The sequence below is a fragment of the Haliotis rufescens genome, unplaced genomic scaffold (assembly GCF_023055435.1).
Source record: "Haliotis rufescens isolate VD_foot unplaced genomic scaffold, xgHalRufe1.0.p SCAF_21, whole genome shotgun sequence".
NCBI classification, from domain to species: domain Eukaryota; kingdom Metazoa; phylum Mollusca; class Gastropoda; order Lepetellida; family Haliotidae; genus Haliotis; species Haliotis rufescens.
The window spans coordinates 6,639,743-6,711,831 of record NW_025963902.1 but is presented as its reverse complement, the minus strand read 5'-3'; the positions used below and the strand labels follow the sequence as shown (position 1 = coordinate 6,711,831).

At 38.7% G+C, this 72,089-nt stretch overlaps 2 protein-coding genes across 3 annotated transcripts; one reads left to right on the top strand and one right to left on the bottom strand.

Annotated features, from left to right (window-relative positions):
- Positions 1–31,550: 31,550 nt before the first annotated feature.
- Positions 31,551–63,718, bottom strand: LOC124133330 (zinc finger protein 501-like). 2 transcript variants are annotated; one of them, XR_007222572.1, is made up of 4 exons: positions 63,586–63,718; positions 60,584–60,707; positions 39,131–39,177; positions 34,159–34,817 (listed from the first exon to the last, which is right to left on the bottom strand). XR_007222572.1 is itself a non-coding variant. In XM_046497697.2 (3 exons), exon 3 carries the CDS (start codon positions 33,976–33,978, stop codon positions 32,539–32,541), a length of 1,440 nt encoding a protein of 479 aa, XP_046353653.2. In that variant the 5' UTR covers positions 33,979–34,152; positions 60,584–60,707; positions 63,586–63,718; the 3' UTR covers positions 31,551–32,538. The 2 variants fall into 2 exon arrangements, 1 of the variants encoding a protein (XP_046353653.2); XM_046497697.2 differs by lacking the exons at positions 34,159–34,817; positions 39,131–39,177 and adding an exon at positions 31,551–34,152.
- Positions 45,302–46,215, top strand: LOC124133337. Its single transcript, XM_046497705.2, has 2 exons — positions 45,302–45,781; positions 46,000–46,215. Exons 1-2 carry the CDS (start codon positions 45,511–45,513, stop codon positions 46,140–46,142), a joined length of 414 nt encoding a protein of 137 aa, XP_046353661.2. The 5' UTR covers positions 45,302–45,510; the 3' UTR covers positions 46,143–46,215.
- Positions 63,719–72,089: the final 8,371 nt, after the last annotated feature.

Below are 72,089 nucleotides of genomic sequence, written 5' to 3'. Positions count from 1 at the left end.
TCTCACATAGCCAAAACATCAACCCCCGCATGCAAAACAAATCTCAAAATGACCACCACAACACGACCCTCATCCAAGCACCCTACAGCCCATATGGTAACAACGCTCTCCCACAAGCAAGCACAACAACAAAACACAAACACTATGAAATCATCAGCTACACCCATCCCACAAACACCTTCACAATCCTCCACATCACATGCCTCCCCCATGGAAACTCAATCAGCTAAACCTAATCTAACCGATGACGAAGATTTCTCCACTACTGAGGAAACAATAGACACTACTCCAACTAAAACAAACCAAACTCCCCAACCAGCCAACACCCAAAACCTAAACAACCTCACCTTACTCCTAGCATACATGCATAGTCAAAACTCACCAAAAGCTAGCATGAAATCCTTCTACAAAGTAGCTTTCAATCTAAAATTAACCGATCTTCCCTTCTTCCTCTTTAACCTCCATCTAAAAGAACTCACCGAATAAAATAAAAAATAAAAAAAATCACCAATCACCCGAACCCAATATTCGAAGGACTAAATATTTTTCAGTGGAACGCCAACGGACTCACCTCCCACGGCCATGAACTAAAAACTAAATTTAAACTAAATAAAGGCCCTCACATTGCTTGTATACAGGAAACCAAATTCTCAAAAAAATCCAAATTCACACTACCACACTACAACTCAGTTAGAACTGACAGAGCTAAACCGAAAACAAGAAGAGCCGCAGGAGAACTAATCATATTTATCAGGGAAGATATAAATTACGAAGAAATAAAAATAGACACGCCAAACCTAGAAGCCAACGGCATTAAAATCACATTAAATAACCGAAACATAAACATCATAAATATTTACCACTGGGCGGAACAAAAAGTCCAACCTGAGGATCTAAACAAACTACTCCAAATAAGCGATAAATCTACTATATTCCTAGGAGACTTTAACGCTCACCATCCTACATGGAGCATAGATGATAAAATAGATAATCATGGCAAATTAATCTCCGAATGGATAGAAACAAACGACCTAGTACTCCTTAATAGCAACCAACCCACGAGGTACGATAAGATAAACCAAAAAATGTCGGCTATCGACCTAACCATATGCACCGCAGATCTAGCCCAAAGTACTCAATGGGAAGTGCACGACGTCCCGCTAGGTAGTGACCACTTCCCCATAAACATAACCATAGGAAATACAAACGTACCAATCCAAACAGAAAACCAAGAACCAAAATTCCATTACAATAAAGCTAACTGGGACCAATTCCAAGATATCTGCAACGAAGCTAACCTAAACGAAATAGAAAATAATGATCCAGAAACCTATTGTAAAAACCTAACAGACTATATAATAAACGCAGCCAAAACCTCCATCCCCTTCAAAACATCTAAGACAGGCAAACCGACGGTACCATGGTGGAATGAGGAAATAGAACAGACTAGACGAAAACGTAAATCAGCCTTCAATAAAGCAAAACGCGACTACAAATATTTAAACATAGCCCACGAACTAAACCACCAGGTTCAAAAACTAGTCCAAATAGCCAAAAGTAGAGACTGGAAAAAATTCTGCGAAGGTATAAATAACCGTACAGATGCCAGAACGGTCTGGCGCAAAATCCACGCCATCAGAGGCTTAAAACGACATAAAAAAAACCCTAACATTGACAACTCAACCAACCCCGCCCAAAAAGCAAATAATCTCGCCAACCACTTTTCGGCCGTTAGCAGTAACACCAACTTCAGTAAAAAATTCCAAGATAAACTTAAAACAGAAAACAAACCTACAAAAGAACCAAACAATAACAATCTAGAAATAAATCAACCCTACACAATGGAGGAGCTCCTCTACGTAATCCAAAACAGGAAAAAGGGCACAGCCCCAGGATTAGACCTAACTTCTTACCAAATAATTAAAAAACTCCCCCTAAAACTACTCCAGGCACTACTCAAACTATACAATCTCATCTACCTAAACGGACAGGTTCCTACTCCCTGGAAACAGGCCCTAGTCATACCAATCCCTAAACCTAATAAACCAGCTAATCAAGCTAACTCATATAGACCAATATCCCTAACTTCAAACTTATGTAAAGTAATGGAATCAATGGCTAAAAATAGATTACAACATTACTTAACCCAAAATAACATCATAAACCCAGATCAAAGCGGTTTCACTCGAAAGGTTGAGAAATGACAAGGTAATAATGAACAAATGTCCAACATTAAATATATATTTGCTTATTTTGAAATATTTGTTTGAGTATCTGATTGATGCCTAACAGATGCGTCGTGTCCAATAAAGATAGACGGTCAGCCGTCATTGTTTATCTATTCAAGTTGTCATTTATGTCAGGGGAAACACGGTCATTTCAAATTGTGTCGAAAAAGTGTCAAATGTGACTAATTTTCATATTATGAACGAAAATTGGGTGAGGCATATTTTAATCGACATACCAATGTCGCATTAGTGTAATATCGCGGTAACTTTACCTTCAAAAAAGATTAATGAATAGAGGATAATTAATAGATATTCATAAATTCCATTATCACAGATGACTATCATAAAGCATCTTGATTTCGTTTGACACAACCATTCTTAGTGAAAAACATAAACATGTTCATAATAAATCAAAATCAGACTAGAATTTGTTCTTTAAAAACAAAATGTTGAAATTAACCAGTCTCCTAATTAATACATGTGATTCTCAATGCTACTGTCAGTTTGAAATGATGGACGTAATTTTAGATTATGACGGTAATAAAGTCAACCGACTCACCGTCGTTCTATTAATACATGTCCCATGACCTATTTTATGTTGAGCTCGTATATGAGGGTTTCCATTTAACACGATACATGTATACTTCCTAGACGAAAAGAGTTGACTGTTAACGAAGTCCAGCATTACCGATGCCCATATTAAGTCAAATCCTCGTTCACGACATAAAATATTTTACTTACAAAACGTTGTTGTTACTATATTTCTCATTTATCAAACCGTTACCAAATATTGATTAGGAATGACTGTACTTATATTTTGGTAACGGGGTAACCGAAGATTTACACAACATACTTAGGTGACACATATAGTTGGAACAGTGCGCATCAATTTGATGTTCAAAACACTCATAAAACGTTATAGGATATTCAAAATACATTGAATGTACAAAATACATTAACTTCACAATAAACCTACGCACGTAGTTGAAAGTATACAATATATACAAAGAGAAATCAACTTGAAAGAACACATGAAAATGTCTTACCTTCAGATAAAATCAATGAATGATGATATACGAGTTGCTAGCGTTCCAAAATGCATTCAGATGCAGTGTGACTTGGCGCTTACTTACTTACTTACTTTGGAGATTTAACGTGCGCTTTCCGACTGATGCGTATTTCGCACACGGGCCCGGCCAGGCCATTTAATGTGTTTCCGAAAGGGGCGAAGGTGGTCTGTGCAACCCAAGAAGGGGGTTTTAGGGGTTGCTTATATAGAATTTGGGAATTTTGAGATTTGGAATAGATGCCGATGGGATTGGGGAGGGGAACTAAGGGAGCTGGGTATGGTGGATGTTTGTTTGTTTATGTGATTTTGATTTGGTAGGTTATTGTGTTTTTAGATGCGTTTTATTAGTTCCGTTTTTATTAAGAATACGCCTAAGGCCTTGAAGTTTTCTAGTTAATTTTGTGGGTTTAGTATTGCTTCTAGAGTTAGAGCCTTGTTTAGATTGAGGGTGGTTTGTAATGTGGTTCGATGTGTTAGGTAGTGTGTGCAGTGGATGAGTGCGTGTTCTGGGGTTTCTGGTTGTTTGCAGTGTGGGCAGTTACCTGTAGTGTGTTTTTTAAATTTTTGTAGGTGGTTATTTAGGTTGGTGTGTCCTGTTCTGAGTTTAGTGATTACTCTTTCGATTTTTTTGGATGGATGGAGAATTTTTGGTTTGGTTAGTGGTTTGCTGAGCACTTTTTTGATTTGGCTATTTGAGTTTAGATATAGGTTATGCCATTTTTTGGTGATTTTTTGCTTGTTTACACTTTTAATTTCTGATTTTGAGATGGGTAAGTTTAAGCTTATTTCTGGGATTTTGAGAGATAGTTTAGCTGCTTTATCGGCGTTTTCATTACCGTATATTCCTACGTGGGCGTATATCCACAAGAAGGTTATTTATTGCCTGCCTTAGTGAGGTCGTTGGAGCTTTTAAGTATTTGATTTATTAATTTAGGTCGGTTTTTGGTATTTTTGTTTTGGAGGGCTTGCAGTCCACTTAGGGAGTCGGTAAGTATGAGGATTTTTTTGTGTTTTTTGGATTCTTGATTATGGAGGGCTGAGGCCATGCCCATTAGTTCTGCCGTGAATAATGATTGGTTGTTTGGGAGTCGGAAGGATTGTGTGGTTTTAGTTGGTTGTGTGGTATGGACTCCGAAACCTGTGTGTTTGGAGGTCGGATCTGAGGATCCGTCCGTGTAAATGTGACACCAATTTGGCCAATTTTCGTGTATGTATGCTAGTGTGGTAGTTTTAGCTATGTTTGGGTCGGTTTGTTTATTTATTTGGCAAGCTAGTGTTGTGTCTATTTTGGGTATTTTAAGTTTAGGGGTGAAGATATTTGATTGTTTGCAGTTTTGTTTAAGATTTTTGATTTGGTGTTCATTTAGGTAGTTTGTTATTCTTTGGGATATTGGGGTAAGTAAGGGGTGTTTACGAGCTAGAGCTTGGTTTTTGGGGCTGATGTTTTGGTTTATTAAGTTTTGGATGAGAGGGTTTGATTGGGACGCGGCCCAGAAGTTTAAGCTTAGCTGTTCCCTGCGTAGACTTAGTGGCATTTCTCCTGTTAAGGCCTGAAGTGAGGTGTAGGAGGTGCCATGTTGGGTGCGTGTAATTAGTTTGAGAGCCTGATATTGTATTGGGTCAAGTTTTTTAGATAGAGAGTTGTTTAGGGTGTTGTATATGGCGCAGCCGTAGTCTAGTTTTGATCTAATTAGTGATATGTAGAGAGAGAGGAGGGTATCTTTGGATGCTCCCCAGTTAGAGCCAGTTAGGCATCTTAGGGTGTTTAGGTCTTTACTGCATTTAGTTGTTAGGTTTTGGATGTGAGCATCCCAGGTGAGATGTACATCGAAAATAAGTCCTAAGAATTTGGTTTGTTTTTGAAATTTGATTGTTTGATTGTTTAGCTGGAGGATTGGGGAGGCGGGTTTCATGTTTTTATGTTTGAATACTATTCCTGTTGTTTTTTCTGAGTTAAGGGAGAAGCCCCATTTGTCAGCCCATTGTTGTATTTTATTAAGAGATTTTTGGAGTAAATTTTGGACCATGTTCATGCTTTTAGTGTGGATCCAGATGGCTCCATCATCCGCGAATTTTGATGTGTTTACTTTAGGGGATAGGCCCTCGAATAGATCGTTTATCATTATATTGAAGAGGGTGGGGCTGAGGATACTGCCCTGTGGAGTACCATTTTCTAGGGGACATTGGTCCGATAGAGTTTGGTCTATACCCACGGTTATGTTGGCGCTCGAACTGCACCTACTTATATAGTGGAAGGACGCACAGCAATCGCTCATCGGTTATTTTTCAAAGACATTAATTCCATTTATTATCACCTGAGGCTGGCACTTTGAGGGGGGATTATCGTTATTGGTCGGCGTGTTGTTTATCTGGTAAGGACTGTCACGTAAACAGGCATGCATCTACTAAATTAGGCCTGGCGACATGTTTTTACAACTGATGTGAGTTGTTTTTTGTGAGACATCCGAAGATTGACTGCAAAGATGCATGTGTGAACTCTTGAATATTACATTTATTTTATTTGGATATGAATTATTAATATTTTCCGTAAGACAATACCAAATAAACACGACTTCAATATTGATATTTGTGTTAGAACAGTTTGGTTCTTCATGAACAAAACCCTATGACAATATACTATCCACGGCAAATTCTCACCAAGTGAACTCAGTCACAATGGATTACTTCTAAGCGTCGCGGAGTAATGTCCCTTTTCTTTGTGGTGTTTACTACCTCATAATCGTCTTTTCACCTGATAGTGGAAAATGTTTTTTCTTCATTTGTGGAAAGCCATAAATCGTGGCCAGGGAACAAATCTGATAATGCTTGCACTTATCGATTTAATTGGTCTGTGCCACGTAACTGACTTCTATTTGTCCATTGCTGATTACCATTCAGTGATAATTAACCCTCTGTGTTCCATTTGTCCATTACTCTTGCTTTTACGTGTACATGTATACATGCTCTCTGCATCCAATCATTCATTCACCTGATGTTCATCACAACATAGTTAACATCAAACATAAACATTGATAAACAAATAGCTCATTGTCTAAGTGTCAATGTTATGACCACTTCGTGGTATATAGGACATTTCCCCACACTGAATAGTTGCAGTTTGTACTCCAAGCGAGCAACACCTCCCAAGCCAGCACAGAGCATTGCCCGATAGCCAGCCAAGGAGAAATCCATCATCGGTAATTATCACGTTATCCTTTCAGCCTTCTTCACATACTCTTAAAAATCACTCTCATCGTTTGTTTGTTTGTTGTTTAACGCCGAACCTAGCAATATTCCAGCTATAAGACAGCGGTCTGTAAATAATCGAGTCTTGGCCAAGCGAGCAACACTTCCCAAGCCAGCACAGAGCATTGCCTGATAGCCAGCCAAGGAAACTCCATCATCGGTAATTATCACGTTATCCTTTCATCCTTATTCACATACATCACTCTCACCGAATTAATCACAAAACCCCTAAATCCTTAAAACCAACAACAACACTCAACTCTTATAAATAACCAACACCTTATCCTCCCCCATCTCCCTAACACAGCTCGCACTCATTTCTACTCGCTACCCACGCCCACCACTCAAACACACCCTTTGACCCAACTCCTAAAAACAAAAAAACACCTAATCCCCCCTTCTCCTTAACACAACGCACGCTCTTTCCTACTCACCACCCACGCCCACCACTCACATACCTCCACTCCTTCGACTAAATATCTCCTAATCCCCGCTTTCCACTTGTCTCACCTAATCCCAGCCTTCCAGCAACAAAATAAATCTTTAATAATTAATCCATTTCACAAACCCTCCTACTAAAACCAACAACAAATAACCACCGCAACCTCCTCCGCCTCCTAAACACAACTCACCAAGTAAAAACAACAAACCAACTCACCTCCCCAAAACACCACTCCCACTCCACCACCACTCACCACAACACACGCTCTCCAACTCTCCAAACAACATGACTGACACCCGCAACGCCACACTCGCAGACATGCCAGCTCCTAACTCACCCACGCCTGCGGAAGCGCACAACACTTCCGGGAGGTCACTCGAAAACATCGTCCCGACCGAGTATGGCGAAAACACGACACACACCACCCCCACCAAACCAGCTAACTCGCCACCTCAAAACACCAAAAAACGCAAACTCGACACATACATTCCCCATCCATCGCCCACACCCTCCCCGGCCGCCTTCCTCACGACCTTCGCCCTCTACTTCTTCTCAGCAGGCTCAGGCACCACTCTCTCACTAGAACTTTCGGCAGATGAAATAGGACTTTGGTTTAAAAGAGAAAAAATAAATTACAACAATATTAAAAAAGCCAACAAAGGATACCAGATAATCTTCCCTAACCGAGAATCTTACAACGCAGCAAATAAAATAACTCAAATATTCCACGTCACAGTAATCAAACAAACACCTAATTGGCAACAATATACACGAGGCGTAATTAGGGTTAACCCAAGGGAAACAACTGAGGACTTACCATTATACTCTCTAGAAGCTAACATAAACCAAGACCAAAACCCTCAACCCCTAATCACCAGAACGCGTAGAATAACCTCAACTAGAAACGGAAAAACGGTCCCAACCTCCATTGTCATAATCAACTTCAAAAAGACCGCTAAATTCCCTGAAGCCCCCAAACACATATCCTTCGGAGCTCACACCAACTTAGAAGTCAAACCCTATATAAAGCAGGTTAAGCAATGTACAAAGTGCCTCAAATACAACCACACTGCCTCCCAATGCACATACCGTAAAACTAAATGTAAAAAATGCGCACAAACAGACTGCCCAGGCACATGCACACCCTGGTGCATCCACTGCAAATCCACCCAACACACTTCACTCTCAAACCAATGCCCATACAGACACACACTCACCCAGCAGGCCAACAAACACATAAACATAGACACGGCTAAAATCCAAACACGAAAATTTGCTACACCTGCATCTAAACCACTCCTCCCTACACCACACCCAAACACCATCCCACAAACAAACACCACACCCATAACCGACAGCTCTGTCTGGGGCCCCTACCGAGAAACCGCACCCACCTCACACATACAAGCAGCCACTCAACCAACCACGAACCCTCCCACATCTCACATAGCCAAAACATCAACCCCCGCATGCAAAACAAATCTCAAAATGACCACCACAACACGACCCTCATCCAAGCACCCTACAGCCCATATGGTAACAACGCTCTCCCACAAGCAAGCACAACAACAAAACACAAACACTATGAAATCATCAGCTACACCCATCCCACAAACACCTTCACAATCCTCCACATCACATGCCTCCCCCATGGAAACTCAATCAGCTAAACCTAATCTAACCGATGACGAAGATTTCTCCACTACTGAGGAAACAATAGACACTACTCCAACTAAAACAAACCAAACTCCCCAACCAGCCAACACCCAAAACCTAAACAACCTCACCTTACTCCTAGCATACATGCATAGTCAAAACTCACCAAAAGCTAGCATGAAATCCTTCTACAAAGTAGCTTTCAATCTAAAATTAACCGATCTTCCCTTCTTCCTCTTTAACCTCCATCTAAAAGAACTCACCGAATAAAATAAAAAATAAAAAAAATCACCAATCACCCGAACCCAATATTCGAAGGACTAAATATTTTTCAGTGGAACGCCAACGGACTCACCTCCCACGGCCATGAACTAAAAACTAAATTTAAACTAAATAAAGGCCCTCACATTGCTTGTATACAGGAAACCAAATTCTCAAAAAAATCCAAATTCACACTACCACACTACAACTCAGTTAGAACTGACAGAGCTAAACCGAAAACAAGAAGAGCCGCAGGAGAACTAATCATATTTATCAGGGAAGATATAAATTACGAAGAAATAAAAATAGACACGCCAAACCTAGAAGCCAACGGCATTAAAATCACATTAAATAACCGAAACATAAACATCATAAATATTTACCACTGGGCGGAACAAAAAGTCCAACCTGAGGATCTAAACAAACTACTCCAAATAAGCGATAAATCTACTATATTCCTAGGAGACTTTAACGCTCACCATCCTACATGGAGCATAGATGATAAAATAGATAATCATGGCAAATTAATCTCCGAATGGATAGAAACAAACGACCTAGTACTCCTTAATAGCAACCAACCCACGAGGTACGATAAGATAAACCAAAAAATGTCGGCTATCGACCTAACCATATGCACCGCAGATCTAGCCCAAAGTACTCAATGGGAAGTGCACGACGTCCCGCTAGGTAGTGACCACTTCCCCATAAACATAACCATAGGAAATACAAACGTACCAATCCAAACAGAAAACCAAGAACCAAAATTCCATTACAATAAAGCTAACTGGGACCAATTCCAAGATATCTGCAACGAAGCTAACCTAAACGAAATAGAAAATAATGATCCAGAAACCTATTGTAAAAACCTAACAGACTATATAATAAACGCAGCCAAAACCTCCATCCCCTTCAAAACATCTAAGACAGGCAAACCGACGGTACCATGGTGGAATGAGGAAATAGAACAGACTAGACGAAAACGTAAATCAGCCTTCAATAAAGCAAAACGCGACTACAAATATTTAAACATAGCCCACGAACTAAACCACCAGGTTCAAAAACTAGTCCAAATAGCCAAAAGTAGAGACTGGAAAAAATTCTGCGAAGGTATAAATAACCGTACAGATGCCAGAACGGTCTGGCGCAAAATCCACGCCATCAGAGGCTTAAAACGACATAAAAAAAACCCTAACATTGACAACTCAACCAACCCCGCCCAAAAAGCAAATAATCTCGCCAACCACTTTTCGGCCGTTAGCAGTAACACCAACTTCAGTAAAAAATTCCAAGATAAACTTAAAACAGAAAACAAACCTACAAAAGAACCAAACAATAACAATCTAGAAATAAATCAACCCTACACAATGGAGGAGCTCCTCTACGTAATCCAAAACAGGAAAAAGGGCACAGCCCCAGGATTAGACCTAACTTCTTACCAAATAATTAAAAAACTCCCCCTAAAACTACTCCAGGCACTACTCAAACTATACAATCTCATCTACCTAAACGGACAGGTTCCTACTCCCTGGAAACAGGCCCTAGTCATACCAATCCCTAAACCTAATAAACCAGCTAATCAAGCTAACTCATATAGACCAATATCCCTAACTTCAAACTTATGTAAAGTAATGGAATCAATGGCTAAAAATAGATTACAACATTACTTAACCCAAAATAACATCATAAACCCAGATCAAAGCGGTTTCACTCCTGGCCGCTCAACCCTAGATAACCTCACCCGACTAGAACAAGATATTAAGACAGGACAGCTAAATAAACAATATACCACAGGCATCTTCTTAGACTTCTCTAAAGCTTTCGACATGGTATGGCACGATGGGCTAATACAAAAACTTAAAAAAATAGGACTCAAAGGTCAGATAATAAACTACATCCAGGACTTCCTAAACAATCGTAAAATAACCGTGGGTATAGACCAAACTCTATCGGACCAATGTCCCCTAGAAAATGGTACTCCACAGGGCAGTATCCTCAGCCCCACCCTCTTCAATATAATGATAAACGATCTATTCGAGGGCCTATCCCCTAAAGTAAACACATCAAAATTCGCGGATGATGGAGCCATCTGGATCCACACTAAAAGCATGAACATGGTCCAAAATTTACTCCAAAAATCTCTTAATAAAATACAACAATGGGCTGACAAATGGGGCTTCTCCCTTAACTCAGAAAAAACAACAGGAATAGTATTCAAACATAAAAACATAAAACCCGCCTCCCCAATCCTCCAGCTAAACAATCAAACAATCAAATTTCAAAAACAAACCAAATTCTTAGGACTTATTTTCGATGAACATCTCACCTGGGATGCTCACATCCAAAACCTAACAACTAAATGCAGTAAAGACCTAAACACCCTAAGATGCCTAACTGGCTCTAACTGGGGAGCATCCAAAGATACCCTCCTCTCTCTCTACATATCACTAATTAGATCAAAACTAGACTACGGCTGCGCCATATACAACACCCTAAACAACTCTCTATCTAAAAAACTTGACTCAATACAATATCAGGCTCTCAAACTAATTACACGCACCCAACATGGCACCTCCTACACCTCACTTCAGGCCTTAACAGGAGAAATGCCACTAAGTCTACGCAGGGAACAGCTAAGCTTAAATTTCTTGGCCGCGTCCCAATCAAACCCTCTCATCCAAAACTTAATAAACCAAAACATCAGCCCCATAAACCAAGCTCTAGCTCGTAAACACCCCTTACTTACCCCAATATCCCAAAGAATAACAAACTACTTAAATGAACACCAAATCAAAAATTTTAAACAAAACTGCAAACAATCAAATATCTTCACCCCTAAACTTAAAATACCCAAAATAGACACAACACTAGCTAGCCAAATAAATAAACAAACCGACCCAAACATAGCTAAAACTACCACACTAGCATACATACACGAAAATTGGCCAAATTGGTGTCACATTTACACGGACGGATCCTCAGATCCGACCTCCAAACACACAGGTTTCGGAGTCCATACCACACAACCAACTAAAACCACACAATCCTTCCGACTCCCAAACAACCAATCAATATTCACGGCAGAACTAATGGGCATGGCCTCAGCCCTCCATAATCAAGAATCCAAAAAACACAAAAAAAATCCTAATACTTACCGACTCCCTAAGTGGACTGCAAGCCCTCCAAAACAAAAATACCAAAAACCGACCTAAATTAATAAATCAAATACTTAAAAGCTCCAACGACCTAACTAAGGCAGGCAAACAAATAACCTTCTTGTGGATACCCGCCCACGTAGGAATATACGGTAATGAAAACGCCGATAAAGCAGCTAAACTATCCCTCAAAATCCCAGAAATAAGCTTAAACTTACCCATCTCAAAATCAGAAATTAAAAGTGTAAACAAGCAAAAAATCACCAAAAAATGGCATAACCTATATCTAAACTCAAATAGCCAAATCAAAAAAGTGCTCAGCAAACCACTAACCAAACCAAAAATTCTCCATCCATCCAAAAAAATCGACAGAGTAATCACTAAACTCCAAACAGGACACACCAACCTAAATAACCACCTAAATTTTTTTTAAAAACACACTACAGGTAACTGCCCACACTGCAAACAACCAGAAACCCCAGAACACGCACTCATCCACTGCACACACTACCTAACACATCGAACCGCATTACAAACCACCCTCAATCTAAACAAGGCTCTAACTCTAGAAGCAATACTAAACCCACAAAATAAACTAGAAAACTTCAAGGCCTTAGGCGTATTCTTAATCAAAACGGAACTAATAAAACGCATCTAAAAACACAATAACTCACCAAATCAAAATCACATAAACAAACAAACATCCACCATACCCAGCTCCCTTAGTTCTCCTCCCCAATCCCATCGGCATCTATTCCAAATCTCAAAATTCCCAAATTCTATATAAGCAACCCCTAAAACCCCCCTCTTGGGTTGCACAGACCACCTTCGCCCCTTTCGGAAACACATTAAATGGCCTGGCCGGGCCCGTGTGCGAAATACGCATCAGTCGGAAAGCGCACGTTAAATCTCCAAAGTAAGTAAGTAAGTACTGAATAAAAGTGATGTAAACAACAGCCAACATATACTTTATATCACAGTTCTATTAACAAATTGACAAACAATAATACTATTCATCATCACTAAATGCCACCAGCTTTAAGCTCTCACAAATATACACGTATTCTAACCAAGTCTGATCTACCCACTTAGAACGAAAGGAATAAACCCCCTAAAAACACAGAAATAGTAAAATGTTACCTATGAACACTGGAGGGACTCGTACATCACGCTTTATAACGGCAGTGATAACAGCTCGTTTGATGAAGACCACTATTATAAAGTGTGTGAACGTGTAGGTAACGGTACAGAGCACGTGCAGATGGATACGCTCGAGCTCAACATGCCCATCCCATACCAGGAAGTCGAACGAGAGGTTTAACACACCAAAAAAGGCAAAGCTGTCCATCTGGATGGTGTTCCAGTTGAGGTTTTACAGAACTCTCACTGCATAAAAGTATTGCATAAATTAGTCAGTTACTGCTTTGATTATTCTGTGTCACCTACACAGTGGAACCAAGGACTTATTAGCCCCATACCAAAAGATAAAAGTGTCCCGACTGATCTTCTGTCGTATAGAGGTATTAATTTTGTGTCTATACCATGTAAAATATATGCAGGCGTTTTGAAAATAGAATCAGGTACTGGCTTGAGAAGAACATTATATTGTCTCAGGAAAACAATGGTTTCCGTTCTGACAGAAACTGTATCGACCATTTGTATACTTTATATAATGTGATAAATAATAGGAAATGTGCTTGACTATCAACCTATGTGTGTTTTATAGACTTAAAGAAAGTATTTGACACTGCTGACCGCAATTGTCAATGGTTTAAACTTATGTCTGTTGGAGTACAAAGGAAGATATTGAAAGCTGTTCAAGCCCTATATCAAGATGTGAGATGTGCAGTACGCGTTAATGACTATATAACAGATTCTTTTAATGTTTCCAAGGGTGTTAAGCAAGGTTGCAAATTGTCACCAACTCTATTTTCTATATATAGAAATGATCTAGCCACGGAGATATCGAATCTCACATGGGGTGTACCATTGGATAACGAAATGTTATCCATTTTGTTATACACTGATGATATTGGGAAGCATATCTCCAATATGTGTTAGATATTGTAATTACTTGGTGTATAAAATGGCGTTTTAGCATTAATGATGACAACACAAAGTGTCCATTTTCGGAAGAAATCTGTTGTTAGATCTTGTTAGTTATCAGTTTTCGTGTGGCAATACTCACATTTCTTATGATAGCGCTTACCGTCATCTAGGATTGTGTTTAAACGAATATTTAGACATGCACAAGACCGGGAAAGAGCTTTGTAAGTCTGCTCGTAGAGTGTTATCTGCTCTGCACACTAAGTATAGTTATGCTGGTGGAATGTCATATGATGTTTTTACGAAGTTGTATAAATCGCTGGTTGAACCAGTTTTGTTTTATGGTGCCAGTATATAGGGCTTACATAGTGTTAAAGAAGTTGAGGTTGTGAAAAATAAGGCTGCCAGGATGTTTCTTGGTTTAAATGAATATGCTCCTGTTCTTGCAAGTAGAGGGAATATGTGCTGGTACTCAGTTTTGGTTATTCAGAAAATAGAATGTTTCAGACTTAAATCTATGCAGCAAGAGCGCCTGCTTAATATTATTCACCGATGGTCTGGATGTTTTACCACATCTTGGGATAGTAAAATTATGAACCTTTTGAACCAGTATAATTGTACTCACTTACTGGAAATCAGATGGGGTGTTAAACGCTGCTTTTTGCAGACGATACTTCCATTGGTACATCATCTCTTCACTTACAAATGATAGAACACAGATTAAACAGTGATCTAGAGCTTCTCAATACCTGGGCCAATAGATGGCTAGTTAAGTTTAACCCGGACAAAACAACATTTATTCTGTTCACTCATTGTAAAAACCGCACTGCAGATATTATTTATAACAATACCGCACTTAGCGCATCTATCTCGCACAAACATCTGGGCGTTACTCTCTCCCATGATATGAAGTGGACAACTCACGTTGATAACATTTGCCGCTCAGCTTCCAAAATGATTTGTTCGTTAAGAACCGTTAAATATTTACTTGATAGACAAACCCTGTCCAAAGTCTATCTTGTTTTCATAAGGCCTATATCAACATATGCTTCAGAGGTATGGGACAACTGCAGTCATGAAAATTTCGAAAAACTTGAAATGATTCAACTCGAAGCCGCTCGCATAGCAACAGGTCTCCCTAAATTCTCCTCAAGATCGAGTTTATATTTTGAGACAGGATGGGAATCACTATCTTATAGAAGGTTAAATAAAAAACTCTGTAAATCTACAGTATTGTTAATAACCTATGCCCATCGTATTTACATGACATGTTACCACCCAAAGTATCAACTTTTAGTAGATATGAGTTACGAAATCAGAATAATCTGAATTTGCCGCAAGCACGAACAGTTACATACCAACAATCATTTATACCTTCTTCAATCAAATTATGGAATGAGTTACCCCCTGAATACAGAAGTGCAACATCATTATCAAATTTTAAACATATGATTAAAACAACCATTACAGCTCCACCTCCATACTTCTCAATCGGCAACCGTAGAGCTAATATTTTACATACACGCCTAAGGCATTCTTGCAGTTCCCTAAATGCAGACCTCTTTAAAGTAAATTTATCTGATACTTTGTCCTGCTCTTGTGGAAACCCATGTGAAAACAACATACACTTTTTTCTTGAATGTCCCAATTACACTATTCCCAGAAATATCATGTTCGCTAACATTATAAAAGCTGGAACTACATGTACAATACAAAATATTCTCTACGGTGATGTATCCCTATCTGAAAGTTCCAATAACCTCATCTTCAACAGCGTTCAAAAATATATACTGTCGACTAATAGATTCGAGTAACCCTTTATCATTAATACAGAATATCGCTCTGCGACCATTTATTATTAATTACGCAATCAGTGAATAAACTGCATTCATGTATATGAATACATGTGTATCTCTACCTCCTTCTGTAAACATAATGTTTATGGGTATATATATCCTGGTGTATGTGTGCAAATATGTGTATGTGTATGTATATATATGTATGCAGGCGTATACAAGGGTATATGTGTATGTATGTACATGTAATGTGTGTATGTATGCATATATGTACATGTACATAAGTGTATGTATGATTGTGTAATTATATATGTAGTCTTGCATGTATTTTGGATTAATGTGTATATACACGTAAACTATGTCTACAGGCAATTCTTATGCATGTCTATGTTATTCTTGCAAACATTATGTTAATGTTCTTGTGTAAATATATTTCTCTTTGTTACTATAAATGTAATATGTGCATATGTATTTGAGTATGTGTATGTATGTATGAGTATGTATGATTGTGTGTATATATGATTATGTGTATATGTATGTATTTCTGTATACGTATGTATATGCATGTGTGTACGTATATGTGTATATACATGTATAATCAATGTCTGTACATATAGAGTAGGGAAAGGGCCACCTAAGTTGGATAACTTTTGCCAAATCCCGTTGACCATATATGTCAATAAAATATGTTTAAAACAATATAAACAATTGCTTCATACCTATGTATTTTAATACTTGAAGTATCTAATTTATTACTTTATTTCTGTTTTTTACTTTATTTTACAAAATAAATATAAACAGTGTCCTGTATCCCCTTAGTGGAACCTTATGCATGTACACTTGCCCTGATGATTCCATGTAAAAGCCTTTTGCGCATCTTTCATTGTATACTTCTTACACGAAAGGTTGAGAAATGACAAGGTAATAATCGACAAATGTCCAACATTAAATATATATTTGTTTATTTTGAAATATTCTTGAGTATCTTCATTGTTTTCAAGTTGTCATTTATGCCATGGGAAACACAGTCATTTCAAATTGTGTCGAAAAAGTGTCAATTGTGACTAATTTTCATATTATGAACGAAAATTGGGTGAGACATATTTTAATCGACATACAAATGTCGCAGTAGCGTAATCTTGCGGTAACTTTTCCTTGAAAACAAAATTAATGAATAGAGGATAATTAACATATAATCATGAATTGCATTAATACAGATGACTATCATAAAGCATCTCAAATTGATTGATTGATTGATTGATTGATTGATTGACTATCATAAAGCATCTTGATTTCATCTAACACAACTATTCATAGTGAAAAACATAAACATGTTCATAATAAATCAAAACCAGACTAGAATTTGTTCTTTAAAAACAAAATGTTGAAATTAACCAGTCTCCGAATTAATACACGTGATTCTCAATGCTACTGTCAGTTTGAAATGATGGACGCCATTTTAGATTATTACGGTAATAAAGTCAACCGATTTACCGTCGTTCTATTAATACATTCCCATGACCTATTTTATGTTGAGCTCGTAAATGAGAGTTTCCATTTAACAAGTTATATGTATACTTCCTAGACGAAAAAAGTTGACTGTTAATGAAGTCCAGCATTACCGATGCCCATATTAAGTCCAATGCTCATTCATGACATAAAATATTTTACTTACAAAACGTTGTTGTTGCTATATTTCTCATTTATCAAACCGTTACCAAATATTGATTAGGAATGACTGTGCTTCTATTTTGTGACCGAAAATTTACACAACATACTTAGGTGACACATATAGTTGGAATAGTGCACATCAATTTGATGTTCAAAACACTCACAAAACGTTATAGAATATTCAAAATACATTGAACAATATAATATCACAATAAACCTACGCACGCAGTTGAAAGTATGCAATATTAACAAAATCTCAAGTTCCAGAAATTAGCCTCAAAGAACACATGAAAACCTCTTGAATATTTTTTTTTTTTATTTTGATATGAAATATTAACATTTGCACTATGACAATACCAAACATACACGACTTCAATGTCGATATTTGTGTTAGAACAGTTTGGTTCTTCGTGAACAAAACACTATGACAGTATTCTTACCATGTCTGATCTACCCATTTAGAAGGAAAGGAATAAAACAAAAAAATAAACAGAAATAATAAAATGGTACCTATGGTATTTCTCAGCACTAATACTCAGCATGCTTATACAGCATGTGTCAAAATCACAAACCTAAATGAGATCCTCTCTACATGGACAAGCCCGGTGATTGTTGAGATCACAAACACTATCTTCAGTCAGTCAAGATGGCAGTGATATTCATTTCCAGCATCCTATTAAATTAGTGGTAAATGTTAGAGAAACACCTTAAAATAGTCCCCACCACACTTCGGTTTAACCTCACTGTGCCCTCACCCCAAATGTTGTTATAGTGGATTATAGGGGATTGAGAGACACAGATCACTTAATCGCTTGGTATAGTCTGTGTCATTAGAGTGAACCCTCTTCTGAGGGAGAACTCTGTTCAATTAGTGTTATTTGATGACAATAGGTGAACAGTTTTCTCATGTACATTATTTGATGATAATAGGTGAACAGTTTTCTCATGTACATGATTAAATACATAGGGATGATTAAAATTATATATGAGTGATTGATGTCCCGGCGACAGGAGAGACGTGTGGAACCAAATTGACGACAACATCCTGATAGAGAAGGACAACTTGTTGACTGGCAGACTGACACCAATTGAATATGTTGACGCTGTGGCTGAACATGTTGGATTGTGAACTAAATATTTCTGCTGTAAAGTGAATTTGAAATGTTTATTTATTTATGCAATAAGTAATCTATCAATATGAAATATATGAAATTTTATTAAATATATGCTTCTGTAAAGTGAATGTACGGTTGAAATGTATATGAAATTTTATGAATCTGACAGATAGTAATTTTCTCTATATAGACATGCAACAGACTATAGGTAATCCCCCTATTGTTACCCACTTAACCACGGCTGACTACACCTGTACCCTATAACAATAGGTGAGGGCACAGTGAGGTGTTCCCCACACTTCCACTTATTAATTCTTCAAAAATCCAAGAACAGTTGGGAGTTGGGAAATGTACCGTCACCAAATTCAAGTGAGTGAGTTTGATTTTACATCGCTTTTATCAATATTCCAGCGGAGCACACAAGAAATGGGCTTCACATATTGTATCCATGTCGGGAATCGAACCTGGGTCTTCAACGTGACGAGCTAACGCTTTAACCACTAGGGTACCCGACCCCGGCCTCCGTAGCCTTAAGATGGCAAGCCCAGTGGAACAAATGTGAGATCGGCAGATGGCTACACATTTCAACCAAGATCCACCAAAAGCCATCTCATACTCAAATGAAAGTAGACTTGAAACTCTGCCAAAATGGCGGTCTCCACTTGATGGATAGTGTCTTGCCATCTCACGCCTCAGACCCAGTCACTAAAAACACTTTGACAAGGTTTATCCATCTTGCAATCAACCTGAATCCATTGCTCACTTGCTACTGGAATGTCAAGACCATGCCTTGTGGTTTAAAGTGTTCGCTCATCACGTTCGATTCCCGACATGGGTACTATGTGTGAAGCCCATTTATAGTGTCCAGCGCCGTGATATTTCTCGAATATTGCTTAAAGCGGCGTAAAATCAAACTCACTCACTTTGGACGTTTCACTGATATTTATGCATCAAACACATCATTAAACTTATCAGAAGACCACATGCACGTCTGTCACTCGGACTGGCAATGTGTCATTTTGAAGTGGGACAAACGAGACAGGTAGATGGGCTACAGGCTAGACAAAAAAGCAATCAAAAGCCCACATGGAGACGAGATCGTGCAACATCACATCATCGTGGGGGACTTTTTCAACAAGACAACGAAAAACAGGTTCACCCGATTTCTCTCCGATTGAGCATGTATGGGATGTTTTGGATCGCCGACGGAATCCAACAAACTAACTCTCTTAGTTTTCGTTTTTTAAGAGAATAAATATTCTATATTCTCAAAAGTCATTTCATATTGAATTAAACATTGTTTTATTCAGGAATGATCAGTAACATGAAATTCAAAACGTCTTCGCCACAGAATAAAGTTAAGTTCATGTACTAAAAATCAGAAACGGCAACTAATTTGCATATCATAAATGCTATACCAAAATCACACATCCTTGTCACCCATGCTGGATGGTAGAATCATACACCTGTGTGTATGTCATCTGAGGTTACGTTATTTCAGCCATTGTTGTCTACGTCCATGATTGTCACGTCCATGATGATCGCCTTTTACAGTAAGCATGGGTTGTTGAAGACCTCTTCTATCCCAGATCTTCACGGGTCCATTCATTACACCGATAAGGCTTAATTCCACAGTGACAGTGATAAGGCTTTAACTAAAACCGGGTAACAAAGTAAGTAAGCCTGTCACCCAGACTGGCAATCCATGACTGGATTGTCTGGTTCAGACTCGATTATTTACAGCCCGCCGCCATATAGCTGGAATATTGCTGAGTGCGGTTGTTACGACGTAAATTGTAATAAAAAGGTAAATTGTAATACTTGCAGAAAATTGTAATAATTTTGACGTAAATTGTAATAACTACGTAAATTGTAATAATATTTGACGTAAATTGTAATACGCAAATTGTAATAAAAATTGACGTAAATTGTAATAATCTCTACTTGCGGTAAAATGTAATAGATTCTTACGTAAATTGTAATAACCTTACTACCGTAGTGTCCGAGACGCCAATTGACTAGAAATGATCTTTGTCAGTTGAGCTTGCGTTTCACATGTACCATTCGAGAAATACTGTGTATGATGACAAACGTACAAAACTGTTAAGTTAGGGATGGTTGGTATAGGCTTTATCGTACAATCGTCATTAAAGGGTGGTGTCAACATCGATAAATTTAAATGACCATCCTCGGGTTCAAAATGATGGGTTACACAACCGTATATTCGACAAATAACTTAATTGTGACAGATTGTTCAATACTCTTATAAGGCTGTTCAGGATGTTTTTGCATGACTTGCGTCAACAGTACGTCGACCAGTTCGACACGACTGAACGAGTGATGACGAAGGGTACAAACACAGGCTGGTCATCCAGTGTGTCGATTTGCAGTGGAAACGCTATACGGGTTGATAAGTAGTACATGATCCTTTTCTTGAAACAAACTGAGGGAATTTAATCATATTTATACAATTCATTTTACTTTGACGAAGAATTCAAATACAACAAATGAGTTGACAGATCCGTGCATACACAAATAACATCCGTTATCTTCGGATAACTCTTGTACAGTTTCAAAGAGTATACGAATTATCATAAATTTCTTGCAATCAATTGCTGAAATATATCTGCTTGTATCCAAATAGAAAGGAATTGAAAATTTATAATGAAAATATGTTTAATTTAATTTTCTCTTTGACCTTGAAACGTACTTGAAGATCATTAAACTCGACAATCGTTGGTGGATTTCGCCAAGAAACCTTGATACGAAATATATACGTACAATAATCCCCTGGCTAACATCAAGCATTGTAATAACATACTCTTAAAATTCCAATGAAATGACTGGTGACTTACCAAAAGGTCAAATTATATTTTGCTCCGATTTTTTTTTTACCTAGTTCTAATTGCCTACCCTTACCACTTTTTTTTCTGAAATTGAGTTAAAACTTCTAAATTTGAGACTGCAATATATGTCTTCAGAGGGTATTTCATACACTATGTAACAACTGTTTTACCCCATTTCAAATTTTGTTTCATGCTGAATCGCTCTTTTCAACTACTGCTAACACACTTTAAATGCAAGGAGAGCATCCAAAACATATATTTTAATATATAAATACATTGTGTTGATAACCACGTACTTAACCTACAGAAATAACACTCCAGTTTCAAGTTCCTTTAGAACCATAACCAAATCCGTAAAAATCAAAAGTCCTCGAATACATTGTCCGTTAGAAAATTTACCGACTGTTATCAGTGTCCGAAGGCTAATAATGACGTATGGAAAAGGTAGTGGACTTGCATTAGAGCTGAAGAAAGTTATTTGCCATCAGAAGTGGATCAATGCCTGGTTGTACCATGAGTACAGTGGTTTTGGCTGGTACATAGTGAAAGACATTTATTGGAAGTGTTGGATGTTGGTGGCATGCTATCATCTACGTGGAAGATACTACCATCTGCGTAGAACATACCATCATCTACGTAGAAGATACTATCATCTACGTAGAAGATACTTTCATCTACGTATATGATAGTATCTTCTACGTAGATAATAGTATGCCATCTAGATACTATCGTCCACTTACATACTTTCATCTACGTACATGATACTGTCATCTAGAGTATGTAGAAGTGCAATCATATATGTGATACCGATGACATAGAGCTCACATTTACTGTCATTACATACGCGCACGCGCGCGCACGCACGCACACACACACACACACACGCACACACACACATACATACATACATACATATAGTGTTTGTGGGGTGTGTTTTTGTATGGGTATGTAGTGTGTGCAACACGTGTTTGTGTCTGTATCTCTCTGTGTGTGTGTGTGTGTGTGTGTGTGTGTGTGTGTGTGTGTGTGTGTGTGTGTCCGTATATATGTCACAAATTAGTGATAACTTCTGAAAAACGTAATTATCTGTTTCGAAAATTATGTACCGCATTATAGGTGAGGTACCAAATTTGGTATCAAGGCTGCTTGGCGCATACCACAAACGATTGCCGAGTTTAACGATCTTAGAATACTCTTCGTATAAGGTCAAAGAGAATATTTACGTTAGTGACAAATTCCTTTTCATTATAGATTTTCCATCCTTTCAAATTTGATCAAAACAGATATATTTCAGCAATAATTGATTGCAACAAATTTATTATACGTTCTGATTCTCTTTGAAACTCAACAAGACATACCCGAAGATACCGGATATTATTTGTGTAAGCTTTGAATTATGATTTCGTGCCGTTATCATGATTGATTCTGTTTTTGTTGTTGGGGCAAGGAGTTATTATCCCAGCAAAAGTTGTCAGTAAGTTGTTGTTAGTTCTTCATGGAATCCAGACAGTTACATTTATTCATTTATTTCATTAAATATACTTCTTCCTATGAAAGGAAATATTTTATGTTATATTAATCATCCATATGTTAATCATACATTGCTACAAATATTGCATAAGTTAACATGGTTTGCATTTATTTATTAGTATTTCTTTATCTATGAGAAGTTCACAGAGATCGAGAAAAAACAATATCTAATAGTATCTGCAATGTAGGTAAAGAATATCCACGCCCCTCTTTTGATATTAATAAAAACATTGTATATAATGTTATGTATTAAGTATTCTCCTTTCCCATGCATGGGAAATCTATGCTGCATTTGCTGACGACTGGTTTTTTTCCCTTTGACATTGCACAGGAGATCTGTCACTCATTTGTTGGATTTGATTCTTCGTCAAAATATAATGTATAAATACGATTGAATTGTCTCGTTTGTTTCAAGGAAACGGTCATGTGCTCCTTATCAAATTAAGTAAACCTCCAATGCAAATCGACATAATTTCAGGGTCCGGTTGCACAGAGCTCTCTTCGGTAACTCGTAACTCAATGTTATTGCAATTGGCTCCTAGCTAAGCTACTATTGGATGATAAATCAATTATCCTATTTGTCGAATAGACGTACCTAATGTAATCCATCATTTTTAACCCGAGGATGGATCTTTCAGTCATAAATTTCCATGTGTACAGTTGCTAGAGTGTCATTCTAACAATACAGACATGACACAAGCTGCACGTAAAATAATTGAGGTAGTCCTTGCGGGTTCACATACCTACATGTACATTGCCCAGGACATTGTCATTATCTGCTTTACATCCTCCGAGCAACGTTAAAAAAATGAAACTTGAATAAAAATAAATTGATATTATGTATAATTATGAACATGTATAAATCAGCTTGCACACAGACTACTGCAGAATGACATGTCATCCATTTGCTAGTTTAGTTTATTTTAAACATATTTTATTCACAGAACAAAATGAGAATTGTATTGGGTGACAAGTTCTTGCAACTTAGTAAACCCCTCTCCGCATAAAATAAGTACAAATATACAGTTGCAAAATAAATATAGTTGCTTCAGTCAGTAAAAGTCAGACTTTCCACATTTACACATCAATATATTTGTGTAAGTTTGTTACGTTATAATTATTCCATTGTGTGTATTACTACCTACTTTACCAATTGAAATGTGATTCCATTAGGTTAAATATGAACAATTATGATGAAAATCGTCAATAGGATATATTATAATTAAGTACAAAACACACAGTATTTCTCAAATAAATAAGAAAACTAAGTTCATTCTAGTAATATTAATCCTCTTCTGGACAACCATAGAAATGAAATTCCAATGCGTTTATATAAACATATAATTATACAACAATGTACGATAACGACCTCAATCCTCCCCCACACCCATACTTTAATGAGGATTGTACGATAAACCCTGTACATACCCTGAGAAGGATAGCTACTAGTTATTTAACGCCTTTGACACTAAACTTATAAGGTTATTACAATTTACGTAAAAAGTTATTACATTTTACTGCAAGTTGAGATTATTACAATTAACGTCAATTTTTATTACAATTTGCGCATTACAATTTACGTCAAATTTTATTAAAATTTACGTTGTTATTACAATTTACGTCAAAATTATTACAATTTGCTGCAAGTATTACAATTTACCTTTTTATTACAATTTACGTCGTAACAGCGGTGTTAAACAACAAACCAATCAACCCACCAGTCCAGGCTGGCAAGGTGTCGTTTTGCAGAGTGACCAACCAGACAGTTTTTCTAGTCTGTAGCCCATCACTCTACCTATCAGAAGATCATATGCACGTCTGTTACTAACCGACAGGTGTCATTATGAAGTGTGACCAACAAGGGAGCTGATGTTGTCTGGCATGTTGTTCATCATTCTACTAACGATTCATATTGATTCAATAATTTATTCAGAAAGAATCAGTAACAGATCATTTAAAAAGTCAACGCCACAGAATAAATTTCAGTTCACAGAATCCAGAATTGGCCCTTTTTCAGGCAATCAAATTGCATATGATATACGAGGGGTGTTCATTAAAGATTTCCCTTAAACCACTTAGGGTTATCATATTTGGTTGAAATTTCACATGTGTAATGATACATGTATCTATGGGTTATGTCTGAATTTGGTATCAATCTTACCACTTTTACATGTGTTATGATCGAGTAGGGTGTGACAATGGAGCCAGTAGAATACCGAGCTGTGATTAGGTTTTTATATTTGAAAGGTCGCACCCAAAAGAAACTTTCGATGAAATGAAAGGGAAGATGCCCCATCATATGACGTTGTTAAACACTGGCATCGCCAGTTCAAGTGTGGTCGGACATCTGTGGAAACAGCTGCCATTCCTGGTCGCCCTCATTCAGCCATTGATGAGGACACTATCCATCAAGTGGAGACCGCCATTTTGGCAGACCGACGTATAACTGTTCGCCAGTTAGCACAAGATGTCAAGATCAGCGTAGGGTCTGTGGAAACAATCCTCCATGACAATTTGAACATGCATAAGGTGTCTGCACGATGGATTCCCAGGCTGCTCACACCTTTCCAAAATCAGGAACGAGTCAATTGTTCAAAGGATCTTTTGGACATGTGCAAACTTTTTTGAAGGACTTATCACACAGGATGAAACATGGGTCCATCACTATGATCCTGAGACTAAAGTTCAGTCGATGCATCGACCCAGTCACCACCCCCAAAGAAGGCACGTGTCCAACCCTCTGCAGGCAAGGTCATGCTCACGGTGTCTTGGGACCAGCACGGAGTAGTGATGATGGATTTCTTGGCAAAGGGTACCACAATTACAGGAGCTTATTATGCTTCACTGCTGCGGAAATTGGGGGACGCTATCAAGCTTAAGAGGCGTGGCATGCTGACCAAGGGTGTCCGTCTCCTGCAAGAAAATACTCCAGTACATAACTCTCATGTTGCCCGGACAGAAGCGCGATCCTGTGGCTAGGAAATCCTTCCACATCCTCTCCTCTCATCTTACTCTCCTGACCTTGCACCATCTGACTTCCACCACTTTCCAACCATGAAGTCATTTTTGAAGTGAAAGCGTTTCACAGATGATGAAACACTGATTTCTGAAGTCAAGTCCTGGTTTGAGACGCAAAATGGGGAATTTTACAAGCGAGGTCTCCATAGTTGCATTAAACGATGGGAGAAGTGTGTAACTCTTGGTGGTTCCTATGTGGAGAAAGACTAATACCTATGCCAAGTTTCATTCCACTAGGTCCATCGGAAGTGGGTCAGGGGAAATCATTAATGAACACCCCTCGTATGTTAAACAACTTCAGAGTGTACTCACGCAGGCTTGTGATATTGCCTTTATCACAAAAGGCTGACAAATGTAAAGTTTAAATCTCCTGAATTGACAATGAAATTGACAAACGTCAATATGAAAATATAAACACGAAAACGGAATACCAGAAGGTCTGGTTCGATTTTTGTAAATGGTTTCCACAACTGACATCGTGGTCGTAAAGGTTAAAGGCCCCAAATGCTTGCCGATAAATAACACACTTAACATAAGATTGGTGTACTTTCAAAACTTTTTCCCATGCTGTGACCATGAAAGATTTTGAATAAAAATAATGTGTGTCTTGATGATGGATTAGCAAACCTTCTTGAAGATATTTATTTTAAAATAATAATAATTTGTATATAAATGGAGAAAGTCCAATCTTGACCCCACTATATCTGTAGTTATGTAGAGCAGATGGAATACACCAATCTCTAGGTGTCAGTAGCCAATGCTTGGATGAAAGGATTACCAGATAACACGTCGGTTGATTTATCATTTATCAGTTGTTATGCACACTTAATGAGATTACAATCCACACAATTCAATCAACTGATTTCACTGTGAATCCTCATGTGTGACTTCAGGCTACCTGCCTGTGTAAACCCTTTCCCACATTCAACACACTGAAATGGCTTGATTCCACTGTGAATCCCCATGTGGGTCTGCAAGCCACCTGATTGTGTAAATCTTTTCCCACATTCAACACACTGATATGGCTTGATTCCAGTGTGAATTCGCATGTGTCTCTGCAGGGTATCTGATCGTCTAAATGTTTTCTCACATACATTGCACTGATAAGGTTTGATTCCACTGTGAATTCGCATGTGTTTCTTCAGAGAACTTGATAGTGAAAATGTTTTTTCACACACATTGCACTGATAAGGCTTGATTTCACTGTGACTATCCATGTGTGACTTCAGGCTGCATGAATGTGTAAATGTTTTCCCACATTCGCCACACTGATAGGGCTTGATTCCAGTGTGAATCCTCATGTGTGTCTGTAGAGTACATGATACTGTAAATGTTTTCTCACATACATTGCACTCAAAAGGCTTGATTCCAGTGTGAATCCTCATGTGTTTCCGCAAATCACTTGGTCGTGTAAATAATTTCCCACATTCAACACACTGATACGGCTTGATTCCACTGTGAATCCTCATGTGTGCCTTCAGGCTGCATGATTGAGTAAATCCTTTCCCACATTCATCACACTTGTGAAGCTTGACTTTTTTGTGACAAAGCATGTGCCTTTTCATGGCACCTGTTTTTATAAATGTTGCCCCACACTTTCCACACTGTGATCGCTTTGAAGGACCACCACGATCTTTGTGTTGCTTGAGATCACCTGTTTCCAGCGTGTCAGAAACACAGTGTTTCTTGAGACGACCTGTTTCCAGCAATGCACTCTCACAGACGGTGATCACACGTGTTTCAGTAACAGAGCCAGTATTCTGTGGTTGGCTTTGTGCTTCCATTTTTAACTTCGTGTTATCGTGTTCACTGAAAACATAAAGGAGTTGTCACTTTCCTTCATCAAATGAATGCATTTCCTCTGGGTCTCTATTTTGTAACAAACTAGTACCCTGCCCTTCGCCTCAACAGCACCAGGAGAACCAGTCTATTTTGCTGTCACTTGGTTCATAGATTCCTTTGCATTACAGTTATTTCTAATAAAATATGTCAAGGGAAACACAGTCATTTCATTTTGTGTCGAAAAAGTGTCAATTGTGACTAGTTTTCAAATTATGAACGAAAATTGGGTGAGATATATTTTAATCGACATTCCAATGTCGCAGTAGCGTAATCTCACGGTAACTTTGCATTGAATTAATGAATAGAGGATAATTAATATATATTGATGAATTACATTATTACAGATGATTATCATAAAGCATCTTGATTTCAGAACACAACTATTCATAGTAAAAAAAGATGTTCATAATAAATCAAAATCAGACTAGAATTTGTTCTTTAAAAACAAAATGTTAAAATTAACCAGTCTCCGAATTAATACATGTGATTCTCAATGCTACCGTCAGCTTGAAATGATTCACCGTAGTTCTATTAATACATGTGCCTTTAGTTATTTAATGTTGAGCTTGTTTATGAGAGTTTGCATTCAGCAGTTTGCATGATGACTGTTAACGGAGTCCAGCATTACTGGTGCCTATATTAAGTCCAATGCTCATTCACGACATGACATATTTTACGTTGTTGTTACTATATTTCTCATTTATCAAACCGTCACCAAATATTGATTAGGAATTAGGTAACCGAAGATCTACACAACATACTTAAGTGAAACATAAGGTTTGAACAGTGCGCATCAATTTGATGTTCAAAACACTCATAAAACGTTATAGAATATTCAAAATACATTGAACAATATAACTGCACAATAAACCTACGCACGTAGTTGAAAGTATACAATATTTACAAAGAGAAATCAACTTGAAAGAACACATGAAAATGTCTTACCTTCAGATAGAATCGATGAATGATGATATCAGAGTTGCTAGCGTTCCAAAATGTACTCCGATGCAGTGTGACTTGGCACACGAACTGCACCTACTTATATAGTGGAAGGACGCACAGCAATCGCTTATTGGTTATTTTCCGAAGACAATAATTCCATTTATTATCACCTTTAGTTCCTGGTTGATACAATACAGGTTATCTATCGGATTATGGTTATTGAAAACAGAAGCTGGCACTTTGAGGGGGGATTATCGTTATTGGTTGGCGTGTTTGTTTGTCTGGTAGGGACTGTCATGTAAACAGGCATGCATCTACTAAATTATGCCTGGCGACATGTTTTTACAACTGATGTGAGTTGTTTTTTGTGAGACATCCGAAGATTGACTGCAAAGGTACATGTGTGAACTCTTGAATATTATATTTATTTTATTTGGATATGAATTATTATTAATATTTGCACTATGACAATACCAAACATACACGACTTCAATGTTGATATTTGTGTTAGAACAGTTTGGTTCTTCGTGAACAAAACACTCTGACAATATACTATCCACGGCAAGTTCTCACCAAGTTAATTGAGTTACAATGGATTACTTGAAAGCGTCGCGGAGTTATGTCCCTTTTCTCTGTGCGTGTTTACTACCTCATTGTCGTCTTTTCACGTAATAGTGGAAAATGTTTTTTCTTCATTTGTGGAAAGCCATAAATCGTGATCTGATAATGCTTCCACTTATCGATTTAATTGTTCTGTACCACCCCTCTATTTATCACATTCCCCCTATCTTGGCTAATTTATACAACTGGCTTCTATTCATCCATTGTTGGTTACCGTCAATGCTAATCATCACTCTATGTTCCATTTGTCCATTGTTAATTACCAATCAGCGATATCAACTGTTGGCTTCCATTGTTTCCACCTTTGTGGTCTTTTTACTCTTGCTTTTACGTGTGTACATGTTCTCTGCATCCAAACATTCATTCACCTGATGTTCCTCATAACATAGTTAACATCTGATATTGTAAGGTGTTTCCACATTCAACAAATTGGTTATATCTTGCATGATATAATATGCAAATAGTATGATTTGTTATAATCTCCTTGAAGGGCTTCAGCTACCGTTCCATGACTACTGTAACATAAAGGGCAAAGGCTCCTTTATCATCCTGTCAAAAAAGAATAGACATGGTTGTGTTGCAAATATAAATCGGCAGCGCCAGAGAACACAATAATGCAAAATCCAGAGGCCAAATATCAGAGCCAATGAGCTAGACCCTATCATTCCACCATCATCACGGATAAATAGAGATATTTTTCTAGTACTTACACTGGGCGTTGCGCCTTTGCGTACGACCACTCGGCTTTGCGACAACAGTCTCAGATGGGGGCGCTGATGTCGCTATTTTTAACAAACTAGTACCTTGCAGACAGACAGACAGATGAATTTATTCGGTACTTCAGGCCACCGGCCCATAATACAAAGGAAATACACTATATATATATATTTGTATGCTGGGTAGATTTAATAATGATTTACCGTTCAACACTGTGTTTACGTTCGAATGTTCATGACTTGGAAGAGAAATATAACCTAAGCTTTTTATAATTTGTTTGTTTTCCTGCTGACATAAGTCTTATAAGATTCTCAATAGAGGGAGGGGTAACGAGACGCTTGGGAAAGGGAGTTTCTTCTTGCTCTAGAATACTGGTCACAAATCATAAGAACATGGAATCCATCTTCAGCGTGGTTATGTCCCTTCGAAAAACAGAAAGTGCAGACACGTTCATTATATGGGATGTTGTTGTGACGCCCCAGTTCAACAGCAAGTCTGCCCTTCGCTTCAACAGCGCCAGGGGGTCGGTCTATTTGCTGTAACTCAATTCATAGATCCCATTGCATTACACCTATTTCTATTACTTTACACCTTCTAACTTACGTATTTAGCAAAACTGGTTTTGTTGGAGGAGAGAAAGATCTAATTTTCGGTAGTTGCAATTTCAGACATGTGTCAAATAAATTGAATACAAGCAAACTATGATGCACAGAGTAACAACAGACAGGGTAACAACAAATACCATCTTTTTACGCCTTTTGGTATGATGTGGCCGGGGATCGAACCACCGACCTTCTGCACTCCGGGCAGACGCTCTATCCACTAGGTCAGGGAGTTGGTCACAGTTAAAGAAATGACATTTTTTCTCAAGTTTGTGGTGTGGGAAATTGATGTACTAAGTGAAAAATCATATATTTTGACACAATTTAATGAGTCTATTCTCAGATTACAAGAAATCAACCAATCATTTGAGTTTTTGAGAATCCACATGGTATTAGTTCCATTTGTCTCAAATACTTTCCGTGAATAGAAAGAAAGTCTCTGCTTTTGTAAAGGCTTGAGTTAGAGATTATGCTTAATCTTTTAGACGGAGATTTGGTGGTTCATCTGCTTCACCTAGCAATATATCTCTCTTGCATCTTGTCCATCATTCTACCTATCAAGACCATATGCATCAGGCTGACAAGGAGTCCTATTGCACCCTTTGATGTCCACTTACACCTCATTTTCGTATTATTATTATTATTATTATTAACATGATTATCATGATTATGATTATGATTATTATTATTATTAATGTGATACCAAGTTCAATATATCTACAGTAAACATTCATAAAAAGTCATTTCATATTGATTTATACAATATTTTATTCAGGAAGAATTAGTTACATGAAATTCGAAACGTCAATGCCGAAGAAAAAAAGTTCAGGTCATAGAATCTAAACCAGAATTGGCCCTTATTTTTCAGGCTTGGCATGTTGTTCATCATTCTACTAACGATTCATATTGATTGAAACAATATTTTATTCAGAAAAAATCAGAAACAGATAATTCAAAAAGTCAACGCCACAGAATAAATTTCAGTTCATAGAATACAGAATTGGCCCTTTTTTCAGGCAACTAAATTGCATATCATAAATGTTATACAACTTCAGAATGTTCCCATGCAAGCATGAATATCACGAAAAGCTCACAAATGAAAGTTGAAGTCTCTTGCATTGACAATTCAACTAGCAAACGTCAATATGAAAATAAAATCACGAAAATGGAATACCAGAAAGTCTGGTCCAATTTTAGTAAATGGTATCTCCCACTGACATCGTCGTCCAATTAGAGGAGGTTAAGGCCCCAAATACTTGCCGATAAATAACATTCCTAACATAGATTGATGTACTTTCACAACTTTTGCCCACATGCAAACCATGAAAGATTTTGAATAATAATAGTTTAACTTGTTGAAAAATGTCTTGGTGATGGATTAGCATACAACCTCAGTTGCTGATATATTGTATATATGTGGAGGAAGACAATCTTGACCTCACCATTTCTGAAGTTATGAAGAGCAGATGAGATACACCAACCTCTAGGTGTCAGAAGCCCATGCTTTTGGATTAAAGGATTAACCAATAACACATCGATTGATTTATCATTTCTAGTTCTAATGCATTCCCGTTCACAAAAGAGATTACAATCCACACAATTCATTCAATTGTGCTCACTGTAAATCATCATGTGTGAATTCCTTTCCCACATTCAACACACAGAATAAGACTTGACCCTAATATGCAACCTCATGTGTGCCTTCAGATTACTTGATTGTGTAAATCCATTCCCACATTCACATTGATAAAGGCTTGATTCCACTGTGAATCCTCATGTGTTTCTGCAGGTGGCCTGATTGTGTAAATGCTTTCCCACATGCAACACACTGATACGGCTTGATTCCACTGTGGATCCTCATGTGTGACTGCAGAGTTCCTGATAGTGTAAAGGTTTTCTTACAGACTGTGCACTGATGAGGCTTCTTTCCACTGTGAATCATCATGTGTCTCTGCAGAGTACCTGACAGAGTAAATGACTTCTCACACACAATGCACTGATGAGGCCTGATTCCACTGTGACTACTCATGTGTGACTTCAGGCTATATGACTGTGTAAATGTTTTCCCACATACATTGCATTGATAAGGCTTGATTCCCCTGTGAATCCTCATGTGTTTCTGCAGATTACCTGGTCGTCTAAATGTTTTCCCACACGCAACACACTGATACGGCTGGACTCTACTGTGAATCCTCATATGTGTCTTCAGATACGATGAGCGTGTATATGTTTTCTCACATTCAACACACTGATAAGGCTTGACTCCAGTGTGAATCCTCATGTGTGTCTGTAGAGTATCTGATTGTGTAAATGTTTTCTCACACACAATGCACTGATAAGGCTTGACTCCACTGTGAATCCTCAAGTGTTTCTGCAGATGACCTGAACGTTTAAATCTTTTCCCACATTCAACACACTGATGAGGCTTGATTCTGCTGTGAATACTCATGTGTGTCTGTAGAGTACATGATTCTGTGAATGTCTTCTCACACACAATGCACTGATGAGGCTTGACTGCACTGTGAATCACCATGTGTGTCTGTAGGCTACCTGATTCGGTAAATGTTTTCCCACACTCAACACACTGATGAGGCTTGACTCCACTGTGAATCCTCATGTGTCTCTGTAGATCCGATGAGCGTTGATATCTTTTCCCACATTCGACACACTGATAAGGCTTGACTCCACTGTGAATCCTCATGTGTCTCTGCAGAGTACTTGATTCTGTAAATGTTTTCTCACACACAAAGCACTGATAAGGCTTGATTCCAGTGTGAATCCTCATGTGTGACTGCAGATTATCTGATCGTGTGAATGTTTTCCCACATTTGACACATTGATGAGGCTTGACTCCACTGTGAATCCTCATGTGTCTCTGTAGATCCGATGATTGTGTAAATATTTTCCCACATTCAGCACACTGATAGGGCTTGATTTCACTGTGACAAAGCATGTGCCTTTTCATGTTACCTGATTTAATTAATGTTTCCCCACACTTACAACACTGCTTTGATGGACCACCATGATCTTTGTGTTGCTTGAGATCACCTGTTTCCAGCGTGTCAGGAACACAGTGTTCCTTGAGACGACCTGTTTCCAGCATTTCCTTCTCAAAGTCCGTGATCACACATATTTCAGCAACAGAGCCAGTATTCTGTGGTTGGCTTTGTATTTCCATTATCAACTTTATGTTATCGCGTTCACTGAAAAGGAGTTGTCACATTCCTTTATGATAGTGCACTGCCTACTGTCCAAATTGGCCCAATACAAAAGTCACTCACTGTGAGATCCAAGATAACACATAATGGAGAAACTGTGTTTCATATATGCTGCAGGCTCTTTAAATAATATTCTGAAACAGACCAAAATGAGATGAGAGAAATTATTATTTTGTCCTCTTCAGTTTCTCAAAGTCAAGAGTCAAACCTGATATAAACTGTGTAGAATTATTGACAATCATTCTTGTGGTCATGCTCACACTGCAGCTTGTCAAAAGTTGACAAATGTGGAAAGACAGTCAAGTGATATCTATGTGCCTCCTTCTTAGTGTTTCTTTGGAGGATATATATATAAAACTTATGTAAACTGTCTGATATATGACATTGCAGTGAAAACTACCGGGTAATAACAGTGATTAGTAATTTAATGATTATATTCTGTTCCATGTGAGTTGACGTAAAGTGACTCATGAAATATCTGTTTGGTCGGTTTGGGTGAAGGGTTTTGACACATAATCTTCAATCTTTCACGAAAACTGCAGTTATTGGATTATATTACATAAGCAAAGGTCTTAATGCTTTAGAAAAATTCAGTCTGCGGTTCCTAACATACTTCCCGTCATTCTCCTTTCGAACAGTTAAGAAGACAACATTGTCAATGTATCCAGGGATTAATGTACTAAAACTTTATAATCGTGATGTTTTGAAAAATAGAATTCTGCTTTGTACCGAAAGGTAAAGAGTCCTCGATATAAACTGACCTCGTCCGTATATTTCCGATGCATTAGAGTGACGTCACCTGATAAGTAGGAACTGAATCAACGGCCCTGTATTGTGCAGGGGCCAACATAATTTCTTGTATGTCGGAACGAAAACATAAAGTAAGAAATTCAAACTTTGAAATCAATTTACAATATGAATTTCAACTTAACATTGCTTTACAAAAAAACTCCGCAATATTTTATTCTTCCTCATCACCATGACACAGGAACCAACATTCTGACTTTCCCATTCTAATTTACTGGTACCGGCTGTGTGCGCTGATATGACTCACCCACTAGATGTCACATGGTCATGTTTGCCCCTCTTCTTCAACCCTCACTTTGAAGTGGAATGAAAATAACAAATACATTATGTACACACAATTTCACACTTTTAAATTTTGTGGGAAATTTGTTGTTCTGTGATATCACCTGCAGTCATTTTAGGCAAAGCCAAATGACTGAATTGACCTCTGAAGATATGGTTCATCACGACTATCACTACTTTTGTCATTATATTTATTCACCATTCACAGCGTTCTTTCGTGTATTTTTTAATATCTCAATATCAGATATTTACTCTGAGTGAATGAGTATGGTTTTACGCCACTTTTAGCAACATTCCAGCAATATCACCGCGAGGGACACCAGAAATGGGCTTCACACATTGTACCCATGTCGGGTATCGACCCCGGGTTTTCGTCATGACGAGCAAATGCTTAAACCACTTGGCTGCCCAACCACCCTCATATTTACTCTGAGCATTCAATAATAAAACATGCACATTGGTGATAAAAGTGTATCTGTGATTGATCAAATCATTAACGATCATATTCGCCAATTCCCCGAGAATCGGTTAACATGTCTTAAATTCATACATAGTAGGTGGGAAAACATGTAGTTTTGACAATCTATATTTGTTTGTTTGCACAAGTTCAGTGTCATATACCATATTTCTTACATATGGACGAATGTTAGAAGATTTAATGAACTGCAAACTGTCCATCATGTCCATATTTCAGTGTAATATCCAATGTCGTGATATCCAATTAATGAATTACCATTTCTAAAACTGAATTCATTATTTCCTCAAACCATGCAAACTGGATCACATTTTAATCAAATATATCTGCATTTGTAGAAGAAATGGTCTTTGTCCTGGAATAGTTTTTTGTCTTTTGATTGACAGAACATTGACGTCTAACGATTTACCAGGTGACAAGGGATTCATGAAGTAATCTCGTTTAGAATAATATAAACAATTGCTTCATACCTTTATATTAAGTTTTAAATTCTGTCGAAAAAGTTTCAATTGTGTCAAATAATTTTCATATTATGAATGACAATTGGGTGAGATGTTTTATTTCTATCCGATTTTAAAACATAGATATAAACAACCCAGCCTGGCAAGGTGTCGTACTGCAGTGTGACCAACCAGTTGTCTCATCTGTAGCCTATCTTTCTACCTATCAGAAGATCATATGCACATCTGTTACTCTTACGGATAAGTGCCGTTATGAAGTGTGACAAACAAGGGAGCTGATGTTGTCTAGCATGTTGTTCATCATTCTACTAAACATGCTAAAGATTCATCTTGATTTAAACAATATTTTATTCAGAAAGAATTAGTAACAGTTTATTCAAACGCCACAGAATAAATTTCAGTTCATAGAATCCAGAATTGACCCTCATTTTTCAGGCAACTAAAATGCCTATCATAAATGTTAAACAACTTCAGAGTGTATCTACGCAAGCTTGAATATAGCCTTTATCACAAAAGGCTGACAAATGTAAAGATTAAATCTCCTGAATTGACAATGAAATTGGCAAACATCAATATGGAAAAAAAATCACAAAAACAGAATACCAGAAGGTATTTTGTCTGATTTTGGTAAATGATTTCTACAACGACATCTTCATCCAATTAGTGAAGGTCAAAGGCCCCAAATGCTTGCAGATAAATTACACACTTGTAAATCATAGCTTGATGCACTTTCACAACTTTTTCCCATGTGGAGACCATGAAAGTAATAATAGTGTAACTCACTGAAAAATGTCTTGATGATGGATTAGTATCAAAATCTGAGTTACCTATCTCCTTAAAGAAATATCTTTAAAAATAATAATAATTTGTATATATATGGAGGACGTCTTGATTCCACTATATCTGTAGTTATGTAGAGCAGATCTCACCAATCTCTAGGTGTCAGTAGCCCATGCTTCAATAAAAGCATCACGAGATAACACGCCAATTGATTTATCATTTATCAGTTGTTATGCACACTCATTCACGAATGAGATTACAATCCACACAATTCGATCAACTGATTTCACTGTGAATCCTCATGTGTGACTTCAGGCTATACGATTGTGAAAACACCTTCTCACACACAATGCACTGATAGGGCTTGATTCCAGTGTGAATCCTCATGTGTTTCTGTAGAGTATCTGATAATGTAAATGTTTTCTCACACACATTGCATTCATAAGGCTTGATTCCACTGTGAATCCTCATGTGTCTCTGCAGATTACCTGAACTTGTAAATCTTTTCTCACACACAATGCACTGATAAGGCTTGACTCCACTGTGAATCCTCATGTGTGTCTGCAGATTCGATGAGCGTGAAAATCTTTTCCCACATTCAACACACTGAAATGGCTTGATTCCAGTGTGAATCTGCATGTGTTTCTGCAGGTCACTTGATTGTGTAAATGTTTTCTCACACACAAAGCACTGATATGGCTTGACTCCACTGTGAAACCTCATGTGTTTCTGTAGATTCGATGAGCGTGAAAATCTTTTCCCACATTCAACACACTGATAAGGCTTGATTCCAGTGTGAATCTGCATGTGTTTCTGCAGGTCACTAGATTGTGTAAATGTTTTCTCACACACAAAGCACTGATATGGCTTTACTCCACTGTGAATCCTCATGTGTCTCTGCAGAGTACTTGATTCTGTAAATATTTTCCCACAATCAACACTCTGATAAGGCTCGACTTCACTGTGACAAAGCATGTGCCTTATCATGTTACCTGATTTAATTAATGTTTCCCCACACTTACAACACTGCTTTGATGGACCACCATGATCTTTGTGTTGCTTGAGATCACCTGTTTCCAGCGTGTCAGGAACACAGTGTTCCTTGAGATCACCTGTTTCCAGCATTTCCTTCTCACAGTCCATGATCACACATATTTCAGCAACAGAGCCAGGATTCTGTGGTTGGCTTTGTATTTCCATTATCAACTTTATGTTATCATGTTCACTGAAAAGGAGTTGTCACATTCCTTTATGACATTAAAGCACTTCCTACTGTCCAAATTGGCCCAATACAAAAGTCACTCACTGTGAGATCCAAGATAACATGTAATGGAGAAACTGTGTTTCATATATGCTGCAGGCTCTTTAAATAATATTCTGAAACAGACCAAAAAGAGATGAGAGAAATTATTATTTTGTCCTCTTCAGTTTCTCAAGGTCAAGAGTCAAACCTGATGTAAACTGTGTAGTTCGGAATTATTGACAATCATTCATGTGGTCACGCTCACACTTCAGCTTGTCAAAAGCTGGCAAATGTGGAAAGACAGTCAAGTGATATCTACATGTCCACTTCTTAGTGTTTCTTTGGAGGATATATATATAAAACTTATGTAAACTGTCTGATATATGACATTGCAGTGAAAACTACCGGGTAATAACAGTGATTAGTAATTTAATGATTATATTCTGTTCCACGTGAGTCAACATAAAGTGACTCATGAAATATCTGTTTGGTCGATTTGGGTGAAGGGTTTTGACACATAATCTTCAATCTTTCACAAAAACTGCAGTTATTGGATTATATTACATAAGCAAAGGTCTTAATGCTTTAGAAAAATTCAGTCTGCGGTTACTAACATACTTCCTGTCATACTGCTTTCGAATAGTGAAGAAGACGACATTGTCAATGTATCCAGGGATTAATGTACTAAAACTTTATAATCGTGTAGGTGATGTTTTCAAAAATAGAAATCAGCTATGTACTGAAAGGAAAAAGGTCCTCGATATCACTGACCTCGTCCGTATATTTCCGGTGCACTAGAGTGACGTCACCTGATTAGTTTGTACTGAATCAACGTCCCTGTATCGAACAGTCGCAAACATAATTTCTTGTATGTCGGAACTTAAACATGAAGTAAGAATTCAACGTTTGAAATCTATTTACGAAATATGAATTTCAACTTAACATTGCTTTACAGAAACGTCCGCAATATTTTATTCTTCCTCATCACCATGACACAGGAACCAACATTCTGACTTTCCCATTCTAATTTACTGGTACCAGCTGTGTGCGCTGATATGACTCACCCACTAGATGTCACATGGTCATGTTTGCCCGTCTTCTTCAACCCTCACTTTGAAGTTGGATGAAAATAACAAATACATTATGTACATACAATTTCACACTTTGAATTTTGTGGGAAATTTGCTGATCTGTGATTTCACATGCAGTCATTTTTAGGCAAAGCAAAATGACTGAAAACAACCTCTGAAGATTTGGTTCATCACAAATATCGCTACTTTTGTCATTTTATTTACCAGGTGTGTGTTAGTGACAAGCGAATCATGAAGTAGTCTCGCTTAGAATAGTATCAGCAATTGCTTCATACCTTTATATTAAATTTTAAATTGTGTCGAAAAAGTGTCAATTGTGTCAACTAATTTTCATATTATGAATGACAATTGGGTGAGATGTTTTATTTCTATCAGATTTTAACACATAAATATAAACAGTGTCCCTTATCCCCTTGGTAGAACCTTATGGATGTACCATTGTCCTGATAATTCCACATAAAAGCCTTTTCTGCATCTTTCGCGGTATCATTTTCATAACAGGAACGAAACCTTGATGAGACGTATTTTTATCGACATACCAATATCATAGTAGCGTAGTCTTGCTGTAATTTTGCCTTGAAAAAGAATGAATGAATTGAGCATAATTGATGACGTTAAAAGTTGCTGGCGTTACATGTTTCATACAAACATCAATATTCATAAATTACAATATTACATATGACTATCACAAAGCATCATGATTTCATCTAACACAACTATTCATAGTCAAAAATATAAACATCTTCAATTCATACCAAAATCAGAATAGAATTTGTTCTTTACAATACTGTAAATGTTGGAATTAATGAGTCTCCAAATTAACACACGTGATTATCTACTGTCAGCTTGAAATGATTGACGTAATTTTAGATTACGGTGGTAATACAGTCAGCCTATTTACCGTAGTTCTATAAATACATTCCCATGACCTATTTTATGTTGAGCTCGTAAATGAGAGTTTCCATTTAACAAGTTACATGTGTTCCTAGACGAAAAAGTTGACTGTCCTGCATTACCGATGCCCATATTAAGTACAATGCTCATTCACGACATAAAATATTTTACTTACAAAACATTGTTGTTACTTTATTTCTCATTTATCAAACCGTTACCAAATATTGATTAGGAATGATTGTACTTCTATTTTGGTGACGGACATTTCCCCACACTAAATAAAAGTGATATTAACAACAGCCAACATATACTTTATATCACAGTCCTATACACAAAGAAAAAAGTTAAGCACATCCCTATTTCTGAACAAATGGCAAAAATCATGGCATGGGATGACTGACCACAGGAGCTGGGCAATACCAATGTCATCAGATAGAACAAACATTCAACAACAAATAAAAATGATATTTGTGAGTTGTGATTGAAATTTACTGACAAAAACATCATTGTAACACAGGTACTGTTTTTGAACTCAGACAATTCCTAAAAAAAAGTATGGAGCTGCAGGATTAAGTAAACAAGTTACGTTTGATGTTTCATGTGAAAATGTTCCTTAAAGTCTCTACTTGACATGACACATGAAACAGATCAGTAGCGGGTATAACCACCACATGCCCGGATGACGCATTCCACCCTAAGTCTCATGCCTCTAATCAGATGTTGTATCTGTTGATGGGTCAACAACAACCACTCCTGATGCAATGTTGCTTCCAATTGGCGTAAATCTTGCACAGGAGGATCTCGTGCCTATATGCGCCGCCCCAGAATATCCAAAACATGTTCAAGGGGGTTTAAATCTGGGCTCATTGCTGGCCAGGGTAGAGTCGTTATTGCATTGGCCCTCATGTAATCCACGACTGCATGCGAACAAGGGGGCCTGGCATTGTCATCCATGTACTGAGGTCGAGTATCAAGAGGGTGGTTGTCAAAATGAGGAACGACGACTGGCCTCAAAACGTCCTGGATGTACTGAGCCCCTGTTAAGTTGCCCCTTATGGTGACCAAATCTAACCTGCAATCATGAGAGATAAACCCCCAAACCATTACCAAGCCCCAGTTGGATTAATGTTCCTGGGGATGTAGGCCATGCTCCGGTGCCTCCAAACTCTTGTTCTTCCATCAGTGTGGTGGAGCAGAAAGTGACTTTCGGCCCGAAAAGTCGTCAAATGCCCCCTACTGGTACAACGTCATCGGAGACTGCGATTACAATGGTGTTTGGCACACCAAAGGTGGAACCTCAGAACATGGAGACGTATCCATTGGTCAGATGAAAGCAGGTTTCAGCTGCATGTGAATGATGGCCGAACGAGTGAGTGGAGGCACTAAGGTACAGCATACACACCCAAGAACATTAAACCAACTGTTCTGTTTGGTGGTGGCTCCGTGATGATATGGGGTGCATACCCCACGATTGCAAGCTAGACCTTGTGACTATACAGGGCAATCTCAATGGTGAACGTTACATCCGGGAAATTCTGGAACCAGTTGTTGTTCCCCATTTTGCCAACCACCCTCTGGCATCAAGACCCCTGTTCATGGACGATAACGCTACACCCCACCGTTCAAGAGCTGTGACTGCATATTTGGCAAACAACACCATTGCAACTCTACCTTAGCCTGCAATGAGTCCAGATCTTAACCCCATAGAGCACATTTGGGACATTCTTGGGTGTAGAGTGCAGGCAATGGACCCTCCTCCACACAATCTAGATGAATTGGCAGCAGCTTTGCATCATGAATGGGCGCTATTTCCCCTTGAGATGATCCGACATCTGACTGGAGGGTCGAGGAGAAGGGTCGAGGCTGTCATCCGGGCACCCGGTGGCCCCACCCGTTATTAAACTTTTTGACATGCGAATGTCATTAATGGACGTTAATACACATTTTTATTCATTATGTGCAATAATTTACCAGATTAGCAGTGCTATACTTATAGAGGGTGTTGTGTTGTGGTAAAAACAGTACCAGTGTCAATTAAAATTCTGGGTCAAAATTGTTTTGTTTAGCTTGTTCTCAGATGATTGCTCTTTACAAACATAATACTTTCTCCAATTTCACTCTGTCCATTTTATCATGTTCGTGATTCTTATTTACTGTACAGAAAATTTCTGGGGGGCGCTTAATTTTTTTTATGTGTATATGTTGTTATTGAGAGCATTTGTGGTGTGAAAAGCCCATGCACGGATTAAAAGATTAACTGATAATACGGTGATTACGTTACAATTTATCAGTTGGAATACACTTATCACACTAGTGCGATTTCAATCCATTGTGACAAAGCATATGTGTCTGCAGATAAATTGAGCATGTAAATGTTTTCTCACACTCACTGCACTGATAAGGCTTGATTCCACTGTGACTCCACATGTGTGACTCCATGTCACCTGACTGCAAATCCTTTCCCACTCTGACCATAAGTCTTCACTCCACTGTGATACCTCATGTGACTCTTTGTTCCACTTATACCCTCCCATTCCCTACACATCTCATTCATTAGGTTGTATATTAATATACTCATTCATCTCACACTTTGCATTTCTCCCTTCTTTAAGCCTAACCTGAAATAAACTGGTAAAGATAGCCAACCAAGCCCCCCTGCATTACCATGGTTACGTCTAAAAGCTAGGTCAATTACATGCCTCCAGTGCACGCTGTGCCTGCTTGAACTGACTACATGTACACCTCTACCAAATCATTTTCTTTCGCAGAGCTTTAACATGGTTAAGGCTAGAGTAAATGAGTGAGTATGGTTTTAAGCCGCTTTTAGCAATATTCCAGCAATATCACGGCAGGGGACACCAGAAATGGGCTTCACATTGTACCAATGTTGGGAATCGAACCCGGGTCTTCAGCGTGATGAGCGAAGCTTTGACCACCAGGCTACCCGACCATCCCCAGAGTAAATGAGATGCGGGCATTGTAATACCTTCGTATTAATGACACAACTCGAGCTCAATACGAGCCAACTTTACTTCGGCCATGTGACGGTCAGTACAAAAACTTGGTCCGGCAATCTCAAATCAACAATGCATACAAAACTCGAAATCTGTAAACGAAACAGGATCCATTACATCCCCTTTTTTCCATAAGCTAAAAATAAAGATAACACTACTTTAAGTGTCACACTGTTGAATGAAATGTCTGTCTCTCTGAGCACAAAAAAACTTTAACACAAATAAAACCATTATTGCAATTTTAGAGTCACTCAGACAATCGCTGTGGTCTGAAGATTGGTTGACCACTGGATGGGAATGCAATGGGGTTCCTCGATGGAGCAAGGCTTTGCGACACATTCATGTCTGGCGGATTGTCTGGAGACTGTACAGGAACATTCTCTTGGGTAGCATTAGCTGCTCCTTGAGTGGTTCCATCAGGACTTTGGATAGTACTGCAGTCGTCAGGAAGATTTTCCTTTGTTGGAATCAGGTCATGCTTGTTCCTTCGGTACTCTGAGCCACCTTGAGTTCTTACTACCAAAGAACGTGGAGTGCTTGCAGATTTCACAACTTTAGCTGGGATCCAGTCCTTCCCTTGCCTAAATCGCACACTGTCATTCACCTGTATTGGTGGTCTTGGATGAGCTCTCTGATCATAGTAGACTTTCTGGGTCTCTTGTGACTGTGAGATTGCTTGTTTCACTACATCAGTCAACAACTTCAGGTCTGAGCATTTCATATTGCACCGGTAAGTCACTTCTCAACCTGCATCCCATCAGCAGTTGCGCTGGTGAGGCGAGTCCATTTATAGGCGTATTCCTATAAGCCAACATTGCCAGATATGGATCTGCATGACTCTGCCTAGACTTTCGTAACAGCTGTTTGAGAGTTTGGACTGTCTTTTCAGCAAGACCATTGGCCTGTGGATACAGTGGTGACGACGTTATGTGTTCAAACTTCCACTTGTCACTTAAGGTCTTAAACTCAGCGCAGGCATACTGTGGCCCATTATCAGAGACAACATGCATAGGCACGCCATGTCGTCCAAAGATGGATTTGATATGTGTGATGACTGTAGAAGCCTTTGTGTTGGTTAACAGGGCTACTTCAAAATACCTGCTGTAGTAGTCTACTACTACTAAATACTCTCTTCCATCCATATGGAATAGATCTGTGGCTACTACTTGCCACGGGAGGGTAGGTACTTCACTGGAGATCATGGGTTCCTTACAAGGACTTTTCCTGTGCTCTTGACATACTGCACACTGCTCTACTGTTCTCTCAATATCTTTGTTCATACACGGCCAAAAGAGAATCTCTCTAGCTCTTTCTTTTGACTTGGTCATGCCTTGATGACCACTATGAATGCATTGAAGCATTTCAACTCTGAGTTTCGAGGGAATGACTACTTTACTCCCCTTGTACACAATTCCATCAACACAGGAGATTTCCTCTCGAAATGTCCAAAAGTCCTTGACTTGAGCGGAACAGTCTACATGTGTAGCTGCCCAACCATTTCACACTGCACTAATCACTGCCTGCAGCTGTTCATCTTCAACTGTAGTGGATTTTATCTCAGACATCTTCCTATCTGAAATAGGTAAGCCTGTTGTCACCATATGAACATATGCGCTAACTTCCTCATCAAAAGAGTTCAAGTCTGTCAGATTTTCTTCTATAAAGTGTCTGGACAGCATATCAGCCACAGGAATGTCTTTTCCTGGAATGTACTTGACAACAACATCATACCTTTGCAGTCTGATTCTCATCCTCTGGAGACGTAGTGGTACAGCGTGGAGTGGCTTCATTAAAATGCTCTCCAATGGTTTGTGATCTGACATGACAACAAATCTTCTACCCATCAAATAATGATGAAATTTCTCACAGCCAAATACTATGGCCATCATCTCCTTTTCTATCTGTGCATAATTGCGCTGACATGACATCATAGACTTGGATACAAATGCTACAGGGTGTCCTTCCTGTAACAGAACAGCCCCAACACCATTCTGGGATGCATCCACTTGCAGAACGACTTCTTTCTGGGAATCAAAATATCGCAGAACAGGACCTGGTGATCCTGTGATGAGATCCTTGATCTCTTGGAACGTTTGTTCATGGTTTGGAGTCCAATTCCACTGACTGTCTGTGTAGGATCAAAACCGCGTCCGAGGTTTTGTTTGGGAAGTATGCCCGCTGAGGAGGGAAAGGGGGGAGGGCCGATAGGCCCGACCCCCTTTCCCGAGGCCAAGGGCATAATTCCCAAACAAAACCGAGGGCAAGTTTTTGATCTCACTTATGAACTGATCAAATAATATGATTTAGAAATAATTTTACTAATTGGTATTAACTGCAATATGCAGGGCGTACATCCGCGCGCTGCACGTGACGCACGTGCTTCAGGCCCGTTGTAACAATGAGCGCACGTGGTTCAAGCCAGTCGAATGAATTCCACTGAAGAGGATGGACACAGACAACAACGATATATTTCTGACGCAGTCAGTTTTTAAAGAATCGGCATCCTGTGCTGAAGAAGACAAGGAAAGTGATGACTTTAAATTCCGTTTAGGAGATCCACTCTCCGAGCGTGAAATAACCTTACAAGGTACCGTCAAAAGACTGTGCAAGACGTCCGGTATTGAGGGCATGAAGATAAACCATTCCTTGGGAGCCATGGCAGCCACTCGAATGTATCAAGGTGACGTTGATGAACAAATGATTTGCGAAATTACCGGTAGGTTGATAAACATTTTAGTCCTGCAGTAATAAGAAATTGTTATTCAGCAAAATTCATAACATATCAAAGAAATATTTTTTCCAAACCAGTAAGATGCTCTTTTTTATTTATGATATATATGGTAATATTGGTGTTTTTGGAATCTGTAATAGTTTTTAAGTGTATTTGTATGCTGTATGTGTAATACTTTCAGTAATCTGAACAATTTGTTTCAGGACATCGGAGTGATGCCGTTCGAAATTACAAGAGAACTTCTGACAACCAAAAGGCAACGGTCTCTGACATACTTAGTATGTTGAAAAAAATGAACTCGCCATCACGTGAAGAAGCTGATCCGAAAAGAGCAGATGACCAATGACCTGAAGACAAACTAAATCGAACTGTGACGCTCAATTTCAATTTCATCTAATATCAATAAATAGTTGAGCCATGTTCTGTTGGTTTTTTTTCATGCTGAAAGGTAATTCAATACAGAGGGTATTTTTCGGGACAAAAACCAGGCTTTCAGTAGAAAATCTCCCGGGATTTCTTGCAGAAATCCCGGGGCTTACCCTGGGAATGCCCGGTAAACTACCAGTAGAGGTTTAGTCGGTAAAAGAAGACCCTGGCGAGACAATAGAGTGACGTCACTAGAGGTTTATAATGCTTAATCAGATCACGCAGGATGTGAGTTCTCTCAGAAAGACAAGGGGAATACTGTGCAAGATAAGTGAACATTCCCAGATAACCTTCAAGCTCCTTCTTGCTTGTTGGAGTTGTCATTGTGCGTACTGCTTCAACTTTATCCGGGTCTGGTTTCATGCCATCAGAGGTAAGTATTTCACCAAAGAATTTCACTTCCTGCGAACGCAGTTGAGTCTTGTCTGCATTTAACTTGATACTACTTTCTTTTGCAGTCTCAAGAGTGTCCATGAGGTTCTTGTTATGTTCCTCAATGGTTCTGCCACTGATGAGAATATCATCTACTATTGGGTGAGTATAGTTCAGTTTTTCGAAGATTTTGTCCATGCACTTTTGGAACACTTCACTGGCACTTTTAATTCCAAATGGAAGATGTAAGAACCTATATCTACCACATGGAGTGTTGAACGTGGTCAACATGGAGGAGTTGTGGTCAAGTTGTACTTGCCAGTATGACGATTTCGCATCGAGGACTGTGAAGTACTTGTGGTCAGCAATCTTTGAGGTCACATCTTGTATCGTGGGCATTCTGTAGTGCTCACGTTGTATCGCCTTATTTAGGTCAGCTGGGTCAAGGCACAACCTAATTTCACCACTGGCTTTAGGGACGACTACCATAGAATTTACCCACTCAATGGGCTCTTCAACTTTCATGATCACTCCCAAGTCCTCCATTCGCTGAAGTTCCACTTGAACTTTCTCATGTAGGGCAATCGGAACCTTTCGTGGAGCTTGTACTACTGGTTTCACTTCTGGGTCAAGCTGAATACTGTACTTGTCTTCAAGACATCCTAAGCCTTGGAAGATATCTGGAAACATCCTGAGTATTTTCTCAGAACTACTTGCATCAGTAATCAGGCGTTCAATGTTCAACAGGACTTTTATCAGGTTTAAGTCCTCACAGGCTCGAAGTCCTAACACTGAGGGTGCCTCTTCTTGCACTATATAGAACTTTAGGCATACAGACACATTTCTGTAACTACAATCCAGGTAAGTCATACCTGCAATTTTCAACCACTTCTGTCCATAGCCGTAAAGCCTTGTGTCCGGTTTTTCAAGAGGACCTGCAAACTTGCAGACTTTTAGAAAGTCTCTCTCTGACATAGCATTAACTTGTGCTCCTGTATCTATCTTCATAGGTACTATGAACTTCTTGTTCACTAGGATATCTGCATATTGTTCTGAATAGTCTTCACCACTTTCACCCTTTCTATCCTCTATTGTCCCAATAAAGAGTTCATCAGTCTCTAAACTGTGGACTTTTGGGTTGCTTTGACCTTGTTTCCATCTTCCGGACCCTCTTGAGTTCTGTGTTCTAGGTGGATTCCTTGCTACTGTTCTGGACCTACAAACTGATGCATAATGTCCAAATTTGTGACATTTCAAACAATCTGCACTTCTCGCAGGACACATGTCATTCTTTGAATGTGATTTTCCACATCTCTCACACATATCACTACTTGTTTTCACACTAGCCTGTGCACTTGCTGATCGCTTCTGACTACTGTCCCCTAACTTTCTCTGATGAGTATAACCACCACTTCTCTTCTGAATGCTACAAACTGCCTCTGACTGAATTTCTTTCATCTGTTTTTTACTCACTTCAAAACTTCTCGCTATTTCAAGGGCCTTATTTACTGTCAAATCTGCTTCTTGTAACAGTCTTTCTTGTACTTGTTTGTTACTCGTTCCACAAACTATTCTATCACGAACCATGTCATCAGCAATCGCACCAAAGGCACAATCTTTCGAGAGGGTTTTGATTTCTGTCACATATAAATCCACTGTCTCATTTTGGCCCTGAACACGTGTATTAAAGCGAAAGCGCATGATTGTCACATTCGTTTTAGGAATACAATAGTTTTCAAATTTTGTGTACAGAGGTTGCAATTTATCCTTTTCTTCATTTGTCAATGTCCAAGTATTAAATACATCTCGGCCCTCCTGACCAATGTACAACAGAAAATAGCTACACTTTTCCTTTTCATCTTTCGCCGCGAGTGGTCCACTGAACAGCAATTCTATCGTCTGTTTCCACTTTTTCCAACTTTCTGCCACATTAGCGGCATCGAAATTCATGGGCGGAATGTCAATTCGACCTGCCATGACTTCTGACACCATGTAATACCTTCGTATTAATGACACAACTCGAGCTCAATACGAGCCAACTTTACTTCGGCCATGTGACGGTCAGTACAAAAACTTGGTCCGGCAATCTCAAATCAACAATACATACAAAACTCGAATCTGTAAACGAAACAGGATCCATTACAGGCATTGTCCAAATTTTTAAACTTATCCCATATCACACTTTATGGCAATACTTTCAGCAATACTGTTTACATTAATACAGTATTATATTAATAACACAGGGGATTAACAGAATGGTAGTTACAAAAGTAATGATGAATTTCTTATTATCCACTTAACACATGTAAAGGCCACCGGTGACTTGTTTGGTGAAATATGAGATGGAACACATGTTTTGCAGTACAGATTTATAAGATTTACAGTTTGTTTTGTTTGTTTGCAATATTCCAGCTATATAATGGCGAGCTGTAAATAACTGCGTCTGGACCAGACAATCCAGTGATTGACATCATGTGCATCGATCCACTCAATTGTGATACGATGACATGCATTAACCAAGTCAGTGAGCCTGACCACCCCATCCTGTTAGTCGCCTCTTACGACAAGCATAGTCGCCTGTTATGGCAAGCATGGGTTGCTGAAGACCTATTCTACCCCGGATCTATACAGGTCTTTCAGATTTCCAGACCATTTTGTATACTAATGAAAACTAGCAGTTGGTACAGTATGTTTCAGAAGTTCAGCAATACTGTTCACAGTAATCATGGTAATGCAGTATTAAATGTATTATACAGGAGATCAATAGAATCATAGTTACAAAAGTAAACATAAATGTCTTCTTCTTTTTTACTTTAAACAAGTAGCGCCCAAGGCACAGTAGCATATTTGTGTTTTCACAAGCCATTAACCTGATGAAAGCTTCCAGTGAATATAAGATGGAAAACATTCTTGCCGAACAGATACAGCCTTGTGTCTTAGACAGTGAGAGTGTAGGAGTAAACACAACTCCAAGATATCTGTAGAGATTTACAACCTCAATGTTTTGTCCTTTATGACCCCATTTTTCATAAGGGCAGAGTCGACAAGCTTTATGAAATACCATTATTTGTCTTACCCAGATTTATTCCCATACCAGTAACATCACAAAAATCTTCAAGTACATTAATTTTCCTTTGTAATTGAATGGCAGTGTTACTGGCAGTGATACTCCAGATACATCATCAACATCGCTGTGTCTGCTGGGTAGGCTTCATTCTGCTGTGACTCCTCGTGTGTTTCTGCAGGTCACATGATTGGATAAATCGTTTCCCACATTCAACGCACTGATAGGGCTTGACTCCACTGTGAATCCTCATGTGCATCTTCAGGCTCCAGATACATCATCAACATCGCTGTGTCTGCTAGGTAGGCTTCATTCTGCTGTGACTCCTCGTGTGTTTCTGCAGGTGACATGATTGGATAAATCGTTTCCCACATTCAACGCACTGATAAGGCTTGACTCCACTGTGAATCCTCATGTGCATCTTCAGGCTCCAGATACATCATCAACATCGCTGTGTCTGCTGGGTAGGCTTCATTCTGCTGTGACTCCTCGTGTGTTTCTGCAGGTCACATGATTGGATAAATCGTTTCCCACATTCAACGCACTGATAAGGCTTGACTCCACTGTGAATCCTCATGTGCATCTTCAGGCTAGATGACTGTGAAAATGTTTTATCACACACAATGCACTGATAAGGTTTGATACCACTATGAACCCTCATGTGTGCCTGTAAGTAACATGATGATGTAAATGTTTTGTCACACACGATGCACTGATAAGGCTTAATTCCACTGTGAATTATCATATGTGACTCCAGGTCAGATGATTGTGTAAATGTTCTCCTACATTCAACACACTGATAAGGCTTCATTCCATTGTGAATCTTCATGTGTGTCTTAAGGTTATATGACTGTGTAAATTTTTTCGTACACACATTGCACTGATAAGGCTGGACTCCACTGTGAATCCTCATGTGTTTCTTCAGACTAGATGATCCTGTAAATTTCTTATTACACACAATGCACTGAAAAGGTTTGATTCCGCTGTGAATTATCATGTGTTGCTGCAGGTTACCTGATTCTGTGAATGTTTTCTTACATTCAACACACTGGAAAGGCTTGATTCCTCTGTGAATCATCATGTGTCTCTGCAGGTGAAATGATCTTGTAAATCCTTTCCCACATTCAACACACTGATAAGGCTTGACTCCACTGTGAATCCTCATGTGTGTCTGAAGGTTACCTGATCGTGAAAATCCTTTCCCACATTCAACACACTTAAAAGGTTGAGTTCCTGTGTGAATCCTCATGTGTGCCTTCAGAGAACCTGATAATGTAAATGTTTTCTCACACACAGTGCACTGATAAGGCTTGATTTCACTGTGAATCCTCATGTGTGCCTGCAGGTTACGCGATTGTGTAAATTCTTTCCCACAAACAATGCAGTGACAAAGCTTGATTTCACTGTCTTTCTTGACATCACCTGTTTCAAACATTTCTTTCTCACAATCTGTGATAACACATGTGTTAGTAACAGAACCTGGATTCTGTGTTTGGCTTTGTACTTCCATTATTAACTTGTGGATGTTATGGTGTTCACTAAAAATATAAACGAGTTGTCACTTTCCTTCATGGAGTTTATGCATTTCCAAGAGATGTTTCCACGAGATGCTTCCACAAGAACACCAATAACAACTAGTGCTGCGTTGATGATATGATGAGAATCGTGATGACACAGCTGATGATGGAAGATGAAAATTTATAGTTCCAAAATATTTTTTGTAAAAAATTCAAACATTGAAACATTCTTTGATGCATTGCAATATCAATTACCTGCTATAGTAACATATTGTTTTATGTCTGTACACTGACTTACGACATGCTATTAATCTGGAAGATTAGATTTTAACATCGATACTTACTTACATCCCTGAATTGTGTATACTTTTTAACATCAAATGACAAATTGTCTATGTCACTCATTCAAATGGTCAAGATGAGATCAAGCGAAATACTTCAGGTCTGAAAAATTGTTTGATTGTAAACAAAGCAACATATTGACATTTCTCACTGAGTAGTATTTTCGCCTCTTTTGAAAGATCTATCGTCTAATAAGAATATGCACAAGAAGGATAATCGTGGCAAGATTTAGGGAATTTAAGAATAGACACCTCACAATGATTTAGAAGGTAACCTCCAATAAGACACACATTAGTGAGGTAGCTTTAAACACCACACTCCACTGACTGTTAACTCAAGATGATAATGGCGCGATCCTGTTTATGAAAAAACAAAGACCAGGCCCTTTCATCAGGTTTGATCTTCTTGATCGTTTTAACGTAGGAATACACATTTGAGTAACGGTCTGGCAAGGAATGGCCATGAAACTTGACAATTCACAAATAACAATATGCAGATTGTCCAATTGTTTCCGATTACTTACATACACGTTTATGTATATACAATCCCTGAATCCGTTTGAGTAATCCAAAGTAATCCAGATAAACGATACCGCATTGGTGGTCTGCGGCTAGCATCTGGGCCCACTTGCACAAATCGATCTAAGTATCTAGATGAACATAACTCCCATACTTTAACATAGGCTTACAATTGTCGCATTGGTAAAATGCCTTTTTCTCAAAAACCTGTGCTGATATTCCAAAATCCAAATGTAGCAGTGTTGAGAATAATGTTATTTGAAGTTATTTAAGTCATTTGGTGGTGTATTTTAGGTTCAACATGATTAATTTAGTATTTCCAAGATAAATGAATATTTCCCACAACCCAATAAGGGCCCCCAGGCCATAGAGGGCCTCAAAGGTTATGTAAGGTGTGATTTCTATACAAGAAGTGTGTCATCTCATTTGATTGGCTTCAAGTTTCTGTAAACCAAGTAGAACCAGTTTGATTGGTTTGGCAATGCACATGCTTTTCGTGCTGTGAGCATGCTACATGCATGATCACTTGGCTGGTGACATCAGGAGTGGGAACACCTTTTCTTTTCTTGCTGGGTTTGTTAAAACCATACTTCAGGTTAGTTTAGTTTGTTTTAGAAAAGTTGTTTTATAAAAAGTATAAAATATGGATGAAAAAGTGTTGTATTGTTTTACACTTTATAACTGTAGCATAATTGTTGTTCATGCAATTTCAGCGGTAGGAACTGGCACTAGTCCTGTAGTCCTTGCCAAACTCCCCAATACAATGTAGTTAGGTATCATAAGGACTAGAATGACTGTTGAAAGTAAACGTTTGGCAGTTTTGTCTGTGCAGTTAATCATTGTAATATTTGGTGTATTTGATAAACTGTAGGTTGGATACAGCAGTGGTGACCAGGTTAATACCTGCTCTTGAGAACACGTGGTTCAGCCCATAGTTGGTAATTATAAGTGTTGTATACATTGCCGTCATTTAATTCATAATAATTACGGTAAGGTAAAGTACAAAAGATTTGGTTAATATCTCTATCGTAATTAGGCAGTCACTTGCCATTTACCTTTTGTTAATGTTTTGTATGTTGTAATGCTATTTTGATATCAAGTTATTTTGTATGCCCTGTACAGGGTAATGTGCATCCGACTATATATGTATGTCAGTTACAGTTGGTATAAAGTATTTTATATTGGATGTGATAATATTGACAGGACCATTATAACCAAGAGACCAAAACGTTGTAGCCACTAGACCAAAACGTAACCACGGGCCGAAACGTTGTAACCACGAGACCGAAACGTTGTAACCAGGAGACCGAAATGTTGTAACCACGAGACCGAAATGTTGTAACCACGAGACCGAAATGTTGTAACCACGAGACCGAAATGTTGTAACTACCAGATCAAGCAGCACAATAAAGAACTCAGCCCAACACATGGGTCGTGTCTTCATTTATGGATTCATGCATTACACAGACATGCCTAGTAGCTCCACACTTACCTTACAAAGTTACCTTATTGTGTCCAGAATGGCGAGATGAACTTCAATTTATGATAATGACTGGCTCTGGATCTAAATTTCCACATGAATGTCCATTATGTAAGAATTTTTTTCTGTTACAATGACTACGAGAGTCGTAACATGTCATTTTGAATACAAAATGTATCCGTAAAGATTATAAATGAAACATTTGTACTCAGTGGTTTTGGGAACAACACAACAATTGATGAAGAGACATGTTTTTACATTTTTAATGAATTATCATACTATCTATATAGACTGAAAAACATCTTGGATATTGGGTATTCCTAAAACAGTGATTATGAAATGATCAGTGCTTGATGTCTGTAACTAAGATAACTTGTTCATAAATATATTGGTAAGTCATAATAACTTAATAATGTAATTTCATAGTCACTCTTCGGTTCCCTGGAGGAAATAAATTCATTCACTCACTCACTCACTCACTCACTCACTCAATCACCCACCCACCCACCCACCCACCCACCAACCAACCAACCAACCAACAACATATGGATTATCTGTTGGCACATCAAAGAAACCGGCTATGTGGGACGGACGACCCTATAGAAAGTCCTCTGAAACTTAGCAGTGAAGATGCCATTTTGTAAAAGTCTGCCACCGGTAGTGATGGAAGTTGGTTGAATGAAAGTACACGGGATCATTCTACTGTGCTGCAATGAATTACACTACAGATATTTACTTATGTTCATTATCAAATCATTCATAGATCTAGGACGCAGAACATGAATGTTTGATCATGTTGATAAGAAGTTGTTTGTTTGAACATTATCTACACAAGAATTCAGAGCCATATACCATATTTCTTATCCTTAGATGAATATTAAACAAGTATTTGTCACAGAGTGACGAAATATCCCCCGCCTGTACACCATAGTACCAAATATGAAGACAATCCAGCGATTAGTTCTTGAGATATTGTGGCAACACCGTTTTCCAACTCCAAAAACAGATTTGCCTGCTGTGACCTTGAAAATGGGGTCAAGGTCACCAAATCTGACAGGTGTATGCGGTGTCTGTATATACACTATAGTTCCAAATATGAAGACAATCCAGTGTTTAGTTCTTGAGATATCGCGGCAACACCGTTTTCCAACTCCAAAAGCAGATATGCCTGCTGTGACCTTGAAAATGGGGTCAAGGTCACCAAAACCGACTGGTGTCTGCGGAGTCTGTATATACACCATAGTTCCAAATATGAAGACAATCCAGTGTTTAGTTCTTGAGATATCGCGGCAACAAACAGGTGGGACGTACGGACGGACGGACGGACGGACGGACGGACGGACGGACGGACGTACGGTCGTGAATACTATATCCCCCGCTTCGCGCTTTCGCGCGGCGGGGGATAATAATCAAATGTAACTGCAAACTGTCGGTATTTTATTTAAAGTGTAATACACAATGACGTAATTGCATATAAACAGATTAATGAATAGCCATTTCTAAAACTGTAGGGGCGGTCGGGTAGCCTAGTGGTTAAAGCGTTGCTTGTCATGCTGAAGATCCGGGTTCGATTCCTGACATGGGTACAATGTCAGAAGCCCATTTCTGGTATCCCCCGCCATGATATTGCTAGAATATTGCTGGCATATTGCTAAAAGCGGCGTAAAACCATACTCACTCACTCTAAAACTGTATTTATTATTTCTCCAAATGGATAACATTGCTATTAAGTAGAGCCCATTCCTGGTGTCCCTAACTGTGATATTACTGGAAGATTGCTAAAAGCGGTGTAAAACCATACTCACTCACTCACTAATATTAGTAATATGTAAATATGCACACTTTTGAAGGAGGAATTGTGTTTGGTCATTTGATTGACAGAACATTGATGTCTGCCGATTCACCAGGTGTCTGTTACGTCACACAAGATTTACGAATTGTTCTCGTTTTGAAAATACAATCAATAGTTTCATTACTTTTTTTTCATATTGATATCAGTACTTTTTCTGAATTGTGAAAAAAAAAACTACACTGGGCAAATCTTATGTATTATTGATTGCCTTTGATTTATGTCAAGCTAATGCCTCACAGGTATGTGTTTTGTTCAATAACGATACACGATTAACCTTTCTAATTTGATTTATCTATTCAAGATGTTATTTACACATAATCTAACATATATTTTAATTGACATATTAAACAACATGTATCAATATCGTAGCAGTGTAGTCTCATGGTAATTTTGTCTTAAAATAGAATGAATGAATTGAGGATAAGTGATGACATCAGAGCTGCTAGCGTTCCATGATTTAATGAGATGATCAGCGTTTTAAGCAACCAATCATTATTAAGTATTTCATCATACAAACACCAACAGTCATAAACGACATTATTACACATATAAAGTAACTATTCATAATGGTATATAAACATGTTTTACATGTTCTAATATCAGACAGGAATTTAATATTAAAAACGGTACAATAATCAGAACACAAGATTCTCAATGATAGTCAGCTTAAAGTGATGCAACATTAATGATGTACATGGTACAGCCATATAGTTAGGCGATTTACCATAATTCAGTAAATACATGTGCAACTGGCTACTTCATGCAGAGTGTTTTGCATTAACAAGTTACATGTATATCTATCATCATTGCGAGATGTCTTTGTATGTCTATTTGTCCTTGAAAGATAGGATGCTTCCCCAACTGAAAATAACTTTTAATTTGTATACGTTAACAACAATCTCCATGTATCTGAACAACCCGACCCTTCATAGTATTAAGCTGGGTCTGTAAATTATAACCAGGGTATTTTAGAAAAAGGGTTTTTAATATTTACTTAAAATGTAGTTTACTAAATTAAGCTTTGGGGTAAAATATAGACGCATATGAGAGAAGTGACTGTACAGGGTGAGGGGATCACCCCCAGGGCAAATGATTATTGATTTTGCTTCTCTTAGTGATAGAGACAACTTTTCATTAGTACAATGAATTAGTAGAATTGGTCTATGTCAGAAGGGAGATGAATGGATGGAACAAAATTGGTAGTCTTGTGGTGATCAAATATTTCTGAGTAATACTGCTTGATTGGAATGTCAAAATAACATGATTATGTATCTTTCGGCGCCTTCCAGTCTGACAGAGTATTTGATGGTATTTGATTATATGAGTATGTCCGAGTTGACCAATGACCCTAGGGAAGTAATCAGTTTGTTAGTCGAGAAGGGCTTGATAGTAAAACTAATTACAATGGAAATTGGGGTTCATTGGGGAATGACCATGACTCTCCGCACAATCGGCAAAATCATGCGTCCCTCAGATACTAACAACTTCCTTTTGCCCTGTTCCATGTGGTCCAATTTACCACATACCGTTACAGCACCAACTCAAATCATTCACAGCAACCACGATCATATTACCACTATTGACACCTTGAACAAACCTTAGTTGGCAGAGAATGGATACATATATAGTGTTCCCTCGCTATTGCGCTCTTCAATATAGCGCTAACTCGGTCACAGTGTGCGGTAAAGCATAGCTCCCAAAATTTACTAACATGAACTTAAGTTTTCCAATGACACTATGTTTACCCCCATCTCAGAAAACATTATCAGCTGATCACCGCGATCACGTAACACTGGAAAAACCAGCCAACAAATCCGAACTGAAGTACGCAATCTAATCCTATTATCATAATATCTGGTTATAAACAAATTGTTCATTTACAATGTCAAGATGAAGCGACATACCCAGATATTTGTTGAATGTCCCTTCGCAGAAAAGACCATGCTAAAGAGATTCAATGAAAGGTTCTATCCCCGCTGGACCGCCTCCGTGGTCTATTGGTAGAGCTTCCGCCCGGAGAGCTGAAGGTCCGGGATCGGCCGCGTCATACCAAAAGGCGTTAAAAGATGGTACTTGTTGTTACCCTGTCTGGCGCTCAGCATTAAGGGGCTAAAACAAGGACTGGTCGGCTCGGAGTCAGTATACTGTGTCTGAGTGGGGTATTCATGTTAAACTGCGGCATGGTATCTCAGTGGGCTAGCACTATAAATCGGCATCAGTCTGGACTAGTACAAGCAGCCACAAACACGTGCATGCATGTCGCTATGTAAGTGCAATAATCTTTGACCGCACGTTAAACCCAATTTCACCTCACCTCACCTTTCCCAGCTGAGAAGACCTTTTAAAACTGATCAGGGGGGTTGTGAGATCTGGAATTTTTATAAAATAAAATTGAAATTTGGAAACAACCCCTTGTAACAGTTGGCACTTTTGCCCTTGAAGTTCAACAGATCAAAGTGGAGAATCATCAGAAAGTCAGAGTTTGCTTCTCGTTTACCTGTCGGACTGGCAAAAATGTTGCTATAAAGATGCGGGAAAGATATCGTCTTTCTTGATGCAACATACAGAACAACAAGGTATGCTTTGCCACTGTTCTTCCTATGTGTGAGAACCAATCACTTCAGAGATATCGTGAATATCTTAGGGGATACTTTGTGCACTGATTTTTAATATAGAATTCGAGGCCAAAGGACATTTTGAAAGAGGCATAGGTTACCAATTTAGAACAAGAAAAAAGTGTTGCATGCTAATCTTGCCCATAGGATGATTTCAGTCTATATACAACCTCAGATATAAAACCTTGATACACCTTAGGCTTGAAAAAATACAAGAATTGCTTCTCAGGTAATGGCTTATGAAATATAGTGCGGGTTGGCAGCCTTTTATTGTTGTTTTTTATGTTGTTCAAACTACGGAAGTATGCAACCAAATTAACAGCTTACAATCAACCTGGGAAATCCTTGATGACTAAAATACACTATTTAACTATCAGTGTGCGCATAATACATGCACTCAATGAGCTTCGATTTTATTTCACAACGCTTGTGCATGTTATCGTGTGCATGTAACACCAGAAGTAGCATGTCAACGAATGGGTACTGAAGTACACAAGCTAGTCCTGTTATGACACTATGTGGCTATGAAAGTGTTCACTGCGTATGTGGACTCATGGTAGTTACTATTATGTAACTTTTAACCAAGATTTCATTTAATTTTGTTTACATTAATTTTGACGATATCATGTTTGAACTGATCGACAAATCACCAATTCACCTTGAAACGAACATTAGTCATCAGAGATACAAAGTCTTTGGTCTTCCTTTCACTGTATTGATATTTCTTCTCAGTTATGATATTGGCCATGATATTTAGCATTTTTAAATCTAATCACCCAAAGATCGGGGAGAAAATGTGTGAACAGCTGATTGCTATTTCCGCCTTATTTTACGACAAAAATACATGTGTAATCTTAATCCCTGTGTATGAAGCACTGTCTGGCACAAATTCCATTGAATTTGTAAATCATCATGTTTGGTAATGTTTTTTGTTTTCAATTACCAAATATGCAAATGGCAAAACAAGCACAGCAACTCCTACTGTTGCCATGACCATAACACAAGATGCACAGTAAAGCAGTGAACATGTAAAGGGAAGTAACTGCACTCTTTATTGGATCACATTATTTATAGCATTGCAGAATTTCGCTGCCGGGGTCATGTGTTCAAGACATGGAAATAAAAACGAAAACAGCGGGTTTTTTGATGATGCGGCGGTGCCTGAGAACCAAGACCTTTTTTAAAGCTATATACACATTCTTGTTGACAGATGTATCTGAAGCCAAACCTGCATAAAATATCTTTTATTTCTGAGGTGAGGTGAGGTGAGGTGAAATTGGGTTTAACGTCGCATCTAAGATTATTGCACTTATATAGCGATGTGCATGCATGTGTGTGTGTGTGTGTGTGTGTGTGTGTGTGTTTGTTTGTGTGTTTGTTTGTGTGTGGCTGCTTGTACTAGTCCGGACTGATACCGATTTATAGTGCTAGCACACTGAGATACCATGCCGCAGTTTAACATGAATACCCCACTCAGACACAGTATACTGACTCCGAGCCGACCAGTCCTTGTTTTAGCCCCTTAATGCCAAGCGCCAGACAGGGTAACAACAAGTACCATCTTTTAACGTCTTTTGGTATGACGCGGCCGGGAATCAAACTCCGGACCTTCCGCTCTCCGGGCGGACACTCTGCCACTAGGCCTAGACCGCGGTCCTTTTATTTCTGAAGCCCAGTTAGTCTTTCCATAAACACAATCTTAAAACTCATAAATTGTAACATTTCTTCACATATGTCAGGAATAATAATTGTCTTACGCCAGTATCTAACATCAGTGTTTCAGGTGAATATATACAAAGGACATCCGCCACATTCACCTATCTACATGATTTGAAGACAATCATTGAACACATTAGAGTGAGTGAGTGAGTGAGTGAGTATGTTTTACGCCACTTTTAGCAATATTCCAGCAATATCACGGCGGGGGACACCAGAAATGGGCTTCACACATTGTACCCATGTCGGGAATCGAACCCGGGTCTTCGGCGTGACGAGCGAACGCTTTAACCACTAGGCTACCCGACTGCCCCGTCGGGAATCGAACCCGGGTCTTCGGCGTGACAAGCGAACGCTTTAACCACTAGGTTACCCGACCGCCCCTGAACAGATTAGAAGGGTTTACAGGCAACATATGTCTGGTTGGAATGTCTTCGTCCGCATCCACTCCCCATATTTCTGAACCACAAAGTAATACAGGACTAATCTTGGTATCAAAAATCATTAAACAAATAGATCAATATTTTAATTTGTTACTAACATTTTTGTTGGTAATTTATATGAAAAAATGCATAAAATATCACATTTTAGATAAGTTAGCGAATATATGACGTTGTTTAATGATATATTCCAGCTTTATTATATGGTCTGTAAATAATTGAATCACACAGGGCAGTTGATAGTGTGACAATTGTCCAAATTGTAAGGACACAATGACACAATCTGTCATGTTACACATTGTAACAACACAATCCTCAAGTCAATTCTTGTCACAAACATCCAAAACGAGGGGCAAATTCTACCACAAACAACTCCTGTGAGATTCTATATACATCACATAAGAGTTGTTTGCTGTGAAAACGAAATCATCATCTATGTACTTACTGGCTGCATTTGTAGGTTCCTGGAGGCCAATGTCACCATGTCAGAGGGACGGTCTTGGAGGATGGAGAACCTTCCCACAGACTCGCACCATCAACAAGCTCCTTTCATAAAACACCAGAGGGAGCTGGAGTGGAAGAGTGAGTGAGTGAGTTGAGTGAGTTGAGTGAGTTTGAGTTGAGTTGAGTTAAACGCCGCTTTTAACAGTATTCCAGTTATATCGCGGCATGTCAGCTTAATGTGGGAGGAAAGCCCCACGTGATGCAGGTTTCAGACGTTTACCACTTCGGTGCAGCCCACGAGCACGGGTATGGTGCTGACAAACCTAGAAACATAATCAGGGCGAACCAGGATTCGAACCCACAATCATAGGTTTCTGGCGTGCCCAAGGGACGCAACTCTGCACAGCGAATCGCGGCGCCTTGGACCACTGTACCACCCGTGCCCCCTGGAGCGGAAGAGAAATTAATTGATCGATAATGACAGCGAGGAAATGGCATTTGATCAACATTTCAATCTGTTACACATCCTATGCTGACAATGATAAGCAATATGTTATGAAGGAGAGTAAATATTGTGCCACCAGCTCCATTAAAAAGAATTCTATCATGAATTCGGAAATTACACAATTCTGATTGGTCAATCTGAGGCTATGAAATCACAATAAACCCCCTCTGATAGAAACAGCAGGTTTGATGGTCGCATCACCCACCGTAGAAGCTTCATTTCATAGAATAGTACTTTTTTCAGTCATTGTTGGTAGGCATATTTAAATAATAATAGCTACAATTACAGGTTACAAAATGCAGAGTTGCAGTTACTACATTATTTAAAGGATGTGTGGCAATATATTTTGTGCAGAAAACACGATACAAATCTACAAAGAGAATGTATTTTAAGTTTTCGGAACTGAGAGCTTGGAATTTGGCGCTTTTCTATATACGACTGTGACGAAATATGTTTTGAGTCACAGTGAGCGATATGACGATATGACGTCATAATGGTGATATGCGGTGTAGAACAAAAGCTTGCAAAGCTTGCTTAGTTTTTTTAGGGGTGCCCACTTCATGTTAGCTTACCAAGTTGCTGAGCTTATATGCTTATACATGTCATATGCTTTCAATGCCTATCACATGTTCGAGTGAAGTATTACAGTGTTAACAAACAACTTGACCTTATACAGCGCCATATTTTGTTCATAGGCTGTTGTCGGTGATCGACAGCCCACTCAAAATCCTCAACACATGCCGTTTTACTCAATATACATGTTTACACTAAAGAGTTCACGTTTTACTAAGTCATGGTAGAATGGAGATAAACATACTGTGTTTTCAATGTAGAGCTAGGTAGAGCTAATTTAACATTTAAAACCTCACGCTGTAAGGTCAGTTCCACATTCAATTTAGCGCAGTTAAATCTACAGTTAACCCTGCTCTACATTGAAAACACAGAATGTTTATCTCCTAAATAATATGTTCTTGAAGTCATGGATGTTATGTTAATTCATGTCACTTAAATATTAAAATTACTCAAGTAACCATGGTCACAAGTTGGTTGGTTGGTTTGTTGTTTAACGCCGCACTCAGCAATATTCCAGCTATATGACGGCGGTCTGTAAATAATCGAGTCTGGACCAGACAATCCAGTGATTAATATCATGAGCATCGATCCACGCAATTGGGATCGATGACATTAATCAACCAAGTCAGCGAGCCTGACCACCCGATCCCGTAAGTCGCCTTTTACGACAAGCATACCATGGTCACAAGGGTGAATATTGCATATTCTACCATGACACTGAAGTTGGAGGTAATTTGACTAGTTAATTTTATTAAATTTAAAGTGGTTAATTAGTGATAACCACTTCTGATTTTATGTGCGTTTCACGTCGTGTAGGAATAGTTTGCAGACGATGACCCCGGCACAATGTAAACAAACTTGACACCTATCTACTAGAACTATTCACAGATTTTTCAATCAGCAATAATAATCACAAAATAGAGGTATCTGGAGCAGGGTTGCAGTCACTGTCCCTTAACATATTTCAACATCCATGTGTAATGTTTTGTTTGTTTGTTTGTTTGTTTGTTGTTTAACACCGCACTCAGCAATATTCCAGCTATATGACGGCGGTCTGTAAAATAATCGAGTCTGGACCAGAAAAACCAGTGATCGACATCATGAGCATCGATCCACACAATTGGGATCGATGACATGCATCAACCAAGTCAGCGAGCCTGACCACCCGATCCCGTTTGTCGCCTTTTACGACAAGCATTGTCGCCTTTTACGGCAAGCATGGGTTGCTGAAGACCTTTTCTATCCCGGAATCTTCACGGGTTCCATGTGTAATGTTTCTCAGTGACTCATCTATGATTTGTAACAAAACTTGATCATTTCACGGAACTTGAAGACACATGTAACCACACATACGCGGACAATGCCTAACTAATCAAGTGAGTGAGTGAGTTTATGCTTTACATCACATCGGCAGTATTTCATTTTCAGCCATACCGTGACGATGAAATAATCAAGAGAAACATTTACAAACTAGTACCCGTGAAGGTCCGGGTTAGAATTGATCTTCAGCAACCCATGGTCGTTGTAAGAGGCGACTATCAGATTCGGGTGGTCTGGCTCGTTGACGTGGTTGTGCATGTCATCGTATCCCACATTGCGTGTATCGATGCTCATGATGTCAATCATCATTCAATCAGTGGTCCTGATTCAATTATTTGCAGACTGCCGTCATATGGCTGGAATATTGAGTGCGGCGTTAATCAAGAAACAAACCAAGTATGTTAGTTATGGCAAAGTGTGTATCACACGTTAAACATTTTAAAACATAAACTAAACGATCAGAAAACGGTCAGTGGGTCACCTATTAGGCCTATACACGTTCTCAAACACAACAAGAAAATGCGTATGTCGAAATGATGTCAAGCGCGGTGGCAACAAGCCACGAGACCGCGAATATTACCCCAAGTGATACACGCATGGTATACCTGTGATTCTTGTCGGACATCGGTTAGGGTTTTTTTTATGTTTCGTCTTTCGTCTCGTTCGGACTCGTTTCGTTTCTTCCTCCTGCCATTTGACGCTGAGGATCACGGGACATGATATGAGAGACGGGGCCCAGCTTACGGTTAGACTGGTTCCCCGGCTACTCCGCTTGGTGTCGCTGCTCTCCCTTCCGAAGAGAAGGACCGATATCGCCCACCATAAAATATCGTCTGCTAAAATAAGCGGCTGACGGAAAACGTTAGGTGAGGCGAGTGAGCCTCTGAAAAAATAATTTTGTGCAGCAATACGAGTTTATGATGACAATAGGTTGGGGGAAGCAGACTAAATTCGTGCAAATGTAGACAAGGCTGTGGCAGTCGATGAATCTCATGAACATTACTATGAAGTTCTCACGCAAGGAAATTAATTTACGTTTCTGAGAAATTATGTATGAAACTGCAAGGTTGAAAACTATAAGTTGCTTGGACTATTAAAAATGCGCTTATATTCATAATTCATATTGTTGTCACTGTCTCCTGGTACGGAAATGTCATTTCTTGATTAGACAACATGATACAGTCAACATGTCGATGGTAACGACCGAGACTGAATTTTGACCAAACTAAAATCTTTTGAATACTTTTGATGGATCCCACACCACAAACGTTCAAGGTTATGAAAGGACGAGTTAATAAATAGATGCAAATCCTTTATCGTGACAATAATTACGAAACGTGAATTGTTTGAACTGTAATAGCTGAAAATGTATAATCTTGTTGGTACACTAAATATATGAATGATCTTTAAATCAAGAGTCGTGGAATCAGCTCGCTTAGCAGAGGTGCCACTGTACACGACCAACACACACAACACAAGTCCTGAGAGAATAAACAGTCAGTTTATTAGACAGACACAGAATTTTATTTACATCATCAGTCAACAATAGAATGTTTATAATCAACTATTAGAGAATGTTTACAGTCAGTTATAGAAGTACATATATGCGAAGAACATCAGATGAACATGATATAAAAGGATATAGAAGGATTGCACAAGGTACAAACACTAGTGTACAACATCACTACAACATTAGTCCCGATAAACAGCATTCCGACGTGAAAACGTATGCAGCAGCACTATGAACGGTATTAAAGTGCAGGGTTTTTAATTGCCTCGCATCTGCGTCATTCGAACAGTGACAGTTCAACAACATGCAAAGATTAACAGAAGTTCAAAGAAACAACGTCATAGGCCGCTTGCAGACAGGGGAATCTCGATCAGCTGTAGCCAGGGTGTTTTGGGGTTTTTTTTAATGTAGCGCCCAGCACAATCACAAGGCTATGGGATCGGTTTTAACAGCGTGGGGAAACACGTCGGGACGACCCCGCCCAAGATCACCACATCCGACTGCGCCACCCACGTAAAAGGACGACCACAGCCACCCCAACTGCACCCAAATGCCCTGACTGCGCTGAATCTCCTACCAGACTCAACGAAACCGTTTAAGAGTAGCAGGTCTACGTGCAAGACGTCCTGTTCGACGCGTCATATTGAGGCGACAACATCGTCAACAACGGCTGCATTGGTGTCGTCAACACAGGGCCTGGCTTCAACGTCGATGGAGAGATGTCTGGTTCAAGAATCAAGATTTCTCCTCCGTCGAGGGGATGGAAGAGCACGGGTCTACATACATCGGGGAGAACGTTACGCCGGTAACTGCTTACAGGAAGAGGACAGGTTTGGTGGGGGTAGCGTTATGATGAGGGCGGATATCTCTCATCATGGCAGGACAGGTTTGGTTCATATCCAGGCCAGTCTTACGGTTCAACGATACATCAACGAAATTCTCCTGCCACACGTCCTCCCAATTACAACCAACGGCAACCGTGTATTTCAGCAGGACAACGCTCGACCGCATACAGCACGGATCATAAGACCCTGTCATATGGGGAAGGCTCATGCCACTGATCGGCACATGTGCCAGTAAAAAGTGCCAGTGAGCTGACCCACATCTCTGTGTTATTGTTTATATCCCCTTTTAGCAACAGCTGTGTTGTGGCGAGACTGTCCTTTATCTGATAGAACCCGGGGTCAGGAGACATAGACTTACACAGGCTTTTCCCAAAGCATTGATAACATTTTTGTGTTTTATTATAGTACTTATTCACATATCTTATACTTATTCACATGTTACATTATTTGTCTAGTGCATACTAGGTAGTATATAACACCCTGTTCATATAATATTCTTGTTTCGAAAGTAAATACCGTGAGAGGAGTTTGACCAAGAAAGTCTATACTGTGGGGGTTTATAGTTAAATTGAACTCTTTTAAAATATTGTCCAAACAGTTAAGAGCTCCTTTAATTTCCCCACCACCAACCAGGGTATGAAACTCCCAACAATTTCAGCCAGACCACAGGACTGGCTAGCAGAAATACTTGCCAGCCCTTACCAAAACCTGCCTGCCCGCTATAATCATATGTTTCTCAGGATAGTTTAATTAAAAATATGAAAACTGATTGCTTGTAGCATAAGCGCATCGCTAAATGTTAGGTTGGCTAAAAGCTAACGGGGTTTCTTTTTGGTTACATTTTATCATTCATCTTTACATGTGAATTAATGCTTATCATCGGGAATTATTTAGAATATTTTCACCTATAAAATATAACCCGACCGTCGGGCAGGGGGATTCGAAAATCTCACAGCCCGAGTTAAAATCAACCCGTCTCGGACGGTCGGGCAGGCAGGTATTTCGAACGCTGCACCAACCCCTCCAGCCACCTATATTTAGGTACATTTTAGTTCACTGTTCTGTTTCAGCATGCATGTTCCAGTGTTTTTCTATTGAATTCAATTATGCGTTTTTATTCTATTTCTCCAGTCTGGGTCATCTTAAATAAGAAACCCTCTCCGCCGGCTGCTCAACGCCATTCTCCCGTCAACACGTCAAGGCCAAATGATGACAGCACTTTTGTAATCTGATACGACATCTCCAAATAAACTGCAGCGCGGCCCCGGAACAAATCCCTTCAGTGAAGGTTCACATGAACAAATCTCCCACCTCCTAACTGATAAAGACGAGGACGGCTGGATAATTAATCTGCAAGCTGTCTGTAACAGACGACACGTTCTTTACTTCCGGCTGGGAATGCATTTATATTATACAATATCATCTTCAATTAGTTCCAACTATTTTATCATCAAGCGTGTCAAATAGGTAAAGTAGCCATATAGATAGTAAAGATATATATCAGTATGTTCTTGTGTTATAATGCATTTGTTTCTCATCAAATAATCTTATAAACCAACTGAGCATACATCGCGTGAAGCTACTATATATAATATGATTCATATGATCAGTAGTTTGACCTTTGTGTAGTTCTTTTGTATGCCCATCCTTTGCAAATGTTATGTAATGTTACCAATGATCAAAGTTTCATCGGAAACGAAATAAGAAACATGGCTGCAACATTACCATAAAATCTAAGTTAAATACAACACATTGGTAAAGAAAGGGTAAACTAGATTATCTTAGTAGTAAAGTCAAGAGAATTACAGTCACATCATATGCTTCTTCTGCATAACTCCCAACCTGTAAAATTGTTGGTAAATCATTTCGATCTACAACCTCTCTCGTTAACTTTTAACTCACTCACTCGGGAACTATATGTCTTCCCTTTAACATAGGGTTTTCTCTATCAAAACGTCACAATGGAAATAGCCTGAAAATTTCGTAGCACATCTGGGAGCCTCGCATGAATCGCATGGAAATAGTTTAAAATACGGGTTTGAAATATTATTATCTTTTTACTTAAACATTTAGGCATAAAATGAAGTAAAAGGAGTAGCTATATATCCTGTCTCGGAAACTATAAAGCTTCCCTTTAACACAGGGGGTCGTCTATACAAACGTCCCATTGGAAGAAAGCCTGAAAACTTAGTGGCACATCTGGGAGCCTCGCATGTTTCGCATGGAAATAGTTTAAAATACTTGTTTGAAATATTATTATCTCTTTCCTTAACAATTTAGGCATAAAATACCTTTAAAACAGTCGCTCTATACCCCCTTTTGGAAACTATATTGCTTCCCTTTACCACTAGGGGTTGTCTATGGAAACGTCCCTATGGAAATAGCCTGAAAACTTAGTGGCACATCTGGGAGCCTCGCATGTTTCGCATGGAAATAGAGTAAAATACGTGTTTGAAATATCATTATCTCTTTCCTGAACCATTTAGGCATACAATAACTTTAAAACAGTCGCTCTATATCCTTTCTTGGAAACTATATAGCTTCCCTTTACTACAAGGGGTTGTCTATACAAACGTCCCTATGGAAAAAGCCTGAAAACTTAGTGGCACATCTGGGAGCCTCGCATTTTTCGCATGGAAATAGTTTAATATACGGGTTTAAAATATTATTATATCTTTACTTCACCATTAAGGCATAAAATGAAGTAAAAGGTGTAGCTCTATATCCTGTCTCGGAAACTATATCGCTTCTCTTTAACACAGGGGGTTGTCTATACAAACGTCCCTATGGGAAAAGCCTGAAAACTTAGTGGCACATCTGGGAGCCTCGCATTTTTCGCATGGAAATAGTTTAAAATACGGGTTTGAAATATTATTATCTCTTTCCTTAACCATTTAGGCATTAAATAACTTTAAAAACAGTCGCTCTATACCACCTGGTGAAAACTATATAGCTTCCCTTTACCACGGGGGGTTGTCTATACAAACGTCCGAATGGAAATAGCCTGAAAACTTAGTGGCACATCTGGGAGCCTCGCATTTTTCGCATGGAAATAGTTTAAAATACGGGTTTGAAATATTATTATCTCTTTCCTTAATAACTTAGGCATTAAATAACTTTAAAACAGTCGCTCTATATCCCCTTTTGGAAACTTTATACCTTCCCTTTAACACGGGGGGTCGTCTATACAAAACGTCCCTATGGAAATAGCCTGAAAACTTAGTGGCACATCTGGGAGCCTCGCATGTTTCGCATGGAAATAGAGTTAAATACGGGTTTGAAATACTATTATCTCTTTCCTGAACCATTTAGGCATTAAATAACTTTAAAACAGTCGCTCTATATCCCCTTTTGGAAACTTTATAGCTTCCCTTTAACACAGAGGGTCGTCTATACAAACGTCCCTATGGAAATAGCCTGAAAACTTAGTGGCACATCTGGGAGCCTCGCATTTTTCGCATGGAAATAGTTTAAAATACGGGTTTGAAATATTATTATCTCTTTCCTTAACCATTTAGGCATACAATAACTTTAAAAACAGTCGCTCTATACCACCTGGTGAAAACTATATAGCTTCCCTTTACCACGGGGGGGGGGGGGGGGGGGGGGGGGGGGGGGTTGTCTATACAAACGTCCGAATGGAAATAGCCTGAAAACTTAGTGGCACATCTGGGAGCCTCGCATTTTTCGCATGGAAATAGTTTAAAATACGGGTTTGAAATTTTATTATCTCTTTCCTTAATAACTTAGGCATTAAATAACTTTAAAACAGTCGCTCTATATCCCCTTTTGGAAACTTTATACCTTCCCTTTAACACAGGGGGTCGTCTATACAAAACGTCCCTATGGAAATAGCCTGAAAACTTAGTGGCACATCTGGGAGCCTCGCATTTTTCGCATGGAAATAGAGCAAAATACGGGTTTGAAATACTATTATCTCTTTCCTGAACCATTTAGGCATACAATAACTTTAAAACAGTCGCTCTATATCCCCTTTTGGAAACTTTATAGCTTCCCTTTAACACAGAGGGTCGTCTATACAAACGTCCCTATGGAAATAGCCTGAAAACTTAGTGGCACATCTGGGAGCCTCGCATTTTTCGCATGGAAATAGAGTAAAATACGTGTGTGAAATACTATTATCTCTTTCCTTAACCATTTAGGCATACAATAACTTTAAAACAGTCGCTCTATATCCTTTCTTGGAAACTATATAGCTTCCCTTTACTACAAGGGGTTGTCTATACAAACGTCCGAATGGATATAGTCTGAAAACTTAGTGGCACATCTGGGAGCCTCGCATTTTTCGCATGAAAATAGTTTGAAATAAGTGTTTGAAATATTATTTTCTCTTTTCTGACCCACTGAGGCATAGACTAACTCTAAAACAGACCCTCTATACCCTCATTTGGAAACAATATAGCTTCTCTTTAATACAGGGGGTTGTCTATGCAAACGTCCGAATGGAAATAGCCTGAAAACTTAGTGGCACATCTGGGAGCCTCGCATGTTTCGGAATGAAATAGAGTAAAATACGGGTTTGAAATACTATTATCTCTTTCCTGAACCATTTAGGCATACAATAACTTTAAAACAGTCGCTCTATATCCTTTCTTGGAAACTATATCGCTTCCCTTTACTACAAGGGGTCGTCTATACAAACGTCCCTATGGATATAGCCTGAAAACTTAGTGGCACATCTGGGAGCCTCGCATTTTTCGCATGGAAATAGTTTAAAATACGGGTTTGAAATATTATTATCTCTTTCCTTAACCATTAAGGCATTAAATAACTTTAAAACAGTCGCTCTATATCCTTTCTTGGAAACTATATCGCTTCCCTTTACTACAAGGGGTCGTCTATACAAACGTCCCTATGGATATAGCCTGAAAACTTAGTGGCACATCTGGGAGCCTCGCATTTTTCGCATGGAAATAGTTTAAAATACGGGTTTGAAATATTATTATCTCTTTCCTTAACCATTTAGGCATTAAATAACTTTAAAACAGTCGCTCTATATCCTTTCTTGGAAACTATATAGCTTCCCTTTACTACAAGGGGTCGTCTATACAAACGTCCCTAAGGATATAGCCTGAAAACTTAGTGGCACATCTGGGAGCCTCGCATTTTTCGCATGGAAATAGTTTAAAATACGGGTTTGAAATATTATTATCTCTTTCCTTAACCATTTAGGCATTAAATAACTTTAAAAAAAGTCGCTCTATACCACCTGGTGAAAACTATATAGCTTCCCTTTACCACGGGGGGTTGTCTATACAAACGTCCGAATGGAAATAGCCTGAAAACTTAGTGGCACATCTGGGAGCCTCGCATTTTTCGCATGAAAATAGTTTGAAATAAGTGTTTGAAATATTATTTTCTCTTTTCTGAACCACTGAGGCATAAAATAACTCTAAAACAGACCCTCTATACCCCCATTTGGAAACAATATAGCTTCTCTTTAATACAGGGGGTTGTCTATGCAAACGTCCGAATGGAAATAGCCTGAAAACTTAGTGGCACATCTGGGAGCCTCGCATGTTTCGCATGGAAATAGTTTAAAATACGTGTTTGAAATACTATTATCTCTTTCCTTAACCATTTAGGCATTAAATAACTTTAAAACAGTCGCTCTATATCCTTTCTTGGAAACTATATCGCTTCCCTTTACTACAAGGGGTCGTCTATACAAACGTCCCTATGGATATAGCCTGAAAACTTAGTGGCACATCTGGGAGCCTCGCATTTTTCGCATGGAAATAGTTTAAAATACGGGTTTGAAATGTTCTTATCTCTTTCCTTAACCATTTAGGCATTAAATAACTTTAAAACAGTCGCTCTATATCCTTTCTTGGAAACTATATAGCTTCCCTTTACTACAAGGGGTCGTCTATACAAACGTCCCTAAGGATATAGCCTGAAAACTTAGTGGCACATCTAGGAGCCTCGCATTTTTCGCATGGAAATAGTTTAAAATACGGGTTTGAAATATTATTATCTCTTTCCTTAACCATTTAGGCATTAAATAACTTTAAAACAGTCGCTCTATACCACCTGGTGAAAACTATATAGCTACCCTTTAACACAGAGGGTCGTCTATACAAACGTCCGAATGGAAATAGTCTGAAAACTTAGTGGCACATCTGGGAGCCTCGCATGTTTCGCATGGAAATAGTTTGAAATACGTGTTTGAAATATTATTTTCTCTTTTCTGAACCACTGAGGCATAAAATAACTCTAAAACAGACCCTCTATACCCCCATTTGGAAACAATATTGCTTCACTTTAACACAGGGCGTTGTCTATGCAAACGTCCCTATGGAAAAAGCCTGAAAACTTAGTGGCACACCTGGGAGCCTCGCATTTTTCGCATGGAAATAGTTTAATATACGGGTTTAAAATATTATTATATCTTTACTTCACCATTTAGGCATAAAATGAAGTAAAAGGTGTAGCTCTATATCCTGTCTCGGAAACTATATCGCTTCTCTTTAACACAGGGGGTCGTCTATACAAACGTCCCTATGGAAAAAGTCTGAAAACTTAGTGGCACATCTGGGAGCCTCGCATTTTTCGCATGGAAATAGTTTAAAATACGGGTTTGAAATATTATTATCTCTTTCCTTAACCATTAAGGCATTAAATAACTTTAAAACAGTCGCTCTATATCCTTTCTTGGAAACTATATCGCTTCCCTTTACTACAAGGGGTCGTCTATACAAACGTCCCTATGGATATAGCCTGAAAACTTAGT

Coding starts and splice junctions, on each gene's coding strand:
- LOC124133337 (XM_046497705.2), top strand. CDS start 45,511: ATGGACACAGACAACAACGATATATTTCTGACGCAGTCAGTTTTTAAA. Junction 45,782..45,999: donor AATGATTTGCGAAATTACCG/GTAGGTTGATAA, acceptor AATTTGTTTCAG/GACATCGGAGTGATGCCGTT.
- LOC124133330 (XM_046497697.2), bottom strand. CDS start 33,978: ATGGAAATACAAAGCCAACCACAGAATACTGGCTCTGTTGCTGAAATA.